Source organism: Leptidea sinapis, chromosome 26 (assembly GCF_905404315.1).
Source record: "Leptidea sinapis chromosome 26, ilLepSina1.1, whole genome shotgun sequence".
Classification (NCBI taxonomy): domain Eukaryota; kingdom Metazoa; phylum Arthropoda; class Insecta; order Lepidoptera; family Pieridae; genus Leptidea; species Leptidea sinapis.
The window spans coordinates 9,906,455-9,962,200 of NC_066290.1; the positions used below are offsets into that span (position 1 = coordinate 9,906,455).

Genomic DNA, 55,746 nt, shown 5'->3' on the forward strand with positions numbered 1-55,746 from the left:
AGCACGCGGGGTGGCAACATCGCATTTTGATGTGCAAAGATTGAAGTTCATTGAATGATTGAGTGTTGACCTAGTGACCTCGTGACCGGATTGTACAATGTACAGCATGTCAATATTCGCTCAAAATTAAAAGTCTACTTTTTAACCTAACTAGTGCACCGATTTTTTTCATGTTTTGTGTATCGTCAGCAAATGTTATAACAAGTATGTGGCTACATTTAATTCATAGAAGTAAAATACACACTGTTTATAAGTCTATATCTACAATAAGACACATTGTTATTTGGAAATAAACAGTAGTTCATGGCTTTATTGCAATAAGCATCTTAGTTTTCACATAAGTTTATATGCGGATTCAAATTCAAATAATTTTATTCAAAATAGAATATGAAATAACTTATTGAAAGTCAAAAACTACTACCCATTCGGAAATGAATGTCTCAAACCTGTAGGTCTACTCTAATTCAACTAAAAACGAAGTTTCGGATGTTTCCTACTACGGTTCCATTCGTTTCGAACTATCGTCCCGAACGTCATTGCTTGACATTTCAAATTTCTAAACCTACTCTAATTCATTTACGTTCCGAACGAAAATAGGAAGATGACAGCTGTTTGTTCGGAATTTTAACGTCCATTTGACGAAACCAAAGATGTTAATTATTGATTTTCGTTTGTGTGTATTTTGTTGCAAATTGGCTTGAAATGATTTCAAGAATGCTATTTTCTTTATGGGATAGGACGACAAACGAGCGTACGGGTCACCTGGTGTTAAGTGATCACCACCGCCCACATTCTCTTGTAACACCAGAGGAATCACAAGAGCGTTGCCGGCCTTTAAGGAAGGTGTACGCGCTTTTTTTGAAGGTACCCATGTCGTATCGTCCCGGAAACACCGCACAAGGAAGCTCATTCCACAGCTTTATAGTACGAGGGAGAAAGCTCCTTGAAAACCGCACTGTGGAGGACCGCCACACATCCAGATGGTGGGGATGGAATCCTAACTTGTGGCGTGTCGTGCGAAGGTGGAATTCAGCGGCAGGAATCAGGTTAAACAGCTCTTCGGAACACTCCCCGTGATGAATGCGGTAGAAGACACACAATGAAGCGACGTCTCTACGCAACGCCAAGTGATCTAGCCGTTCACAGAGCACTGAGTCCCCGGCAATTCGAGCTGCTCTACGTTGTACTCCATGTGTGGCCGGACCTGCGCTTTGTACAGCACTAGAATGTGGGCCGGCTTGAAGTATTGCCGTGCTCTATTGATGACGCCCAGCTTCTTCGAAGCCAATTTGGCTTTGCCCTCCAGATGGCCACGGAATTGGCAATCGCTCGAGATTTTGAGTACCCAGTATTCCGATACTAGGCGAGGCTTTAAGAGAAGTGTTCTCGAAGAGCGGTGATACGACAAATGGGGTTTTTTTACTGGTAAACGCGCAAACTTGAGTCTTCTGGGGGTTAAATTGGACAAGGTTCAATACACTAACGAAGCTTCGTGTAAATTTCGTTCGTTTACGAAGTTTCGATTCGGACAAAGAGAGTAAACCCCCTGAGTAGAAGAGGGCAAGAAACTCAGCGAACTTCTTTATTTAATAAACTTTCTAAAATCTTATGAATAAAGTCATGATCTATGGATCACATTTTAAATCATAACCATCCTCGAATTCATCCAGTATAAGATGAAATTATATTTATAATATAAAGTATAATTAAAGTAATGTTTAACATAAATTCATCGACGTTCCAAAAAGGCATTTCTCAAATTTTATTCCTTTAGAATTATTTTTGATGTCAGTTCAAACGCTACCACCGCTTCGAAAACAAATGGCGCTCTGAGAGAGAAGAAACGGCGCAAGAAACACTTCCAGCATTTTATTTGCGCTCTTTTCAATAATATATACATTATTGTTCTGTCATTGATATTGCTTTAAAGTTATCATAATTTCGTCTCAGGCTGTCCGATCACTTAGATATACTTGGATATTTGCTGGTTATTTTTCGAGCTGTCAGCAATGTAATGAATTACGGTCCACAAATTTTATTTAATTGGTGATCTCTTCATCATCTGTATCATCATTATAAAAAACTATTTCATCTAGATTAGATAATATTTTGTTAAAATCATGTTGGTTGTTTAACCTAATCTCAAAAGATCGTCGACGCCATAAGGGAGGCGCTAGCTTTTCAAACATATTTCTGATAAACTTTCTAGAACGCCAAGCAATCTCACCGCGGATTTAGAAGCAATCTGGCTGTACGACTTTAATAAAATTGCACTGAAATTGCTGAAATGAGTTGAAATATTAACTTTTGAATTATATTTCATAGTTATTCTTTTATATTGTAGTTTCTATTGTACGGCTTTGATTGTATTTAAATACAATGTTATAAGCTATACTAATACAATTGATAGCTTTCACAATTAGTTTACGATTCGTTTTTATTTATATACTGTTACATTTTCATTTTTGTTGTATTTCATGTCACTGCTAGACAAAGGTCTCTATGTAAAGTTTCTGTGGATTGTTGAAGTGATAACTTCTTATGGGAGGCATCGTAACGTAACGCGTTACAGCGCCAATCTGTCTGGCTTCCCTTTCTCTCACGAATACGGCAGCAGCAGGCAGGCTCCTCCTCTCTCACTTTAAACAATTGTTACTTTTATAGGAATAAATATTGATACTCATAATGTACATACACATAGTTCTAATGTTCATGTTTAAGAATTGTAACTATAAATAACAAAATATATTATAATATAATATTTTAAAATCGATCAAAGAGTATTACACTAAATGTAAATAATATACGAATCCTTTCTCAAGTTAAATAATTTCAATATTAAATAGTTCAACTTAGATTAGTTTAAGTTATCACTTCTGTCGGGCGTCTCCAGATGTACACGTTTTTTTTTTCTTTATGTATATAGTTGATAGTGTCTGACCTTGGTTGTTGGTCTTGGAATAACTCCTGTTTGTTTGAAACATTATATCCTTATCATTGACTCAAGCGATTGATTGATGAGTTGTTATTTTATGTATTATTTTATTAAATTACTGAACCGTATTTAATCAGATTTTGCACACTGCGTGTAGCTTGAGATCCAACTTGAGATATAGAATAGTTTTTATTTCAATTCTTTTATATTTTCTAATTTCAAATACACTGGCCTGCAAAAGTAAGTATCACACTTTTCAAATTAAATATTTTTCTTAACTATACAAGGTAGAGATTTAAGATTAGAAACGTTTTGTTGCAAATTTTATAGGCTTTAATTCTTAGAAACTAAAATTATACATTAGTAATATTTTTAACTTAAAAAAGATAAAACAACGAAAATAGACATTTTTAGTTTGGTGTAAAAAAATTCAACTAAAATGTATCACATGTTATTTAATTTTTAATAACTGGTATTGCCTCCTCGAGCTCTGATTACAGCTTCGAGCCGGTTTGGCATACTGAACACTAGGTTTCGGAGCCGATGTTGGGGAATATTCTCTCTTTCTTCTACCAGGGCCTGCTTTAGTGCCCTGAGGGTAGTAGGTGGTGGTCTGCGATTTCTGACTAGCCTCCCAAGCTCATCCCAGGCGAGTTCAATCGGGTTGAGATCAGGACTTCTTGATGGCCAAGCCATCATGCTGATACCGACCTCCTGAATATACTCTTGTACGATATGAGCCGTGTGTGGCCGGGCATTATCATGCATCAGCATCACCCATATTTGCTAAATACGGGCCTGCATACTCATTGAGAATCTCTTGAGCATATCTTTGTCCAGTGAGGGTGCCATTACCTATGGCTACTAGCTCTGTGCGACCTTCTGAAGATATGCCAGCCCATACGTGTACACTGCCTCCACCGTATTGGACTCTTTCTGAGATGCAGGCTTGAAGGTATCGCTCACCAGGTCGCCTGTAAACACTTCGCCTTCCATCAGAAGTGTAAAGGGAGAATCGAGACTCATCTACAAACAAAATTCTTGACCATTCTTCTTCATCCCACTGCATGTGTTCACGGACGTATCGCAGTCTCGCTACTCGATGCTGTCTCTCGAGTTTTGGGCCACTCGCTGGTCTTCGGGGTTTCAAATTTGCTTCAGCAAGTCTTCTTCTCACTGTACTGTCACTAATGTAGTCCCTTCGGGTCTGAAGTAGCTGTTGCTGGACTTCAACTGCATTTTGGTGGCGATTTCTTAACACAGTGGAAATAATATAACGATCTTCTCGGGCACTGGTACACCTGGGTCTGCCATTACAAGGTCTCCTCAGATGGTGTCCAGTCTCTTCGTACCTTCGCTTTACCTTCTGGACCGCTCGTACCGTCACACCCACCATTCTTGCAGTGCGACGTATACTGATGCCTAGTTCCAGAAAAGCCATGATCCTAGCACATTCTTCAACTGAAAGAGGCATGATAAATAAATATTATGTGCTTTTTAGCATAAATTTTTAAAACAAGACCCATCGATCTTGGAAATATTTTGAAACAGAAAGAAAAATGTGAATGGTAAAATTGTAATTCGGAAACGTCCACTTTGAAAAAGGAATGGTTTTGTTTTTGAAGTTTTTTTTCAGCCAATTCCTAAAAGAAGGTTACCGACTATAAAGTGTTTATGTACAAAATTAAATTCTCTTTGGAGTCATTTTATTTCGAAAGTATATCTTGTGAACTTAAAACGTTATCCCAATTTTAAAAGTGTGATACTTACTTTTGAAGGCCAGTGTATAATAATTCTATGAGATTTTCGCTTCTCGGAAACACCCGACTATGCTATCGACCCCGTAATCAGTCTCACGAAGCCCTACAATTTTGTTGCCATAGAAAACACTGTTGACTTTATACTACGTTATGTGCTAGGGTTGTCACTAGTGCAGATAAAGATTATTAAAGTTCGTTTTTTTACTACTGTAACTGTAGGTACTTACAGAATATGGATTATCTTGCAAAAAAGTGACGAGACGAACTTTCAACTCTTGGTAACTCATACGCCTTGCTCATTATAATGCGGTGCTCAGGGTTCTGAAAAACCCATAATTCTGAACGGCATCTATTAACGTACTACAAAACACAAGACTCCCAATCGCCTATTATAATGTTGTCAAATAATGTCCGAGCAGTGTTGTATAAACGAATTACACATTGACTTATACAGATAACATTAAAACATTCATTCAAAGTAAAACTTTATTTCTTGGCAGTTATATCCAAAGTCTATGTTCATAAGAAACTGATTGATTATCTTATTATAACATTTCGTCGGTGATGTATTTGTTTCAGCAATTGAAATGTAATCATTTAGCAAAACTATTAAAAACTTAACTGACTTGATAAGCCAGTTACATAATTCTGTTAATTTACCTGAAATACGACACTCCATCCTTTTTAAGTTTGGATATGCTTTTATTTTGACAGTTTTTCACCGAACACTTTGTCTTTGCGTGGCGTTGTATTCAAAGCGCGGTCAAAACACAACTGAACAGAGTTTTGCTTCAGGCATTTTTTGAGTATAATTGTGAGTCTGGTGTTGTTTATTGTACGTCAGTTAGTCTCATTAGCCCAGATATTTCACCACGAGTCACGGCACCCTCGATATCTAAACACAATATTGCTAGCATATTACTGTTTAGTGTCAGAAATTTGGGCCGCTGTGGTCCTTGCACAGGATACCGCGGCTAGCTAACTAAAACCAAGATATTTAGACTCCTTCGTTTTACTTTAATTCTGATATGATTCAAATTTAAACTTTTTAAAACAAGGGTTTCAGGAACCACTTGAGTATAGAGATACTCTTCATTTTAACTGCGAATACTAAAATATAAAATAACTTAAATTTTAACAGAGTCTGTATTACTATTGCCAGTATTGACAATAAATAAATAATAGCGTTTCATGCAAATTTGAATTAATATTTTACTTTAACAAAAAATCTAGTTTCTTTATTACCACCTTAAAATATTGTTACAATTAATAAAATAGTACTAATAATTACATATCTTCAATCGTTAGTAGTAGTTCAGTAGGTCGTCAGTCTAGAACTGGATGGCGTTGCCGTAAGGACGGATGTTTATGAAAGGCGGTGTTAATATTCCTTACATAATGACGTACGCCACTATTTTTGAGTTGTCATCGATATTCCTGAACCCGGTAAACTTCAACGGTTAATGTAGCTCTAGTTGTTACAGACCTATTTGTTTAATTAGCTCACTACGTAAACTCTACGAATAAATACTTCTCACGGGTCGCGCGCCTCTAATATTATTTCGCGGAGCAGAACTTGACCATCACTGACGACCTGTATAGCCGAGTGGTTAGCGATCCTACCTAGTAAGCTAGAGGTCCCGGGTTCGAATCCCCGTAGGTGCAAGCATTTATATGATGAATATGGATGTTTGTTTCCGAGTCATGGATGTTTAAATGTAATTATGTATGTTTATATGAATTTATGTATGTTTAAGTAAGTATATTGTATTAAATATATCGTTGTCTTGTAACCCATAACACAGGCTATATATTATGCTTAACTTGGGGCAAGATAATTTGTGTAAAAAAAGTGTGTCAATATTATTATATTATTATTATCAGTTTGGTTTCAGGACTGCTCACTTCGTGGCCGCAACAAGCACACCGATTCACCGAGTATATTCTCAAACGATTCAAATACCGTACTCTTACGGCGGCCGTGTTTCTCGATGTTGTGAAAGCTTTCGACATGGTATGTCATAACTGCTTAATATTTGAGCTGTATTAACTGGGTATGCCAGACAGGCTCGTGCACATCATACGAGTCTACCTTACTTACCGAAGCATTCGCTATCGAGTAGAGACCACGCTATTCTCACCCCAGCCATCAGGTTGGGTGTGCTCACTTCACGAGTGACCTCCCGAAGCCTCAAAAGGTGCAACTTGCGGTTTCCAAAGTACGTGGACGATACGGTAGGTACTTTATTACAACGTCACTTGGAGGAGCCTCGCGACCAATATAAGAGTGCTTCAACTAGGAGACCAAAAAGAGTGCAGTGGTACTCTTTGGCAATACGAATAAATTAACATCTTTAGCCCCCATATCCAATGTTAAATTATACGGGACCCCTATTCCATCGGCCCAACACTCATACATTTTAAGGTGTTACATTCAACAGTAACATGAAATTATTGCATTGTCATCGGTCTTTGATAAGTATAAGACCCTAACTACTCAGCTAGGGCCCCGAGTTCGAATCCCGGTAGGTGCTAACGTTTGTATGATAAATATTAATGTTTTACATTTATATATGTATATATGTGTATTGTATTAAGAATATCATTTACTGGCAGTGACAATATGCCCATTAAAAGATTCCATTAAATAGCTACGTAGATACAGAAACACTAACAGTCTTATTACAAAAAGTATTTAAAACATGGCTTAAACACGTGTTTTGTTAGACAGTGACCTAACTATAACAATGTCAGTGACCTAACAATAATGATATCTAAAATAGAGTTTATCGATTTCTATTACAATAGAGTGTTTAAGCTTGTGTTTAACTAAAACGTCGTTAAGCACAACATGAACTGAAGTGTACAGGACCAATTATAGGAACGAAACGCAATTTTTGTCAGCTGTCATCTATCTGTCATCATAATATTATAATCTAAATCTTTCATATAAATATGATGTGTCTGTTACACACCTTAGACAAGCTTCGACTCGTGTTTCAATATAAGCAATGTATAAAGATTGTTGAACGTTAATCAACAGAAAAATACGGATTTGTAACAGAACTGTTTTAAAACAAGTGTTCAACACAATGTTAACTTTTTGTTTTTTATAACACAGTAAGATAATAAGAGCAAGTTAAGAATTAATATTTTTATGAATATTTATTACAAAAGTGAAATTAAAAAACCATGGTTTGACAACCCTGAACACATCTGAAAACTTTGCCTGATTTATTTCCTTTTATATCAGTTTATAGAACAAGCAAAGGTTGTTCACCTCGGTTTTAATATTATTAATATCAATATATTTGTAATACTCATAGCAAAGTTTCATTTCTAAGCAAAATATAACGAAATTGCTCTTCTGAAGCCACTCCCACAGCTTTATAGGCAAAACGCTACACAATATATCGTAACACATCTAATGAAGATATTTATAAACTACTACAACTGAATATGATTGTAAACATTTATAAATCGATATTTACAAAGCTTTACCTAAAAATAGTCGAGAATTGTTAAATTAAAAAGAGTCCCAGATATAGACTTACGATACACTAGCGTATAGATTTACAAAGCTTGCGAAAGAAGATCTAATCAACAACAGCGAATCTTTTGTTACTCAAACCGATTTAGATTTACCAGTCTTAATCAGTCAGCCACATTTGCCGTTATATCCTCAGTATTTTGAATAAGCCAATATCTAACGCATGCATGCTCTATACGCTAGCTAGAATATATTATTCTAAGATTAATATGTATTCAAGAGCGCCCCAGATTAGATATATTCGTTCCCTGACATTTACTTGTTTAAGGTGAACTTTCCCGTCGGCCCAAATTGAATCGCCAATATATATATAAATACAGATACAATATCTATCAGCGAGGCGGACGCCCTTTGACCTTTCAAGCCTCCCGCGGGAGGGTAATCTTTACGCTAACACGCGATTTAGCTGGGAGTGATTCATTAAATGTAGTGAGAAGCCACCTGGGTTGCGATTTGTTCAGCACTGCAGGTCTGAGCCGGGAGCGCCGTGCCCGTATGGCGACGGCGCGTTCGTTTAGCGCATGCGCATGAGATCCACGAAAGATTTCATTCTAGTTCCAGACTCAACGAGCTAGAGTCTCCACGCCGCCATCGCGAGCCTGTGGCCGGCTTTGAACGTTGCTAGTATTGGGTGTGGTCGTGTGAGTGTACAATGCGATGTTAATATGTGTCAGAGCAGGGTCCTGTTCACGGTGCGGCCGTGCTAGCGAGGGCCGCGGCATGGCGGGCCGCGCCTCTCGCACTCCAGCCCCCTCTCTCACAACATGACCGACCTGCAGGCAACCTTCGAATTCTCCGTCGAATTGTACAAGTTCTACAATGTTGACCTCTTCCAAAGAGGGTAAGTATCACATCCACTTCGCAACACATAACAAACTCAAACCCCCACAAAACTCCACCGGAATCAACTAGGTACATAAAATCAGATTAAAATTCCTTATGAGCTCTATTAGGTTGCAGGTAACACTATTATTAATTTAAGACTCCGTCGTTTCAGAAATAAATTTAAATCTCTACACAAACGCTAGATTCGTGAAAATATGAATAAAATTATTTTCTCAGTCTTCTTTTCACTGTTTGCTACTTAGAATCTAGACATCTAATATCTCTATATTTATATCAAATAGACAATGGAGTCTTAGTTTAATTAAAATTAAATATCAGGTTTATTAAAAGCCTCTGCTTATGTATTGAGCCACTCAATACTAACTAACAATCGATAATACTGAAATGGCGATAAAATACTGTATATAATATGTATATGACTGTTATAAATATATTACTATAACATCCATTATAGTAAAATGTTTATTACAAAATATTGATTAGAAGAGGTTCCTTTCAATTTAATTATAAATAACTTCACGCAAACACGCAAATAATTATAAATTACGGCACAGTATAAACATGTAACGTCAAAGGAATTATATTTTCAACCGCCTACACGAAATTTTAAGTTTTGCCCTTAGATAATTTATACGTCTAGATAGTCTCTTGCTGTTAGACAACCGATAAAAACAGGCCAGGAATATTAGTTAAGTGTTTGTATGACACTATGTTAGTGTGCGTGAATTGCTCAATATACAGGTTAGTTTTAAAGTTTTTTTTCGACATTATCATAGCTGTCATAGTCTATCTAGACGTATATATGATCTAAGGTTTTCCATCAGACCCCAGTTAGTGAAGTGATTTTAAAGATCCCCTCTTTAATACTTCAAGTTTTTAAACACTCCGATAATGTAATTCATAAACGATTGTGGAAACAAAATAAATAAAAAGACCACAAGATGGAGACCAAACTACTGAGACTTCTCCATGATATGAGCACTTGGCGGATGGTGATGATGGCGATTTGATAAAAGATAGAGCTGAAACCTAAACGTGGGGTGGAATACCGTATTAATAATATTTCCTGCCGGAGAAAGCTCATGGTCGCTCAGACGGCAAAATAGTAATAGGAATTGAAGAGATCCGTAGGAGAACTAAAGTAAAAGGTAGTGGGCAGGGCACATAGCTCGACGGACAGATGAGATGGCCGGTGGGGCAGAAAAGTCCTAGAATTGCGACTACGACGCAATGATGGTAGCCCCCTCACAAGATGGACCCATGATCTGCTAAATATCGACGGAATATGTTGTATGTTATTTTTTTTATGAAAATAAGGGACGAGACGAGCAGGACGTTCAGCTAATGGTAATTGATACGCCCTGTCCATTACAATGCAGTGCCGCTCGGGATTGTTGAAAAACCCCAAAAATTCTGAACGGCACTAGAACTGCGCTCGTCACTGATGTAGCTTCATGACGTTTACCAAGTGCTGTTGCAATATGTTATGCTATTGACACTCACTATGGTAAATAAATATATTTTTATTCTATTCTATTCTTGCATTTATTCTGACGATAGCAGTACCATCGGGAAGCATCAACACTGGATAGGCAAGTCTGCCTGAACCGACTTTCAATGATACTGCGATGAACGAGAATCTATAATACCTATATGATATGTCTCACAACAAATTAAGATAAACACCTTGTTTTTTTAATACTATATATAATATTTATGAAACTGTGTCTGTCTTTGAAATGATTAACAAAAGAAACGATTTCAATACTGATTGTTTTATATTAATTTAATATAAGTTTTATATGATATTAAACATATATGTAAAACAAATCTTATAACAATATTTACAATACTACGACTACATAAAATTAAAACTATCATTACGTGGAAGCGTACCAAGAATACTGGCAGCATTACCGCGTTGGATAGCTAGGCTGATCCGTTGACCGAGACAGCTGCCAGAAGTAAGTAGTAATAAGTAGTAATAGTAAGTTACCTAGCTTTCACTCACTTCTATCGGCAGTCCCCGAAGACTTTTTAACCGACTTCAAAAAAGGAGGAAGTTCTCAATTCGTCGGTATTTTTTTATGTTTGTTACCTCAAAACTTTCGACTGGGTGAACCGATTTTGATAATTCTATTTTATTTGAAAGCTAATGCTTCCTGAATGGTCCCATTGTAATTTGGTCCAGATCTGACAGTGGATCCATGAGAAAACCATAAAAGTCTTAAATTTTGCTATACATACGTATAGCAAAGTGGATGATAAATTTACGAATAACTCAATATCGCGCCAACCGATTTCGATGATTCTTTTTTCATTGGAAAGGATATACTTCAAAGATAGTTTGGTTAGGTTCTGATTACGGAATCCATGACTAAGTAACAGAACACTGTCTGTAATCAAATTGCAAAGTACTTACGTTCATTGCTGCATTGCAAAATTTTGTAGATCTACACATATTTAGACAAATTATTAGTTAGTGTACTTCAAATTCACTGAAAATCATAAAATAAAAAAAAATTTTAACAAAAAGAACAACCACCTTCAAAAACACTATTGCAAAACAATAGATATAATGTGCACTAAAAAGTTTAAAAATAATTGCGTATTTATATACAATCTAATTAATTAATCTTATTCTAGGTACGATTATTGTATTAACCGATTCCAAAAATTACAATAATCGTAACTAGAATAAGAATAATTATTAAGATTGTATAAAAATACGCAATTATTTTTATACTTTTTAGTGCACTTTATATCTATTGTTTTGGAATAGTGTTTATGAAGGCGGTTGTTTTTTTGTTAAAATTTTTTACATTTATTTTCACTTTTATGGCTAGACCTACTATTACAACTTCTCATTAGGGGCAAGTCAACACTCATATTAAGAAGGGAAATCTTAACACAGAAATTTCATTAGAATAATTTATACAACTAGTAAGTGTCATGAAATAAAAATCGATCATCATCATATCACCCGGAAGACAGCTGGCAAAGTCCTTCTCCAAAGATCTCCACGACGATCGTTCCTGTGCTGCCCTCATACTACCAGTGGGAGGCTCGTTTGCACCGGATGCCGGCTAGATTATGGGTTCCACAACGGCGCCTATTTCTGCCGTGAAGCAGTAATGTGTAAGCATTACTGTGTTTCGGTCTGAAGGGCGCCGTAGCTAGTGAAATTACTGGGCAAATGAGACCTAACATCTTATGTCTCAAGGTGACGAGCGCAGTTGTAGTGCCGCTTAAAATTTTTGGTGTTTTTCAAGAATCCTGAGCTGCACTGCATTGTAATAGGCAGGGCGCATCAATTACCATCAGCTGAACGTCCTGCTCGTCTCGTCCCTTAATTTCATAAAAAAAATGTATAATTACGACGTCCTCTCAACGACCCCAACTTAAGAGGTCCTTAAGTTTGAGTTCGAGAAGGTGCAAATGCATATAATAAGTTAAAACTATAACTAATAAGAACAAGTCAAAGAAAGGAAAGACGAGTATGTAGAGAAACTGAAAGAAAGTTTTAAAGGCATAGAAGAGATAGGTATGATTGAAGATTTGTGGGAGACATTTAAGAAAGGGGTCGTGAATGTTGCTGTTGAGGTATACGGGGTAGCTAAAAGAAGGAAAGGAAAAAAGAACTATAATTTGTGGATGGATGTACAAATGAGGTACAAATGGCAGTGCAAGAAAAGAAGAAAGCTTGGTTGGATTGGTTAGCAACAAAAGCTAACCAAAAAGTACAAAAGGCAACGGATGACGAGATAAAGGAAGCAAGAACGAAGTATAAAAGATTGAAATCAGCAGCGAAAGCAGTTGTGTCTAGAAAGAAAGAAGAACGAAAGGATGATTTTGATAGGAGGCTCTCTGAAGATTTCCAGACAAACATTAAGTTCTTCTGGAAATCCATCAAAACAGCCAGAGGAAAAACGTCTACCTCGGAGCTCAGTATAATCAGGAGTCAAGATGGGAACATAATAAGAGGAGAATAATGTGTGCTAAAGAGATGGAAAGAGTATTTTGAAAGTTTGTTTGAAAGAGAGGAAGTGCATGAACAACATCCGGCAGCTTCTATTGAAACTAATATAAATGTTGATGAAAGTGAGATAAGCATGGATGAAATAGTGAAAGCATTGAAAAGTATGAGATTAGGTAAAGCTGCAGGGTATGACAGGATTACCGTCGATATGCTGAGGGCTGGTCAGGGCATAGTGGCTAGCCAGCTGTACCGCCTCTTCAATTTGTGCTGGGGAAATGAGCAAGTACCAGGAGACTGGTGCAAAGCTGTAATCGTGCCATTGTATAAGGGAAATGGGTCACGACAAGACTGCAGAAATTACCGCGATAAGCCTTCTCAGCGTCGTCGGTAAATTGTATGCAAAAGTGTTGATTAAAAGAGTTGTGAATGAAACAGACGAAAAAGTATGGGATGCACAAGCAGGATTTAGAAAGGGAATGAAATGTACGGATCAGGTCTTTTCCTTGCGGTGCATAGCCGAAAAGTTTTTGGCTAAAAACAAAAAGGTCTATTGCGCGTTCGTGGATCTAGAAAAGGCCTACGATAGAGTGGTGAGGAATGAATTGTAGTCAGCATTGTCCGCGAGCGGTGTGAGCAGTGTCCTCATACGAGCATTGCAATCTCTTTATAGAGATTCTAGTGCTTGTGTAAGGATAAACGGAGCATACACTGAATGGTTTAATATCGAAAAAGGTGTTAGACAGGGATGTGTAGCGTCACCGTGGCTGTTTAATCTGTTCATGAACAATTGCTTGACAGGTTTAAAAGAGAATGATAGTGGGTTGAGAATGAATGAGTTACTCGTCAAATGTTTTCTCTATGCTGATGACCAAGTATTACTTGCATCTTCTGCCGAGGAGTTGCAAGAGATGGTAACTGTTATGAATGGAGCTTTTGGTAGAAAGGGAATGAAGATGAATGTAAAGAAGACGAAAGTGATGGTGCTTGAAAGAGATGAGGTAGTGACAGACTGCAATATCGTGATTCGAGATGAAAAAATTTAACAGGTGAATGAGTTTGTGTATCTGGGTTCTAAATTTACAAGAGATGGAAAGTATGAGAGTGATATTGAAAGAAGATTGAATGCAGGAAACATGGTGAATGGAGCTTTGCACTCCTTTATGAACAGTCAGAAGGTGTCTAATAAGGCTCGCTTGGCTGTGCATGAGGGGGTGTTGGTTCCAACACTCATGTACGGAAGTGAAAGTTGGGTATGGCAGAAGAAACATGAAAGCAGAAAAAATGCAGTTGAGATGAGAGCGTTGAGAAGTATGATAGGAGTTAAACTGAGTGACAGGATAAGAAATAGTGAGATAAGGAAACGTTGTGGTCTGAAAGAAGATGTTGTGACAAAAATTGAGAAAGGTATGCTGAGATGGTTTGGACATGTGGAGAGAATGAATGAAGAACGATTGACGAAGAAAGTGTATAAGGCCAGTGTGAATGAAAGTGTTGGAAGGGGTAGACCTAGGCGGACGTTTCAAGATCAAATCAGGCACGTCTTGAAAAAAGGCCGAGTCAAGAGTACCCTAAACCGGAGAGCATGTATGAAAGGAATAATGAAAGTGGACGAAGCGAAAGAAGTATGTAAGGATCGTAGCAAGTGGAAAGAAGTGGTCTCTGCCTACCCCTACGGGAAAGAGGCGTGATTTTATGTATTTATGTATGTAAACTATTTAAGTAAAAATCATATATATGCTTCTTAAATTAATAATAAATCCGTTTTAGTCCATACTAAAAGCAATTGACATTTAAAAACTAAGAATGTACAGCTATTAACTATAAAATTTCTCATAGTTCGGCGTGCCGGTTGACAAAGGCCTCTGTCCTGCTGTCTATTTATTTCATCTTCCCACCTTGTGTGCTGTCACTCTTTGGCTCCATTTCCCCACTTTATCTCGCATCATGCGTCACGCCACACTTTTGTTGGTCAATTCGTTTGAGTATGTCGGTAAGTTTTGTCATTTTCCTCAGGACAGTGTTTCTTCAAACTCTGAGCTTTATTTCTTGCATAATTTGGTTTTTCATAGAAATGACTAATCCTGGATGATCTTCCACATGTTCTAGAAATCCGTCTTTGATTTATAAATTGAGTTATGTGGAGTTATTAAAAACACTTCATAAATTAAAAATAAATACAAACAACATCTACTGTGTAAGTGATTACAAGTACTACTTAAAGGGAACAATTTTTCTACAATTATCATATATCTATTGAATTTAGTTTATATTTCAATCCTTTAATATGTGTAGTTTTTACAATTTTATGTACCGTGAACAATTAAATGGAAACACTGTTATATAAAATGTTCCTACAGTAAAATATTTTATATAAATAAAAGTAAAATGTCTGCTTAAAATATTAAATTAGCAGATTTTTATTTCGCTAACCCCCAAAACGTCTTGACAAATATTGAAGAAACCTTCGCTGGTAGGGAGCTCAAGTTACAAGATATAAGATTACATTTATTTCGCAACAAAAATTATAAAATAAACTGCTCTAAATGGAACTTGCTGGTAAGTATGTAATATATTTAGGTCTGATAACTAGTTGTTGAAAAAAATTAAAATATAAGCAAATCGAAGACCTCGCACTAATTATTACTATTAATTATAACACCTCGGTTATTTAATTATTTGTGTAATTAAGTTTAGTTACAAAAAGTTTATTTATTAAGCATTATATGCACGTTATTAGTTAACCTCAATACAGATGTAAGTATATATATATTGTAAACTGTATTATTTACTTAATTTTTATTTACTATATTTTATGTGGATTTTTTTCGTTCTTATATTTCTGTACTCTTAGAAAACAGATTATTAAACTATCGACAATTGTTTCAAAGGAACAAAACGCTTGACATAATGATTCTCTTTCTCATAGAATCATTACTTAAAATTTTCCAGCTGAGGATAAAACACGGTCGGTGCAAGTCATCAAGGGGCAAACTACTATTTTCCTTTTACCGATATAAAGGAAAATGGAACTTGAAAAGTAGGACATTAAACAGTAGCTCAGCGGGATTGAGCAGTTGTGAGAGATTGGAAATACAGAGTCATATGATGTTCTTATCAAAAGAATTTATTGCGTCGAAAACAGTAGGTATACATTGAAGATCTTAAATTTATTGAACTGTATTCTTCTATTTGGCTAATTTAAATAAGTATATAAAAAATACTTACTTCAATTTAAAAAATCTTAACACTATAAAAATTCCACTTCTGTATGCCATATAATATATTCATACATATATTTCATACAGATAAACTTGAAGTCTAATTATTTGTGTTTTATCCGCTATTAAAACAATTAATACCAGAATAAAAACAATAAGAAAATAATTTACTATACTACTTGTATACCTATACAAGTTATTACAATTAAATTAATTTTAAATTTTATTATGGTAATTATTAAAAATTATATTAAAAATATAAATTATAGTTTGCTTGTTTATCCAAAGATAAGAAAATTAATTTGTGCGGAACCCAACTTCAAATAATAAATACATAAAACAACAAACAAACAAATCTTCAGATCGAAAAGAAATTTATTCGCGCAAAGTCGCGGACAATTGATATGATAACCATTCAAGCCCGAATTGAAGTTTAACATGAAGTGTTCCGTACCATCGTCCAACAAGATATGATAGTATGTGCTCTTACATAAGATTATATTTGAGGTAAAAGTTCTCTGGGTGCGATGTCAGAGTAACTCAGATTATTTTTCGGACGGAAATAACCCTCTGTATTGTGTTGACACAGTTTCCGCTATTTAAAAACAGAAACTAACTACAGAATGTTGTGATTTTATGTGACTCATATTATACTTACATACCTCACCTTCCTTAACAAGCATTATTGACAAGGGTGACTTAACCTTCAATTTCATAATATATTTTATTAAAATATGAAAAACAAACAGATATTATATCGGTAAATTTAAATGGTAGAGAGTCCCAAGAACACTTTACTCTTTCATTAATTAATAAATTACAAGAAAAAATCAATATTTTTTCTTAAACTAATAATGTCTTTCATTATTTCTTAGTAAAATATGCTATAATTCACTTATATAATATAGTCACGAGAAAACTTATGCTCAAAATATGTGGTTATCGTTTTCTAGAAAGAACAAAAATAACTAATGATTGAATGTTAATACTGTTAAACAATTCATCTATTTGGTGACCTCGGAACATACGGAATGTTACCTAATTCAAAGGAAGGAGTGACATGATGCTCAGGGCAGTTAATCTGTCACGCGGAATTTCATCCGCGTGCGGACCAGACCATCCGCAACCTATATTTTATACATGTATTTTCTATCACGCGCGCGGAACGCGGATTGGTTGGGTGGGTCATTGTCTCGCGTGTGGCCAAGAGCATTCGTAGTAAACATATGCGACTAGCTCCACACGCTGATGGAAATCGGCGCGACAGGAAAACCGCCGTAATGGTGTATTGTGTGATTTATCTAAGCCTTTGTATTGCGTCTAGCATCAGACGTAAATCAAGAAACTACACCATTACTGAATCCCTGTTAACTCTCTGATATTCGTTACAATCTATCTCTAATAGGATTCATATAGTTGATATCAATGGTGAATTATTATCTGATTCACTTTTAATAATCAGGATGCCACAGGGCTCAATATAAGGGCCATCTCTATACTAATGATCTACCTAACTATGTAGGAATAACTCATGAAATAGTGCTTACTGTTTTCAGGTGAAACATCATTGATCATTAAAATTAAAACATAGACAAGTATTATTAAGTCTCTTCGGTTTTACATGTAATCATTATAAAATTGCTCACTGCGTTGCGGTTTCTTCCTAACAGAGTTGTGTTAGTGAAGCCAAAGTAAATGTAGAATTAACACTGACCTGTATAAATACCACTGGACAGGCTGTTGCCATATGTTTGATAGCAAATTTTTTGTGCCTATTTGAAGCGCCACTCGTGAAGGGCCAGTGAACTAATTTTGACGTATAATACAAATGGCTGCGAAGGAACGTACAATTATCATATAGTTTTTGTACCGCAAACTCTCGCTCCATGGCCAACAGCGCCAAAATTGCGAATATCAATAGGCACAAAAGTACATTGACAGCCGCCAGTCAAGTGGTATACAGTAGAGGTCAGTGAGAATTAAGAAAATTTATTGAATTAGGCGTTATTTTGCAGAAATCCATAATTATCCAAATAAAAAGACATTCTCAGCGAAATTTATACTCAAAAAAACATACAACATTTTTAGTATTTAAGTCTGACGATTCAGTTATTACATTGATACTATTAAATATATAAATTTTGAATTTAAATTTTAAGGGCGTTGTAATTATTATGACTCACGATATATATTTTATTGATTTCATGCCGATATTTCGATCCAATTACATAAATTGTGGTCACGGTGGGACTTAAATTTGGCGTTCCGAGAAACACCTAAGATAAATTATATATAAGGATTCTGCTATTTCTTCGTGTTTGTCACACAGTGGCCACTTTTCAGTTAATTTAGGTCACTTTAATTCAGATAAACAGTCAGTATATTATTATCTATATAACAAATGATTTTTTTTTACGAATTATGTTATCTTATCGTATTTTGGTAACAACCTATAATTTGTGCATGAGTTAATAGATACGAACGTAGTCCTCGGCACAATAAATGATCGCTCATTAATGCCCAAATAAATGGCCGTTTGTGCTCAGTTTATTAATCTAGTTAAGTAAAGTGATGTTAGTTTTAATTAAAATTTTATCAGTTACAAACCGCTTAAGCTACTCAAAGTATTCAGAACCTAAATACTTTTCCCGCTAATGAGGTTCATGCAGCGAAACTTAAACTATAAAATGAATTCTTTGATGCTAGCCTGAAAAGTAATTAACTGAATTATGACTCACATAAGGGTTTTGTGGACAACGACATAAAAGTGATAAAAGAAAACTAGGTTACAGTTACAGTGAACTGTTCTAGACATTTTATGCCGTAAAGTAAATACCATTCAGCATTTACAAACAAACTGCAGGCACTCTACTTTATAACGACTCTAGAACTTTTACTATTGGAAACTAAGATAGAGAATGTAAAGTGATGCAACGAAGCATTCGTTTGCTATTAACCTTTTCAATAAAAAGAACGAAACGTTTTCTTGAAAGATTGTAAGATTCTCCATTGATATAAACTAGACGCAGAAAATGCAAAATGACAGTACAAATTATCGAAATCAAAGACTTCGCTAGCCCTGCAGTGCTATAACTAATAGAAAACTGCAACATTGACAACAGCACTGCTGCGCGATGCCTGTCAAATATTTAAATTTATGAAATACCTGTTCCACTAGGAAGGCTAAGGGATTCGGATATTTTGCAGGAATGCGGTGGTAAATGAATTAGAGGATAATGAAACTGCACTGCAACTGCACAATTACTACAACATAATCGTATTGAGCTAAATTATATTGACATTTGAATTGTAGTCACAGCAGTATTCATACAGTTACTTTGCCGGCTTGAAGCTTTGAAGTTGATCGTAAACAACTTGTACACTGTAACTTTGGGAAGTATCAAATCAATAATATCAATGATTGGATTGATATGATAGGATATGGCTGATAGATAATGGACAAATTTTAATAATGTTATATATAAATTATAATCACAATTTTAAAAATAAATTTCAAATAAGAGATGTTTTCACAACTATCCGTAGGTATTCTAATTAGATATAGATATTTTAACTACTAGACTTAGCTCTTTAATTTTTTTCAGCGTTTAGTACATAACCAATTATTTTAATTAATTCATCAAATTCATCAGTAGATTATATTATGTATATTATATTCTATCACTCTCGGATTTCCAATTCAGGATTGCTTTTGAATATATAATATATATCCATCGTAAGACTTTTTGTATGTTTGTGCAGCCAAACATAGCCAATATTCATCGATACGATGCAAAATGTGATATTACAATATTTTTATATGGCAGATATTGAAAGAAAAATAAACGGGGTCATAGCTTTGGGGAATAGCATAGGTTTCATAGCTATCGATTATATTATTTTAACAAGCCGCTGCTTAGAATACGCTGTAACTTTTAAATGTGAGTATCTTATGTTATAAATATCATGACGCTGATATGATTTAATCATATCATAGCTATTTAAAGTTTATTTCTTTATTTCATCATCATTTTTTCAGCCGCAAGACGTCCACTACTGAGCAAAGGCCGCTTTTGAATCAGAATTAACAGCTTCATCGTTTTACAGATTATTTTAATTACAATCTATGCAAAGTGATGCAATCAAAATAATCGTTTATGTTATGAAAAACACGAGTATGTTAGGAAAAAGTAAAAATGTATGCAAGTAGATATTTCAGATCGATATATGTCATGGCCCCTTTCGGGTATAGGACCCTCTCTACATTTTTATACCTTTGTTTTTGAAGTATTTAAATTATTTTAATTAAGTTGTAGACTTATCATTTCGTTAGCAGCGCTTTAGGTCTGTCAGCATTTCCTCTTGTTGTTTTGATGTCTTAGCGAAAAGGACTATATCGTCGGCAAATTATTGATCACTGAGATATTTTCCTTCTATGGTTATTCCTTTTTTGCCCTAGTCTAGGTCTTTCATTATATTTTGTAAGACAGCTATGAAGATTTTTGGGGATAATGGTTCTCCTTGCTCTATGGATATTAAATTCTGGGCCTAGTCTATCTAATTTGACCCGGCTTGTACTTTTTTTTATATATTTCCTTGAGAATGTTTTTGTATATATTTTGAAGATTTTGATGCTCTAAAGCGTCCCAGATACACTTATGTGAAATGGAATCGAGTGGACGGCTCCTTTGCACAGGATGCCGGCAAGATTATGGATACTACAACGGCGCCTATTTCTACCGTCAAGCAGTAATGTGTAAGCATAACTGTGTTTTGAGACTTCGCGCAATTTGCAAATGAGACTCTACACCTTATGTCTCAAGGTGGCGAGCGCAATTGTAGTGCCGCTCAGAGTTTTGGGTTGTTTAAGAATCCTGAGTGGCACTGCATTGTAATGGGCAGGGCGTATCAATTACCATCAGCTGAACGTCCTGCTCGTATCGTCCCTTATTCTCATAAAAAAATTGATCTTGTTCTAAGGTATATGGGGTGAGTCGTTGAGTCCTTGACGAAAACCTGCTTGTTCCAAAAATGTGGAACGGTTTATTCTTCACGGTTTTGCGTGTTATCGTTGCGTAGGGGCCATGCTAATCTTCTCTATATCGTTTTAGTATATGTACTGCCAAAGCTAGTTACAAAACTAGTCTAAAATAACATATAGTCGCTAACGCGGGTGAGACAATCATGAGTGTGACGAGGACAACTTCAGCTCCAACTAAGAATCATGTATAAACTATGGTTTTTGCACTTTCCCCTCCGAAAACCTACCAATCGTAACGAGGTTTTGGAAACTGAATGGATAGAAAATATTTTGTGTTTCGACTTTTTAGCTTATTATTGTCGGATTTGTATACTAGGTCTCTGATTACGGCCTATATGATGAAGATGTTTTAAGGACTACTCGAAGTACTCTAGCACTTACCATAACAAAACATACAGACACAGATAATGATGATAATGATCTATATAAGTATATGGGTATAATTTTTTAAATCATAGAAAGATAATTAATTATATCTTCATTTGTAATCAGTAACAGAAGCAAGTATGCGAATTTGCATGAACCTTTGAACCTTTTTTTGTAACTTTGAAGGTATGAAATTTACAAAAATCCCTTCGGTCCGATTCACGTAATTTTACATGAGCGATATCGCAGCGACATCTGTCTTTCACTTATGATTCGTATTTACGTAATTTAAATCGCACGTTCGAGAAACGATCCTATCCAAAAATCGTTAAAGCGTATTCACGTCATCTAGACGGACTTCAATCGTTGTGTCAGTGGTATTCTACTATCTATTTACAATCGGTTACCAACGATTTAATGTCAAATCGAACGTCTGAGAAGTCGCTGAACTGAAGTTAGTAATTTGCAGTTGTTGGCTGTTGAAAGTTTTTTCATAAACATGAATATCAGCTTGTCTTGGCTACTTTTGGATCTTTCTGAAAGGGAAGACCGGCGAAGAGAACGTCTACGTCGAAATAATATAAGGATCAACAAATATTTTTCTTTCGAAATGACAGATACGGAGTTCGTGAAAACATTTCACTTTACCAAGGATTTAGTCCCTGGTCTTATTGAAGACCTCGTTCCTCTAATTCCATGAGAGCGTAATACTATACTTAGTTGCCTATTTAGGTTGGTAGTTAACAAGAAAGATCTTAGTAGGTACCTACCTGCTTATCTGACTAGATATTTACTATATTTAAGACTTTAATTAAATAAATTATAAAATCATGTGCTTTTTTACATTATAGGTATTAATAGCACTAGCATTTGATGCTACAGGATCTTACCAAACCATTGTTGGTCAGAGTAATTCCAACTCAGTAGGTATCTTAACCTACAGTGTCTAGAGCCGTGCGACGGATGACTAAAGCACTCAATGAGTTATTCAAAAAAAAAATTTTTTTTCTTACTCAGGATGGAAGATATAGAATAAAGAGAAGGTATTTATTTACCTTTACCTATGTTATTGGACTAATTAAATACCTAATTAATTATTTATTAAATATGGTAGGTACTTATTACAGCTTTTATGAAAAAACTAAAATAGCTCAGTTAGTAATTCAAGCTGACGCGTGGTTACAATATTCTTCGAGCTCATTTTGTTTAAACAAACAAAACGAGACAAGAAAGAGTTACCTACACTTGGGCGAAAATCCAGTTTGACTTTGATGTACGGCGGTTTTTTTTTATTACAACCATTTGGGTACGACATTTCATTTTCAGCCTATTAATTTCTGTATAAAAATAATTATACCTTACCTTTTTACTACTCTACGACTTCAAATATTGCTAGGTTGAGTACTAGTAACTGAGCAAAAGACTCTGATATCATAATAAACATATTTAAAAGAATAAGGTAGAAAATAAAGGAATAGTAGAGTTAGACTGGCAATGTCCTATCGCAAGTCGTCGATAAGTCGCTGAGTTTCAGTCCTATTGAGTTGTCGTCCTATCGAATCAGTACGTGAATACCAATTTTGGACCAAGTTTCAATAGAACGATTTCTGAACTACAACGATTTTTGGATCGTTTGTATATACGTGAATCGGCCTACTTGTTTGTGTTCACGTTCGTCAATAAAGAAGGTTGTTGACTATGTATATAAAGGGGTAAGACCGGTCACTTGGAAGGATCCTCGTGGTTGTACGTTGTTGAGGACATTTAACACGACACCAAGTAAAACACAATCTTACAATCACACGGTATCATTATTAGCTACAAACGATACAATCGTAATGGTAGGTACACTTCACATAACCTTATGACAATGTAATAAGAACGTGGTGTTCCGGCATGCGCGTGCGACACGACCGCCTCGCTCGATAGATCTTCCCTTACTGCCTGCTCGGCGCTCGCCCGGTGTCCACTATCGCCCGCACTCGCACCGCACGCCGATTACACCCGAGCTAAGACGAATACTCAATCTTCGTACTCATTACTTCTGCTCCACGCTCTTGACTACGACTAAATATTAAATATATTACATTGCTACGTACGCTTTCGAAGCCCCAGACGTGTAGCTACTTGTGCAGCAATAGTATGCAAAATAAGTTTGAATCTCTCTGTCAAAATGATCCTATTTTTAAAAAGTCCATAAGCGTTTTTATAAAAAGACGATGCGACTATGCGACTAATCGTTATATTTAGTCAATACAATATTTTCGCCCTGTTTCAAGTCTGCGATTCCGTTTAATACTCAATCACTACTTAGTTGTGGTCTGTAAATCACCTATTTAGACTTAGATCAGTAGTAACTGCTGGTTATCAAATACCATCTTGCTTATCGCCTCAGATATACACCACCATACAGCTCAGTGGCGTTTCATTTATTTCCAGCTTTCCATTTCGTGATTTGTTTCGTGGCACAGTTTCAAAAATAGTCATCAACATGCGTTCTATTGTCATGTGACAACTGTGTGTCTACACAATATAAACGTACAGGTGGCTTGTAACAAAATAGGCTAAACTAAGTTTTATCTTTATTATATTATTTATTCAAGTAACGTAACAAGTAATATAATAATAATCCTCTTCAATAATAATAGTTGTGTTACATATGACTGTTGGCTGTTTGAATATTTATCTTATATGCTGCAAACCCATGAATTTAACTGAGTGACTATTTATCAGTGGGTCGTGGATTCAATATTGTGAACATGAACATGATCACAGAACAAATAACAGAGATATCTGTTTTGTGTGAAATAATCGAAACACATCAAAAACCCAATGCATCAATCATAATGTGTGATTAGACTATAATATAATATTCATTATAACATAGCTTTACAATTGATATAGGTATAAATCAAAAAAGCGATAAAGTTTATAAAATATATTGGACTCATATATAAATCTTACTAAGCATAAACATACTGAGTCCTTGGTGTTCTTAGTTATGTCATATTTATTGGTCTCAATTTAATATATAGTACGAACGGATCCTAGTGACACGTCTACAAACGGTGATTGGTGATTTTGAAATACGTCACTTCATAGTATAACCGTTACTAAGATGGCGGGTTTTTAACCGACTTCAAAAAGGAGGAGGTTCACAATTCGATCGGTATTTTTTATGTATGTACACCGATTACTCTGAGATTAATGTTACTCTTATTCAGTTCGATGTAAAATAAATGCCATTTGGTCCCATAAAAATTTTACATTGTTTGACCCAGTAGTTTTCATTTTATGAAAATTTTTCTATGAATTTTTTTGTCTAATTGAATGATATCATTGTTTTTTGTGTTCGGCTTTTTTAGGAGTTTTCATTCAGGTTGATTATATATTATTATTATTAACTGACGCTAAAAAGTAAAAAAGAACTACGTTTAAAAACCGACTCCAAAAACTTAAAGTATCAAATAACTAAAAATTTAATTTAATACGCCTCGCAAACCTTTACCTTTTTTTAAGCGGCAAATCGCCCGTGCAAAGTCAAAACACGTCGTCAAAATCGGCGAGCAGCTTTCCAGTTACCCGACCGGAACACGCAAGTTCTGGTCGTTGTCGAAAGCTGCTCTTGGTAACTTCAGCCAGCCGTCCATGCCGCCGTTGCACATGAGGAATGACACCCTGGCCCATACGGCAAAAGAGAAAGCCGATCTCCTGTGCGCTCTTTTCGCCTCCAACTCGACTCTTGACGACGACGGAAAAACACCGCCGACCATCCCGTGGTGTCAGAGCTCTATGCCTGAAGTACAGTTCAGACAGAAAACTGTTAGGCGAGCTCTGTTTTCGTTGGACGTCAGGAAGTCGAGCGGGCCGGATGGCATTTCTCCAATCGTGCTTAGAACGTGTGCCCCTGAGTTGACGCCGGTGCTAACGCGTTTATTCCGGCACTCTTATTCCAAAGGCGTAGTCCCTGACTCATGGAAGTCAGCCCTTGTCCATCCGATCCAAAAAAAAGGAGACAGTTCGGATCCGGCAAACTACAGGCCTATTGCTATGACCTCCCAGCTCTCCAAAATCATGGAGAGCATAATAAGCCGTCAGCTCTTGGTATACCTAGAGGGTCACCAGTTGATCAACGACCGACAATACGGGTTTCGCCATGGTCGGTCGGCAGGTGATCTTCTGGTATACCTAACACATAGATGGGCTGCGGCTATTGAAAGCAAGGGGGAAGGCCTGGCAGTTAGCCTGGATATAGCGAAGGCCTTTGATCGTGTATGGCATAAGGCGCTCCTCTCTAAACTTCCATCATTTGGGCTTCCCGAGAGCTTGTGCAAGTGGACCTCCAGCTTCCTCACTGGGCGCAGCATACAGGTCGTTGTCGACGGACATTGCTCGAACCCGAAGCCCGTGAATGCTGGAGTGCCCCAAGGCTGTGTGCTATCTCCTACGCTGTTTCTTCTGCATATCAATGATATGTTGGACACCTCCAACATTCATTGCTATGCAGATGACAGCACTGGTGATGCCGTATACACGGGCCATGCACGTCTCTCTCGGGAAATCGTCGACCAGTGCCGGGAGAAACTTGTGTCTTCTATCGAGTCCTCTCTTGAGACGGTCGCGGAATGGGGTAAATTGAACCTTGTCCAATTTAACCCCCAGAAGACTCAAGTTTGCGCGTTTACCACTAAAAAAACCCCATTTGTCGCATCACCGCTCTTCGACAACACTTCCCTAAAAGCCTCGCCTAGTATCGGAATACTGGGTCTCGAAATCTCGAGCGATTGCCAATTCCGTGGCCATCTGGAGGGCAAAGCCAAATTGGCTTCAAAGAAACTGGGCGTCATTAATAGAGCACGGCAATACTTAAAGCCAGCCCACATTCTAGCGCTGTACAAAGCGCAGGTCCGGCCACACATGGAGTATTGCTGTCATCTCTGGTCTGGCACACCCCAGTATCAGCTCGATCCATTTGACCGCGTGCAACGCAGAGCAGCGCGAATTGTCGGGGACCCAGTACTCTGTGAACGGCTGGATCACTTGGCGTTGCGTAGAGACGTCGCTTCATTGTGTGTCTTCTACCGCATTTATCACGGGGAGTGTTCCGAAGAGCTGTTTTACCTAATTCCTGCCGCCGAATTCCACCTTCGCACGACACGCCACAAGTTAGGATATCATCCTCACCATCTGGATGTGTGGCGGTCCTCCACAGTGCGGTTTACAAGGAGCTTTCTTCCACGTACTACAAAGCTGTGGAATGAACTTCCTTGTGCGGTGTTTCCGGGACGATACGACATGGGCAGACAAAAAAAAATACCTTTAATATTAATAAAATACTATTATTTGTATGTGCAACATATTAATAGCTTTGAAATCTGTGCCAATACAATTACACCGTCGCCTTGAGACATCAGATATTAAGGCTCATTTGCCCAGTAATTTCACTAGATACGGCGCCCTTCAGACCGAAACACAATAATGCCTACACATTACTATGTCACAGCAGGAGAAGGTGCCGTTGTGGTACCTATAATCTAGCCGGCATCCTTTGCTAAGAAGCCTCCCACTGGTAAATGCTCTAAGTTACCTCTTACGACGCCCATGGGCCTGGAACTTCCTATGACTTATTTGCCCCGGGAAAGCACTCGGCAAAATTATGTGCGAGCATTATTGTGATTCGGTTTGAAGGACAGCGTACTTAATGAAATTTCTGGGCAAATGACAACTTATGCTTATAACAGTATAGCAGATTATATAGAAAATAATACATGTGTCTAGACTGTATTCTGAAATTGTATAACATTATATTAGGGAGGCTAAACAATTTTGTTATTCAATAATTTAAAAGATGGGCTGTCAGTTCTTGTCTCCATGTCAAATCCCCGTTACCAACTGATAAAGTTACATTTCGCTTTCAACCAACTTTGCAATGTGTTATGTTATTGTCACTCCCTGTTTTAAATAAATGTATATTATTTTATGTCTCAAAGTGACGGGCGCTTTTACGATGCCACACAGAATATTGGGATGACTTCGCCAGGATGTTCCGTCTTGGCTCGTTTGCGGATGCTATTTGGGCTGTTTGAAGATCTTTGTCTATGACTAATTGCATTGTTAATCGGGGACTTCCACGTCCTCTTGGTCCGGTGTTAATATCAAGCACTCACTCTCTTGGTCATGTGATCTTTTGGCTATCCCATGACATGCCCGTACCAACTGACTTATATAAGAGGCTCACGGGATGGGGAGTGGTGAGGCAACCGCCCATGGACATCCGCAATTACAGGTGTCAAAAGATGAGTTCCCGGCCTGCAAGGTGGAAGTATGCTCTCTTTTGAAGGTCCCTAAGTATATCTAAGGTATTTGTCGTTCGGGAAATCAGCAGCCGGAAATTGATAACATAAACAATTACATCTCGGCGACATGCAACCTCCGAATATATCGTTTACTAATAATCAACAATGTTAAGAGTACACTTTACAGGTGCCGCGGTAGTTTGATGAAGCTTGAACACTAATTAGACACTTCGTTAGCTCTTGGAGTAGGATCAAAGTTTATTAAATTTTATTCACGATACGGTGTATGCGCGAGATTTAACCATAATATTCCAAACTAGCAATTGATTTATGTCGAAAAATCGACGTGTCTGTATTTATTCTAAAATCTATTGTAGGTCAATCAAAAGTGTAGCTGAACACAAATATAAAAACTGTACCATCTGTCTGTCAGTTGTCTTATACACGCCAATCTCTGGAACTACTGCACAGACTTTCATGAAATTTTCAGCAAACCAGCTTGAAACTACATTTACCTTGTATTTGATCAAAGTTCGTGCACGGAAAAAAGTAATGTTGATCCCGAGTTTAGTAATAAGAGGTTGGGACTACATAAAGGCGACATATTATCACTAAATATATATATATATGTCGCAGGGAAATGATAGTAACAGAGATATGGTCAACTCCCTAAGTGATATGATCAAATCACGGATTAGTTAATGAACAACACGATTTTATCATTTCTCTAAACAAATCTAGTGATAAGATCAAATGCCAAAGTTGGTCCCGTGAAACGACAATGAGTGACTCGATTAGAAGAACTTAGGATGTAAAAGTGAGCGAAGCGAGTTTCAGACTTGAGTCATAACCCGACCCGGACAGGTTAGGTGGAAGGGTTTTCCTTCGTGGTTTTTTTCTTAATAATATGGACCATATTATTAGCGCGGGCTTCTACTTGGTCTTTAGAGAAACTTTTATCTGTTCTGAGGTTAGGTTACATTAATTGGATTTTTAAGAGAATGGTTCGTTACCTTTTCATGGGAGTGGGTGAGTGAGCCAGGGGACAGAAGACATCGCTCTACCTCGAAATTTTGCTCTCGCGCTCTGTGCGGGGGTTTTGACCTCTTTATCTCCGTGTACTTGACAGAGGAATAGACATACTTTACGGCCACATTATCTCTGCACCTCGCTGGAACGTGGCGCCCCCCTTTCGTTCCCCCTACACCCCCTGGCGCTCGTCCTATTGCGTCAGTACGGTTTGCAGTTTCACTACCGTAAGATACATATAATGATGCACTTCGACGTAAAAAATTTAAAAAATCCGGATTGAAAACGTTCAAACCATTTATTTGTGTTACGTTGCGTTGCACTTTTTATTTCTCGTAATAAAATTTTAAAACGTATTGAATTTCTCCTTTATGTTAATTCATTTGAACAGAAAGAAACAGAAATGAAATAATAGCTGGTGATAGCATTTTTTTCTTTATTTGAAACAAAATCAGTAGATACAATTAAAATACAGCCAAATATTTTTTCCTCGACCTATTAGATCAGGTGTGAAAAGAGCTTGCCCAACTTTTAACGTTTTTTACAATTCTTTAAAATTTCGTAACACATTTGTTTTGTACATTTTCTGGGATCATATTGTAGAAGCATATACATCGCCCTACAAAAGACTTACTAACTCGACCCAACCGAGTAGTAGACATAACAAGTTTATGTTTGTTCCTCGTGTTAACATTATGAATATCACAGTTAACATTATGGTTATGACAGTTTCTCGCAAATTCACTTATGTGCCTATGAACATACATTACATTATCAAGAATATATTGAGAAGCAACAGTCAAGATGTTAATTTCTTTGAATTTTGCTCTCAATGATTCCTTAGGGCCTAGGTTATAAATAGCGCGAATAGCCCTCTTCTGCAGCACAAATATTGTATTAATAGCGGCAGCGCTGCCGCACAGCAATATACCATAGGACAAAATACTATGGAAGTAACTAAAGTCGCGCCGTATCTATGTCAGTTAATTGGGGGTTAATTAAATCCATCAATATGGGGGCCCCATTTTAATTTGGAATCCTGAGTAATGCCAAGAAATTTAGCAGATTCCACCGGTTTTAACACCTCTCCGTTTAACAAAACACTTGCATCAACATTTTTGACATTTGGTACGGTTAATTTTATAAATTTCGTTTTCTTGCTATTTAAGAATAGGTTATTAGCGCTAAACCAGTACACGATGTCAGATAGAATATCGTTCACTTCGTCATACATAGCTTGGTTTCGTTTCACTTTGAAAATCTGTTTAGTGTCGTCCGCAAACAATACTACCTTATGTTTTTTCTCTATAAGATTTGGAAGATCATTTACGAGTACCTATATAGATAAAGAAGAGGAAAGGTCCGAGAATAGACCCTTGTGGTACCCCCATACTGAGAGGAGTCCCAGGAGATCTCCTGCCATTCACGTCACCTTCTGAATTCTATTATTTAGATATGAAATCAGAAGATCGAGCGCAGTTCCCTTTATGCCATAGTGACATAGCTTCCTGACCAGCGTTGAATGTTGAACACAATCAAAAGCCTTAGATAAATCACAGAAGATGCCAAGTGCATTCTGCGATTCCTCCCAGGCATCAAAAATATTATTTATAAGCTCAACACCTGCATCCGTTGTTCAACGTCCCCTAGTAAAGCCAAATTGTTTCAAATGAAGTAACTTATGAGAGTTAAAGTAAGCAAACATTTGGCTTAACATTATTATTTTTTAATTTTACTAAGGGTCGGCAAAATCGACACAGGAAGTGCATCCCGACTTAAATATTGGTATACGAATGATTTAAGTTTTCTTTAGTGTTAATTCCGCCAATATTTGTTTTTAAAACAATTCGACACGTGTTTCGCCTCGTGTAGAGGACACGAGGCATCCTCAGGACGTGTTGTCTCGCCAAAAGTGTGAGTCTCGTGCCAGATTTTGGCGAGACAACACGTCTTGAGGATGCCTCGTGTCCTCTACACGAGGCGAAACACGTGTCGAATTGTTTATAAAACAAATATTGGCGGAATTAACACTTAAATCATTTGTATAATTATGGATTTCCGCAAAGTAACGCCTAATTCTATAAATTTTCTTAAATATTGGTGTAATTTTACTACACTGGCCTGCAAAAGTAAGTATCACACTTTTCAAATTAAATTATTTTCTTAACTATAGAAGGTAGAGATTTAAGATTAAAAACGTTTTGTTGCAAATTTTATAGGCTTTAATTCTTAGAAACTAAAATTATACATTAGTGACATTTTTAACTTAAAAAAGATAAAACAATGAAAATAGACATTTTTAGTTTAGTGTTAAAAAATTCAACTAAAATGTATTAAATGTTATTTACTTTTTAATAACTGGTATTGCCTCCTCGAGCTCTGATTACAGCTTCGAGCCGGTTTGGCATACTGAACACTAGGTTTCGGAGCCGATATTGGGGAATATTCTCCCATTCTTCTTCCAGGGCCTGCTTTAGTGCCCTGAGAGTAGTAGGTGGTGGTCTGCGATTTCAGACTAGCCTCCCAAGCTCATCCCAGGCGTGTTCAATCGGGTTGAGAACAGGACTTCTTGATGGCCAAGCCTCACGCTGATACCGACCTCCTGAATATACTCTTGTACGATATGAGCCGTGTGTGGCCGGGCATTATCATGCATCAGCATCGATCCATCACCCATATTTGCTAAATACGGCCCTGCATACTCATTGAGAATCTCTTGAGCATATCTTTCCCCAGTGAGGGTGCCATTTTCTATGGCTACTAGCTCTGTGCGACCTTCTGAAGATATGCCAGCCCATACATGTACACTGCCTCCACCGTATTGGACTCTTTCTGAGATGCAGGCTTGAAGGTATCACTCACCAGGTCGCCTGTAAACACTTCGCCTTCCATCAGAAGTGTAAAGGGAGAATCGAGACTCATCTGCAAACAAAATTCTTGACCATTCTTCATCATCCTACTGCATGTGTTCACGGGCGTATCGCAGTCTCGCTACTCGATGATGTCTCTCGAGTTTTGGGCCACTCGCTAGTCTTCGGGGTTTCAAATTTGCTTCAGCAAGTCTTCTTCTCACTCTACTGTCACTAATGTAGTCCCTTCGGGTCTGAAGTAGCTGTTGCTGGACTTCAACTGCATTTTGGTGGCGATTTCTTAACACAGTGGAAATAATATACCGATCTTCTCGGGCACTGGTACACCTGGGTCTGCCATTACAAGGTCTCCTCAGATGGTGTCCAGTCTCTTCGTACCTTCGCATTACCTTCTGGACCGTTCGTACCGTCACCACCATTCTTGCAGTGCGACGCATACTGATGCCTAGTTCCAGAAAAGCCATGATTCTAGCACATTCTTCAACTGAAAGAGGCATGATAATTAAATGTTATGTGCTTTTTAGCATAAATTTTTAAAAGAAGACCCATCAATCTTGAAAAAAATTTAAAACAGAAAGAAAAATGTGAATGGTAAAATTGTAATTCGGAAACGTCCACTTTGAAAAAGGAATGGTTTTGTTTTTGAAGTTCTTTTTCAGCCAATTCTTAAAAGAAGGTTACCGACTATAAAGTTTTTATGTACAAAATTAAATTCTCTTTAGAGTCCCTTTTATTTCTAAAGTATATTTTGTGAACTTAAAACGTTATCCCAATTTGAAAAGTGTGATACTTACTTTTGAAGGCCAGTGTATGTTTCGGAAGGTCAGGAAACACGCCATGATTAATACAATTATTAAAGACTATTGCAAGATATGGTGCTACGACATCAATTATTGAACTTATTATTTAAACAGAAATGCCCCATATATCAGCAGTTTTTTTCATGTCTAAAGATTTAAAAGTTTTTATTATTTCTCCAGGGTAAACTAAAATTGAAACCTTGTTGACATTCTATAACATTTTCCAAAAGAAGTCACTCAGCAACACTGGCGGAGCAGACAAGAGTGTTTGTGATAGATACTGGAATCTCAGAAAAAATATCTCAAAAGCTTGTGCGGTCTTTCAATCTTCCAAATTCCCACTTAATAACATTCCAAGTCATCTTTATTTTATTTGGTGCATTTTTAATTATTTGTCTGATATGCATAGACTTTGCAACACAACAAACACTTTTAAATAATTTAGAGTATTTTTAAACGTATTCGAGAAAAGATGCATCATGATTGTACCATGATCTCTCACTATATAGTTCATATAGCCTTTGTCTGCTCCTATGAATGCCAGCTGTTGCCCAATCATTAAATGACAGGATATGACTGTCTAAGAAGTAAATATAGAATCAAACTCTGTTTTAATTATTTTAAATAACATATCATACATTGCATTGGGATTAATATTATATTTGAATAAATCCAAATTTGAGAGTTTAACTGACACATTGCCTCTATTTTCCCATTCGCCTATTATTCACAGGAATAAACGTAAACTTTTTAATTTTAGTACATTTATTGACCTCAATATTAAAAGAGGCTAACTGACCAAAGTGATCTGAACTCAGTTTGTTAATTATTGCCCTAGAAATGGGTTTTTTAATTGGTAAATATGTTATCAATACACCTTTTGGAGGTGCCAGTTACTCTAGTAGGCTCTAAGAAAATATTGGTTTAATCATATGATTTGAATAAAGATCTGAATCTAATACTGGTCGTGGATTTTTCTAATAAATTATTATTAAAATCACCACATATCATGACATACTTCTTAGACTCTAATTTTAATAAAACCTTCTCCAATACACTTTCAAATAATTCATATACTGCATCTGGGGGTATATACTAGCTGTATATACTAACAACAATGGCGCGCTCGAGCTCTACACAGGCTATTTCAATTGTACGGTCAACAGAGAGGCCCACAATATCTTCTCGTTCTTTGAATTTAAATAATTTACTTACAAGAATAACAGAGTCGCCACGTGTAGCTTTTTCTCTGCTAAACGCACTTGCCACCTGATGACCACTGAATTTAAAGATGAGCTCATGTTTTCTGAGCCAGCTCTGTTAAACATAAAATAAGTATGTATATCTTTATGATTCATAAATAACTCCAGTTCAAGTTCTTTATCAAATAATCTTTGCATGTTTTGGTGCATGAGTTTTGCAATTTTACAATTAATACTTACTCTAGTACTTGTTATATGTATTACATTGTGTTTTTACACTACTAGAGGAGTCCCCTATTATCTTATTGTTTATTTTTTTGGAAAATATTCCAAATCTTTGCTTAAATTAGTACACTGCTCAATAAAAGCAGTGGCTATTAAATTAATACTCTGCTCAATAGAAGCAGTGGTTATTAAATAATTACTCTGCTCAATAGAAGCGGAGTCCAAAAAGTTATCACACTGCTCAATAGAAGCAGTGCTTATAGACTTACAACTAAACTGCTCAAAAGAAGCAGGGGTTGCCAAATAGTTGGCTGTGTTATAGTATAAATAATATGATAGCGATTTTGCTATCTGTCTTTTATAGAAATTAGATAGGTGTTACCTATCAGATGTCAAAACCTTACATTTTTTATAATTAATTATATTATTAATGTCTTTTATCTGTATTTTATTAGATAATATATTATCATTACATGTCAAATAATGAGAATGAGACAAATTAGAATTGAGAATAGGGTTAACAAATTATTTAAATTGTATCGTATTTTGTTTTCCTGTGGCAAATCAGGCATATATGGCAATGTGTACATTATAAGGTTAGCTATTTTTAAGCTATTTAATTCACTGTATAGTTTTTGTAGATTTTATTTATTTAAATTATCTCTTCTCCCAATCATTACAATAATAGAAGTATTAGAGCAGTGAGTATCACTTAAAATTCGTTTAATAATTTGATAATAATTTGCCCCTGGCATGCAGGAGAAGATACCTATTTTTTCTGCCATTCTTTCTTGTAACAACCATACCATTTTGTGAAAGTACCAGTACTTTTATTGTGTTTTGGACGCTTTGTAAAAGTAATTCAAAATATGTCGACAGCGACGGAATTATTAGGTTATGTAAAAAGTGAACGTATGTCTACCGTTTCGTTCTAGAAGGCAATAGAGAATTTAACATTGCTTAACAATATGAAAGGATTCAAAAGAGACAAAAAATAAATGAAGCGATGAATAGAACATAATATTATAGTGATTATGTTTGCAGAGCTTAGTTTGTATTCGCGCGGGGTTTATAGAGTTATAGCGTTCTACGTGTCACAGATAATGCGTTTAGGAGGCTGATAGGGCACTCGTGGCCTTCTCGTAGTGCTTCTGAAATGTTTGCTGATGCATCTGTGGAAGGTTTCCATGCAATAATGCTATGGAGGGTAGAGGCAAGGAGGGCTCTACCCTCCATACATAATGCACATAAAAGCGGTCTCCATGTTGCAGCGTGTCCATGTAAGCAGTAACAGCATCCGAAAGATTATTGCTGCAAGAGCTGACTGTTCCTTCCAGAAATACTGATTACATTTAGCTCTATTTATTTGGCTTATTACACTAATATAGTTTATAATAAATATTGTTACTAATATATATGGAGATTTCTCTGAATTAAATAAATAAAGTGACATGCATATTTTTAATACCTAACCTACCTTTAAGAGCAATTTAAGCTCTTATGGATTTCAAGTGACTGATGCTATTACATACAGCTCGATATATGTTTTACATTCTGGCATAATAATCCCCAGGCTATACCAAGTCCGCGTGGGTCTGCGCGTATCGCCGAAGGTTCCAGTCCACATCGAGGCCTCCGTGTCGAGCGGCAATGGCGCCGCGAGGACCGGCAGGCCGGCGGCGAACGCTTCCCTCATCGGCGGCCTCGCGGCCTCCAGAGCCTTCCAGATCATGTACAGGAACGAAGAGGTCACGTTGCGGGATATTGTGCATTTTAGAGCCCATTTGCTAGGTAAATAATTACCCTTCATTATAGACATGTTTGTAATTTAAATTAAATCGTAGGCCTATATACACATAATAAAGTAATAAGCGATCAGAAATATATGAAAAAAAGATACCAGATAAAATACTTTTTAGATATTTGTCTGAACGTTTATGAATCTCAGGAACGACTGAGCCGATTTGAATGCGATTTTCAATTATGTGTTGTAATACTTAGTATTTTTTTTCATCCAATCAATTCAGATTCAATTTCAAATATTTTATTCAAAATAGGATGTGACATCACTTATTGAAAGTCAAAAACTATCACCCATTCCAAAATGAATGCCTCAGACCTGAGAAGAATGGGCGCAACAAACTCAGCGGGCTTTTTTTTCATCGAAAAATTATGTTTACAGAGTAATATTGTACAATTAAACTTATTATTTAATAGCCTGAGGGCGGTCACTCCATTCCCAATCTGTGGTAGCATTAAGAAAGTCATTTATGTTATAGTAACGTTTACCACACAAACGTTTTTTAACAATTCTTTTGAATAACGTTATACTTTTGTTTTGAACATTTACTGGGATCTTGTTGTAAAAGCATATACATCGCCCCACAAAAGACTTACTAACTCGACTTAGCCGAGTAGTAGGCATTATAAGTTTATAAAATAATTAGCCAAAAACAATGCGCGTTATTATAATAATAATTATATAAAGCTTTTAAATTGATCTATATGTGTATTTTACGTTACTTTGCAACAAATTTTTGTGTACGTTGATTTGTCATACTTTCCGGATTCATTATTAAAAATACCAATGCTTCTTAAACATAAAAAAAAAAAAACAAATTCGACGCATTAATAATGCTAACGACTAGAAAAAAGGACCATGACGTAAGCCCATCGACACGAAAGTCTTTGATTAAGTAACACTATCAAAATATCTTCAAGATAATCTCCTTAATATCTAGATTACTCACGACAATGAACAGTTCAGTATGTCGGAGCCTTTAGAACGTTGCAAATATAAATCAGCTTATGGATATTCTGGCATGATGCCACAAAGAATGACCCAATATGCAAAATACGCTTAGGGTGGTAGAGTCGTAGCTTTTTTATAAAAATGTTTTCTTATCACAAAAACATTTTTCAGAATACCATTACTATTTATTACTTTTACGCTTTTCATTCAGACAAGATACTATAAGAAACATGATACACATTGAATGATGTTCTATACATAAAAGACAAGTCAAGTCATATAAAAACAAAGCCGAAATATGGCACATGCCACAAATGACACCTTAATAAGCTTCGACTGCCTTTATATATCTATACATTTCTGGGTTTACTTCAGTTGCTTAAAATATTATTGGTCAATAGGCAGCAATGTAAACATTTTTTCAGTTTAAGCTGTGTATGTTGAATTTAGAATCCGATTTAGACAGAGACATCAGTGGAGTAGCAGTTGGGTATTTTTTAAACCCTGAAGAAAAAGAGGTTTGCTATAAGTTTTACGTTTGTCAGTCTGTCCCTATTTTCTGATAAAGATCTGTTCAGTCGGAGGTTTAATACGTTTTTATTCAAAACTCACACTCATAATATAAAGGCGAAAGTTTGTATGTTTATTTATTGGTTTGTGTGTATATTTGTCAATTTTTAACGCTCTAACAGCCGTTCCCAATATTCTATCTACAGATAAATTACTACCTTCTACTGTCAGAAATTAGCTGTCAATAATCTGAAGCTGTCCCAATATACCCAATAAGTCATTCTTATCGCCTTATATTGGGACGCGTGAATTGCAATTTCCATACAAACTTATATCGCTGGTAAGCTATACGTCGTCCCATTGATAGACAGCGTGTACGGATAAGGTGAGTTACCGTCGATAAGTTTATTGGGACAGAAAAGTCAACGATAGTTACGATTTTTATCTCAAGTAAGAGATAGACTGAATATTGGGAACGGCCTTAAATGGATTTGGATCTAATAAGATAAGGTAACCTATAATGAGAGAAACAAACACTTAAATATATTATTTTTAAAACATAAAATAATTCGATAAACTGAAATAAATTTAATGTGTTAAAATTTGTCATTTAAACTAAGACAAAGCAGTAAGCGGATATCAACATATACATATGTATGGTAGCTTCTGTCAAATTATAAATATCACTAAATTGGAACTCTGTGTGTGTGCCAATTTCACTAAATATATTGTCATTCGAAAGATATTTCAATATTTCTAATGTTAAAAAAGTTTTATCATACTTTTTGAGCATGGATGTTTAAACTCTTAAATCCTTCAGTGGTGAAATATAAATCAGCCTCGAGGAAATGATTTGAGCAAATGACACTTGACTTATTTGGTTTGTAAAATTCTTCACATCTCTCTCTTGCTACCAATTGGCGCCAATTCTCTTTCATTATCTCGTGAACGGGAAAACTGAAAAAGATTAGCTCTTACAGATTTGCGGTGAAAATAAGTATCGTTTCCTAGTAAATAGCACTAAGTTGTAATTATTCGCGTTCCTGTAAGCCGTTGACATTAAATATCCAAAGAGCATAAATCATTTACTAAATTATTTACACTTTTTGCGAACCAATCTTATACATATAAAATAAACTTACCGGTGATAAGTCATACCACCTTTAGTTGCGTCGTTAATGTATTATTTGAGCACTTTTTTATAGAACACTTTGGCTTGTTGATTGACACACAGTTGACACACGACTAAGGAGAAAAGTGTCTTCACATCTTATTTGAACTGTCTTTCCCAATTACGCTTATTGTATTTTGGATACCAATACATTATTGATTTGCGCCATTTGTCCTTCCCTTGTATTGCGTGTGTGTGTGTGTTGTTAACATGCTTTACGTTGTTATTTTTATGACAAAAAGGGACGAGACGAGCAGGACGTTCAATTGATGGTTATTAATACGCCCTGTCCATTACTATGAAGTGCCGCTCGGTATTCATGAAAAACGTAAAAATTCTGAGCGGTTATGAGCGGTCGATGTTAAGTCTCATTTTCTCAGCCATTTTCTCAGCAACCAGCAACGGCGTTCTTCAGACCGAAAAACAATAATACTTACACATTACTGCTTTACAGCGCAGAGAAATTTGCCGTTTTGGTACCCATAATGTAGCCGACATCCTGTGCAAAGAAACCTCCCACTGGAAAATGCCCTTCGGCCCTGGCGTAATAAATATTAATATTGCATTTAAATCAAAAATTAAGAAAAAAATATTTTTTTGCAGTAGATAGCCGCAATCTCAAGGAATCCCTGGAAAGGGCAGAATGGAGTCTGGGTATTGAACTGTGGTGCAGCGAAGGAGCGCAATCCAGTACTCTGGCTCCTGTCTCTTGCCGGGTGCTGAAGCTACACTTCCAGCCATCCAACGGCTTACACTATCATCTGCCTGTACTCTTTGACTACTTTCACCTGTCATCCGTCTCTATCACCATCCACGCTAGTTTGGTTGCTTTGCATCAACCATATATAAAGTAAGTATAACAGGATATTTAATAAATCTTCTACGATTCTACTTCCAAAACTAAGAGAATCTTTTAAAGGTATGTTAAAAGGTTGTGAATCAGGTGTTATTTAAGATAAGCCTGGGAATACCTACATGATAGTAAATTTTGTACTGTAGGCAAACGAAAGGAAGTAGAAGTAGCTAACCATATGGAATGTTTTCCTCTCCAATAGTTTTCCGCAATACAAGGTCAAGAGATGTGTTGTGGCCATTGAAAAGTATGCTTTTAAGAGCTTGAAGGTTCATTTTATTTCGGAAATACTACAGTCCACGATTGGCTTTGTGAGAAAATAAGTTTCATGCAAAACGCGCGGCGATGGAATCCCAGAAATAAAAGTGTTGTGTTTGTGAAGTTTGGCATTTAGTCGTGTCAACAGTTCCGCTGTCTTTAATTGTATGATCACCCGTTGATACTCAATTATATTGTAATGTATGTGAAAGTAATAAATGTTATTTGCAATAGCTGTTTTCTTTGTTTCAGTAGTTATGGCAAGACTAGGTAATTTTTTTTAATGAGCCATATTAGCACTTGGCCAATAATGCTCAACGTAAGTGCTGTTGATAAAACTATATTAAAATGAGTTGAATAAAGAACAAACGTCGGCCACAACTATTGCGCCAACAAGACTACAAAATATTATTTTTGTAACTTCCGAAAATAAAAAGCTATCATATCGTGTGCCATATTTAAAAAAAAAATCGAATTAAATCATTAAGAGGTACAGTTGTATCTTAAAATGAAATATTTTGTACTTTTAAATAAAACACTTTTAAAGGATTAAAAAGATTAATATCTCACTCGTAGATCTCTCAAAACGAGATCTGGAAAGGTCTTGAAACGTCGGGTTAACTAAAATTAAATTAAAAATGTAAATTTTACGCAAACATCTAATGTAAAACCGTTACAATTACACGCGTTTTAATCCTTTAAAAGTGTTTTATTTAGATGTGTAACACTCGCGTTAATTAAAGAAAATACTATTTTGTACTCGTTGTGACGATGTTACATTGATCCTATAATGATATAATTATCGTTATTATATACATAATTGGCAGCCTTTTCCGGCTTCACAAACACAAAAACTTCTCGTTGGGCATAAACTTAACACATCCTCCGCAGTTTAAATCTCTGATATCTTTTAAGATATTCTTTGATATTATGATATATTTGATTTTCTTACTACAACATCATTTTCTAAACAATTTACAGTTTTTTACTGATAGGAAGTATTTCTCAGATTTGAAAATGATTGACGTACAGTTTGTCTATACAGTTGGGTCTAATAATATAGGTCTGTAATAAATAAATACATTACTTTTATATGTTCTGTGATTAAAACTAAAATTGCTGCTTAAAAAAATCCTTTTTTCCCAGATAATATTTAATCGAACTCCTTGAAGAATATTTGTTCTAAAAGCACTCATCTTTCAAATGATACTGAATTATTCTACTCCAAATAGGTCTTGAGATCCACGTATTTTGCATAATTAATTTGAAGTTGCAATTATTTTGTACTTGCTTCACACAACAATACCCGCGGCTAGCTAAACACTGGTGAAAAGAGCCATATTCTTTTAAGTTATCAATTTCCGACTTTTGTACATTAGATTTACGTCGTGTGATAGAGAAAGAATTGTTATAAATTGTTTTAAATTTAAAAATGTTTTTCAGCTAATAAATGTCAGGAACTTTGTTTGTTACATGTCTTTCAGGAAAAGCATAATGCATTATGTTCAAAGTTGGTAAGTTTTCGAGGATTAGGAAATTCGTACGAAGTTTGAAAAAAATATATGCTTCATCTACTTTAGGGCTTTGTTTATGTTATGAATGAATGAATGAAAAATCTGTATAGCACAAAAAATACAGTTACAATTTGTAACTATAAGAGTTATGGTTAAAGGAAGTAATATAAACTCATAATTTAATAAGAAATACTTTTTAATTTTTGATATCATCAAGTAATGTAAATTGAAAATTTATTTTAATCAATGAAGTATATTTGATAATAACTATATAATTAATGATTCATTTGAATTACAATTTTTTAATATTTTGCAATGCAATCAAAAAATATTTCAAAAAAATTACCTTTTTTTTCGATTTTTATGATTATGTTTGAAATCGGACTTTTTCATGGACGTATTTTCATATAAATTATATTTCCCTAAACAAGGCAAAGCCCCTACTATAGGTGCCAGACAGGGATATATTTATCATATTTAATAAAATATGCGTGATTGTTATAAATACATATAATAAATCCTCATGAATCAAAAAATAGTTGCACCTACGAGTATCCATACCTACGACCCTTGCTATGAGGTCATCAATATTTATTTTATTTTATTTAATATTTTTGAGAAAGCCAACAGCTGGTTTTACATACATTAAAATAATTAACAAACATAATTCGTTCGAGCTAATAATAGGCTTCCACATGTACATAGGAACAAGTATAATATTATTAAATGTAACATATTAATTACAAACAAACAACACAAGTATAATTAAAAATTATTAAATAAAACTTCATAAAATTATTAAATAAATTCTTCTCGCACTCCTATCGCCAGTTGAGAGCATGATCAAAAAAGAGTAATTTCATTCCTAATGTTAATTTGTTAATCACTGCTAAATTGTTTTACCAAATGGGCTCTAATTGAATTAATACTGGAGTTAAAGACATCAATATTATCCATGTCACAAAAATGATTGAATGACTGCATAGCTCTTAAAATAAATGTGTTCCTTCTATAGTTTGTGCGACAGAATGGTACAGCAAAGATATGCTGTTGTCTTAACATTCTACTAGGGGCTGCCAGACAGACTTTGGTCAGTAATATAGAACAGTCAATCATACTTCTTAGTATTTTGATTAAGGTGATTATATCAGAAATATCTCTACGAGCTTTGAGTGGTAGAAGGTGGAAGCGCTTGCAGCGTTCTTCATAGCTTACATTAGGTATTTTAAACTTAAAGCCTAGATATCGTGTAAACTTCCGCTGAACCCTTTCAATTCGATTAATGTGTTCAGCATACATTGGGTTCCAAATTTGTGAACCATATTCAAGATGGCTGCGAACGAAAGAACAGTAGAGAATTTTTAATGTTTTCATACTTTTGAAAGGTTTGGCTGTACGTATTATGAAACCTAGTGCTTTAGACGCTTTAATGATAGCCTGATCAATATGTGGTACGAAAGTTATTTTGCTATCATGGAAAACACCTAGATCATTTGTTTCGTTTACCACAGATAGAGGTTCCTGTTTTAAAATATACGTATGAGGGAAAGGGGTAGGCTTAGTAGTGTAATGCATGTAGAAACATTTGGATACATTTAGGTCTAATTTGTACACGGTACAATAGTCATCCAGTCTATACAAATCTTCTTGAATGCGTAATGCATCTGTCTTATTATTTGCTATACCAAAAATTTTCATATCATCTGCAAACAAAAGGTAATTCGAATTTTTAATGAATCGTCCGATGTCATTTATGAAAATTATAAAAAGCAGAGGTCCTAGTAATGATCCTTGAGGGACCCCAGAGGGTATATTTTTCCAAGAAGAGCAGTAACCATTGAGAACAACAGCCTGTTTTCTATCAGAGAGATAAGATTTAAACCAATTGTATAAATCGTCACGGATACCAAGTGCTGTAAGCTTTTTGAGAAGAATACAATGGTCAATTCGGTCGAATGCTTTCGTATAGTCCATGTATATAACATCAACTTGATTACCCTGTACCATTTGTTCAGATATGTAGTCATTTAGCACTGCTAAGTTTGTGACGGTAGAGCGTGCTTTTAAAAATCCATGTTGACATTGATCAAAAGCCGAACTAAATGTTTTGTAAACTTGCGTGAACACAAGTCTCTCAAGAACTTTTGCAAATAAGCTAAGTTTGGATATTGGCCTGTAATTTTCTACATTTTCCCTTGAACCTTTTTTATGTATTGGAGAGACATAAGCAGTTTTCCATTTGAGGGGAACCAAACCTTCATTGAAGGATCGCTTAAACAATAATGATATTGGTAATGACAGCTCGAAGTCACATGCCACGATAAATTCAGCTGGTAAATGGTCAGGTCCTGAAGATTTTTTCAGATCTAATGACTTAAGGAGTTCATATACTTGTTTGCAACTGACTTCTAGGTTCCCCAATTCAAAGGCCGGATTTGATGATGGTGGAGGCATTTGAGAGCTAGGCGATGAGTTGGATAAAAAAGTAGTATAAAAATAGTCTGAGAACAGCTCACTAATATCATCTCCTTTAGTACAACTTTTGTCTTCAAATGTCATTATGGATGGAATGGTACCACGCTTACGCCTATCTAGGACGTATGAAAACATTTTTTTGGGATTAGTACATATGGATTGCTCAATGTTGTTCATATAATTATCATAACATTCCCTTTCAGTTGCATCAACACGTTCTCTGAGAACTCTGAAAGAGGCTTCGTCTGATTTGTTTCCATAGACTTTGAACTTTCTAAAGAATTTGAATTTTTCTTTAATCATTCTGATTAGAGATGAAGTATACCACGGGGGATATTTAACATTGCGCGACTTACATTTAGGGACAAACTCATCTCGCAATTTATATATTATTTTGTAAAAAGAGTCAAGTGCTTCATTAATGTCGCCTGAACAGACAATTTCCTCCCAGTCGACCTCTGACAATATTTTACGAATTTTGTCGTAGTTGGCACGCTTGAAACAGTAAAATTCGGTTTTTTGAGGTGATAAGGGCTTAAAATCCAGGGAAGGCACTACACATATAGCTTTGTGAGGCGAGTCCTCAGGTACAAGCGGAGTAGCACACTGGAATACTGATACAGAGTCATTTGAAAGTACGAGATCAAGTATACGGCCGATATTGTTTGTTACGTGATTATATTGTTTCAAACTACACATATATAAGACATTGCAGACATCGTGTAATTTTTATTGCTAGAGTGGCAGAAAATATTTTAATAATCTAAATTGTATTCCTTTCTTACCCGACAGTACGCCTCGCTCCAGCAAACAATGGGGCAAACTGATGAAAAGCGCCGGTTCCTTCAGTGCTTCAGGAAGTTTCGAAAATATCCTCTTTGGCTCTGGAGTAAAGTGTGCTGGTGGCAACTCAAGCAAAATTGCACATGCTAGGTACAATTTAAGTTTGCTGTTTACTTGATAGTCATTATCATGTTTTCTGTCATCATCATAACTATCTTCGAGAAGTTTATTTCCTATTTTGTTTCTCAGTTATTTGAAATATGGAAAAAGTGACACCCTGCGTCCGTTGTATCGTGGCTATTACCCTAAAATCATTGAATGATCGCGTTTTCTTGTTGGGTTTGTTTGTGTGAGTCTACACTAGATGTCTGTTAACTTATTGTTTTGTAAAATCAACATGATCTCGAATTTAAAGTACTCTATTCCTTAATTTTCCACTTGCATTACTTTTTTTTATCTAAGTCCGATTGTCTATAGTGTAAAAAAATGATAAATACTTGGATTGATGAATTATTTCGAATACCTAGTGTAAGGCCCTTTATTTAAGTATGGACAAAAATCGCTTAGAAGACCAAACTTTAATTTGTCAGCTGCTTGAAATAAACCATTACTTGAGGATTATGACACTAGGTATTTTGTTTTCAGGCAAGTCCATGCTGAAGTATGTGCCATTTTACTTGGATCGTTAGAAGGGCTACAAAGTGCTTTATCTGTTTGTGGATCTACGGGTGTCACGCTCACTCCAGACGAATCATCCAGCTCCATTGTAGGAGAAGTCTCCCAAAGAATGAAGGATCTCAATGATCTTTGCAAGGTAAGGCTAAAATACGTTCAAAATTGTTTTTTTTTATTAACAGCTATCTATGGAAAGCCATGGCGATTGGGCATGGGTTTGGGTGATGTATATCGTCACCAAAAGCTTTTTATATAAAACATCTGTTAATAGTTCAGCTACTCTTCTATCTGATATTTATTATATATGAGCCACATAAAAAAGCATTGGAAAATATTTAGCAAATCCCTTTTGTATACCCTGTTTTGATGTTAATTTTTAAATGGAAATTTCCTGATAATCTTCTCTTCTCAATTAAAATGTCTTTCAGAAAGCTGAAACTGGGGAGGAAGAGGAATGGGCGATGGGTGCAGCACACGATATAGCAAGGTTGTGCGCTGAGGTTACACTACGATGGCGTGCCTTCCTCCATCACACTACTGATAGACCTCATGTACACCATGCCCTAGCAGCAAGACATCATGCACTTCGGTAAGATTAACAATTTGACCCTCATCGCAGTAACCTAAATTTCATATTTCTCAAGCCACATTTCATATTTTCAGCATTAAGCGTTTCTCCGAATGCTTTTTTGTCCTAGACAATCCTCGGCATTCTCTTGCCGGTTGCTATGACAGTAATTACCAGTCGTATCAAAGTGTTGGCGATGTGGCTCGCAGATCGCGGTATTTGGCCCTGCTTCCCCCACTGCCTGTCCACTGCATTGCATTAGATGGCGATCCACATATTATGCCCATCATTTTCGAAGACAGGTATAACAAACACGCTTAGAATTAAATTTAATAATATAATTACAATTGAATTATATTTTTGTATATAATTAATTTTCAGATATCAAGATACAGCAGAATTTGCTAGACGGCGTTCGTTTTTGAATTCTAGTGCAAGTAAATCTGGAAGTGGTGTGTATAAATTTTACGGTACTCTTATTAAAATATGATTAAACTTTGTTATTAAATCAAATAGTATCATACTTATATTTTTTTTAGATCCCTTCTTATGTTCAGAACCTATTGCTGATGACTGCGCGTGTAGTGTGAGTTCCATGGTGGATTCACGAAGACCTTCTTCTGAAGCATCAAGAGTAACTCTATCATTACCAAAATCCATGGTTGATGTTTTGGAAACCCAATATAATACAACAAAAAATAACCCAAACGTTGTCCAAGCTACGCTTACATTAGCACCCCAAAAGTCTGCACGAGGATCACCCAAAAGAACCTTAGTCAAGCAAAATGTAGTTGAACATAAGAAGCCACATAATAAAAATTTAGAATTGACAGGACGTAATAGATACATTGTTCAGAATAATGAAATTGCTGAAATACAATTACCACTAAATAATGTATTTTCATCATGTCCGCTTCAACAAGGACAACAACTATCAAGATACTCCGCCTCCACTTTATTAGATATGAATGGTCCCAAAAATACTAAAATTGCTACAAGGTTGTCAAATGACAAAAATCATCCCAGCGAAGTGTTTGATCAAAAGCATGAGAATATAACAAGTGGTGTAAGTACACTTCCTGCGAGACACAGTAAATCACTGGATCAGCTTAGAATTTCTCAAATGAATCCACTTAATATTCAAACTTTATCAAAAAATGTGAGAAACAGTTCTAATGTTTCTGTTAACAACTATCTTATGTCTCAATCACATACGAAGCCTACTACACTTCCTAGAAGTATGACAACAACAGCCTATCCAACTAATACTACAACTCGATGCTCATCTAAAAATGAAGAATATAGAAGAAACATTAACGAGTTTCGGGAAAAATATAAAAATCCCAATAGTCCTCAGATATCAAACAATGAAGTTTTTCATAATTCAGGGTATAATTGTGATGGAGGGATGAAATCCAATTCTAATAAAATTTATGGCTATGCCTTCGGAAATCAGGGTGCAATGCAAGTAAATAATGTAATTCGAAATCCCTTAGAATTCCAAAGAGGCTATTCTCTAAATTTACCCCGTCCTATGTTGCCTCCGCGTAACTCTTATCCACCAGTTAGTGGAAAAGCTCAATCGACTGATCAAAGTAGTTTGATTTCTAATAAACATGTTCATAGATCTAACTCTACACATGTCTTTCATCAAATTGATGATGAACAGATTGATATCGAAGCAGCTCGCAATCAGTTACGTCATGAGCTTAATTATTATTTACAAAAAGGTGACTGGAGCTATGATTTCAATACCGGTAGTCTTATTCACAATTATCAGAAAAAATCAAGCAAAAGCAGTGATGATAGTGGTTTTGTAATGACTTTAGACCGCAGCAGTGATGGAACATCTAAGTCAACATATTCAAAAACTCCACCGTCAACGCCACATTCAAATATGCCTTCACTGAGGCAAAAACGCAGTAGATCTAAAGAATCGCGTTTAAATCATGGCGGCAAGGAAAATACAAGAATAAATTCTAGCAGAGACTCATTGAGTAGCCATCACTCTATAAGATCAAGAGATAGCAAATCTGACAAATTCACATCAAAATCAGAACGAAGCACTCCAAAATCTGATAGAGACACCCCTAAATCTGGTGGATTGACGCCTAGGTCTGGCTTGGCAACACCAAAATCTGGACGAGCGACGCCAAAATCTGGAGCAACTACACCAAAAAGTGGACGATCTAGTGGAAAACCTGATAAACGAAGTAAATACAAAGCTTCTGAAAAAATGTCCCAGCTTATGTCTGAAGCAGCTTCTTCGTCAAGTGATGAAAGCATTCCATTTGAACTCAGACGTGTTGAGACCTCATCTAGTGTTCCTTACAGTCTTGATCATGGATCTGAACTTCGACATTGTAGAAGCGCTGCATCAGTTTTGGAGGAGCCAAATTTGAGTAATACTTTCGGTTCCGAATCTCTACCAAACTTAGCACCTCCACCAGCTTTTGAATCTCCACCTTTAGATATTGACGACAAGGATTTCAAAATACTACCACCTGAAAATTTTCTTAACAAAGAAGAGAAAATAAATAATAAGAGTTCCACATCGAGCTTAAGTGAACAAAGCGGATGGGTATCTAGTGGACGAAGTTCTGGGCCTTCATCTCCCGACAATGCTAGTAGCGTGAACCAAAGTATTCCTCAACCAAAATCATCGTTAGCGTCAAAAGATTCCACCAAAACCTATGAATCTCCTAGTGAAGTTCAGAAACGAGAAGCGGAAAATTTTGAAGACTTTAAAAAAAGTATTTTAAATGGTGAACAATTAAGAGAGCGTCTTATGAAACTAGCCGTTAAGTGTGATTCAAATAATTCTGAAGATAAGGTAGAATGCTGTGATAAGGAAGTATGTGAGGAATGTGCTATATGTAGTGATTCGATATGTACGGACAGTCAATGTGAATATAATAAATATATGCATAATAATGGCGTAGATATCAGCTGTAATTCAGATACATGCATTGCTAGCTGTCAACAGTGCTCTGAAGATAGTGTCAAATCAAGTCAAAGACATAATTCTTTTAGTGCAGGTCAAAACCCAGGTAATTCATACAAATCAAAATCAACCAAAGAAGGAGCCGTTAAAAAATCACAAACAGTATGTGATAATTTACACCCATATATAAGAAAAGAAATACCATCTAAGACTCCATTAGTACCAGTCAAATCAAATACACTAGATAAAACGAAATTGAGAGACAGAATAGAATATACCGAAAAGCTGATTGCAGCTGAAATAAGAAGCTTAACCGTAGGACGTCCTTGTAAAAGCCACACAACTCCAGATAATCCTATTACAAATTTACAAAATCAACATGGAAAAGCAAGATCAGAAATCAATCTAAGTCACTTCATCGGGGATAATGATTACGAACATTTACCTCCTCCCCAGCAATTTAGAGATGCACCACCACCTCCAGATCAATTTAAGGTATAAATCATAAAATTTTACTAATAGCCTTATTTTATCGATTTAAAAAAAGTTTAACTTTGATATCCCTTAGGATCCGCCATCAAAGTCTCCTAAACTAAGCCGTGAAAGCAGTAAATCATCAACGCATTCTAAGAGTCGGAAAATAGAACAACCTACAAGCTTGCAACTAGACAATCCCTTATATCACGTCTGCGAAGGTAATATAATAAAAGAGTTAATGAATTTGTTAACTGTACTTTCGAATTTCAATTAATTTGAATGATCTATCATTTAAGGAATACTAGAAAGACGCAAGTTAAGGCCTCAAAAATCCTCAAGCGCCTCAGTATCGTCTGGTGGCAGTACACTTAATAAAAGTCAAAGCACTGGAGAACTTGCTTCTAGACATGAAAATGGTAATAACAAAGGTATCATATAATATTAATTAGCTGTGTTGTTCATTTATTATGATGTTTGAACAATGTATTAAATAAAATATGTTTACATTCCAGAGCAACGTGAAAGTAATCTTGTCAGCATATTTGGACTAGCCGAGTCGGAAAGATTGTTTGTTAAATGTAGAGAAGAGTTTCGACAAAGTGTAAAATATCCAGGAGCAATTTACTCTGATTTTCCACCAGTTGAAAATTCTTTACCATATTTTCAGATCAGTGATGAGTACAGAATGTTTAACCCTGAAGGTATATATTTAAAAACTGCATAGATATTGCAATTATTTTCCTTAATATTGATGGCTAATTTAAATTAATTTTAAGGTTTACACTTAATTATATGTGTTCATGGATTGGATGGAAATGCTGCCGACTTACGATTAGTTAAGACATATTTAGAACTGGGTTTACCTGGAGCGCGCTTAGATTTCCTGATGTCTGAACGAAACCAGGGCGATACATTTTCAGACTTTGACATAATGACAGATAGGTAATGTATCAATGAATATATCTCAATGAAAATAACTAAAAATTAAATCTAAAAAATACTAATTTATCGTTTTTTTTCAGACTAGTGCAGGAATTCTTAACTCACATACAAAATTCTAGCGAGCCAGCTCGAATTAGTTTTGTAGGGCATTCCTTAGGCACTATTATTGTAAGATCAGCTCTTGCAAGACCACAGATGAAACCATATTTAAATAGGCTACATACATTCCTTTCGCTAAGTGGACCACATTTAGGAACTTTGTATAATTCAAGTGGTATTGTTAATGCAGGTATGACCTTTTTGAATATAAATCTCACTTTCTAATGCTATTAATATTCTTTAACTAGCAAATGAACTAACTGAGACAAATTTATTTTATAATTATCCCAGGCGTAATTTTAAAACTGTATTTTGCAGGAATGTGGTTCATGCAGAAATGGAAAAAGTCAGGGTCTCTTCTGCAATTATCACTTCGAGACTCCTCTGATCCGCGTAGATCATTCCTTTACCGTTTGAGTGAGAGAAGCCAGTTGCACCAATTTAAACACATCCTATTATGTGGCTCCGGTCAAGACAGATACGTCCCTTTACACTCGGCGAGACTTGAGTTATGTAAAGCAGCTGCAAAGGATACGTCTTTATTAGGTCAAGCTTACAGGGAAATGGTAGGTTGTACAGAGTTTTATGAGCTGTCTGCTGAGCATGTTTATAATGAGGCTCCTCCTGATTATTGGCTATAAAAAGCTCGTTCGGCTCGAGTCGACTAAAGCAACTCAAGAGGAGCCCACTTCCTCCGATTGTTTCACACTTTGATATTCGAACTTATTTTATGAAGTGAAAACTTCTTAGGCACATTCAGCGATTTTTAGTAAGCCAGTCTCGTTACCGACACCGAGTTGCGACATCAGCGTTAATAGCTGTAGTAATAGTAGGTATATATATTGTTATATATAGTGACTAGTGACGACCTGCTCGACCCTGGCGTGTCTCCTGCCCGTGTATTCATGCGGCATGCCTGGCTAAGCATATTATGCAATGGTAGTAAAACGATTTCCTGTAACCGATATTTAGTTTTGCCACTGTTGGCACGTTCTAGTTAACAAACCTCATTTTCAATGTAACTCCATGGGAAATGTTTGAACCTGAATAGGTTTTGATCTCGACCACTTAGAAATCCAGGTTTTCAGCTTTTTGCATCTAGACCTTTCCAAAGATATATTGTGTACCTAAGGAATAACCTTTCCAATGCCGTAAGACGGCAGTTTTAAGTTTTTCACTTTTATTGGCAATCCGTGTTTATTGTTTGTGAACCAGATACTCTCTTCTTACCATGTGCTTGTTTACAGATTAGATATTATTTTTTTTTCAGGTGCACAACATGGTTTCACCTCTTGCAGCCAGAGCATCATCGGTGGCCGTTGTCCGCTATGACGTGCAACATGCACTTCCACACACTGCCAGCGCCTTCGTGGGCCGGGCGGCGCATATCGCGGCCCTCGACTCCGATCTCTTCATAGAAAAGTTCCTTTTAGTCTCAGCTCTCAAATACTTTAGATAAAACTAGAGTACGGAAACACACTAAAATTCTAATTATATTGTCATTCATTCATAATCGTTCGCCACATAACCAAAGATAAGATTCACTCATCTTATAATCCTAAAAGCCACGTCTTTTTATCCCTAATTTGTAACAATGTCCCCTTTGAATTTTTATTCCCAATTATCTTAACTCTTATCTGTGGTTTAGGTTCGTATTCCAGAAAGCATCTTAATACTTAATCCGTGATCAAATGTATTTTATTTATCACTTCAATTCAGTTCGGATATTGGGACACGTTCTGAAATACGGAAATTAGAGGTGATTGTCATCGATAAGTGTTATAACTAATAGGAAACTAGAATTAGGTCGTCGTCAAAATGTCGACAAACTGCATTTTATCTGTTGAAATACCCTTATATAGTGTATATAATATAAAAACACCTCTGACTTATTAAAATTTATGTCTGGCTTGAAATGGCAAAAATCGTAGGCCCAAACAATTTAAGGCTAGAGAATTAATGTAATTAGTTCGCAGAGATCATATTATTATTTGCACATAATTATCTATCATTTGCTTGCATTTATGGAATTTTATCTTTAGCAACATTTATTGGTGCATATAATAAAAAATATACAAATAATACAAAGTATGTATACATTATTATTTGTTATAATATCTATATGTCTGTTATAGAAGTCTGTTCCGTTATGTGGTATTTAGGAAAAATCTTTGAAGGAACTCCTTTAAGATAGGGTCGACCGACAATATTACCTACGTCTGACTCTATCATGAAATTATTGTTAAATTCATTCAAATTTCGGGGCAATTTATAACTAAAACATTGAATTTACAATTTCGTCAAAATAAACCCTGCACAATAATAGTATATATACTTTGGAATAGTGATACGATTTAAAAATTTATATCGCAATTTAATTTTCTTAACATAACATCGTTTTTGGAAAATAGCTTTTGTGTTTGATTTCCTAATCACATGTCACAATTTCCTAAATAATTGCATAATTTGGACATTTAGATGACAACGACAAAAATTTAACAAATATTTAAAATGTTATAAATGATAATATTTAGGGTTAACTCCACTAAGTTTCATAAAATCACTTCGAGACGCCAAACGCTGGCAAACCTTAGATCATTTATACGTCCAGATATACTATGACAGCTGTGAAACGTCGAAAAAAAGTTCAGTTCTGAATTAATCTCTATTTTGAGCAATGCACGCACAATAACACAAAGTGTCATACAAATCGCGGATGTAAGACGCAGCTTCTCACGCACACTAAAGTATAAAGCTGGCCTGTTTTAATCGGTTGTCTAACAGCAGGAGACTCTATAAATTATCTAAGGCTGGAACGTGTGACTGTGAATGAAACCTAAATATAAATATTTCTATAGCAATATATTAAACATTACTAAAATTATAAATGTTTGATTACAAACTATTAGAAACTTCTGAATTTATAGCTTTATCTGCATCATGATAATCATTATACAAACACCAGAAAGCGTAAGGATGTAATTATTAGATTTAAGTCGGATCTTTACACCAAATAATTAAGACTACATAGATGTGTAGATATAATTATGTATTGTAGGTGTTAATTGTATTAGAATTTTAATGATTGTTGTGCAAACGGTGTCTTAGTCCCAGTGTCTTACGACATTTACGATTGGCATAAAATATAAACATGTTTACGCAATGTCTATTAGGGTTTATTTTTATTTACAACTCGATCACATTATTTGCAGACTGATATTTAGAGCATCATGTTGACTAACTTGTTAACTATCACTACAAAGATACGTGCAGCATTTCTGCGATGGATAGACTGATCCGTTGGCCGAATTAGCTGCCAGCGCTTGGGCTTCCAAAAGCCCTACTTAGGCGCGCTGACTTTGTCCTTTCTCCGCGCCTCGACCCCACGGTCCAAGTGTCTCGACAACAAACGGCACAAAGATACATGACTCGCTGAGACCGACTTATTTGCGATGCTAACTGTCTTCGGCAGTCCAAGCAGCAGCAGGCACCAACTGAAGAAGCTTGGACACGAGAAAGAGGGTGTCGAGACGAATGTCGCGTCCCACACCCTTCCCCGTGCGGCCTGCCCAGGCTGCTTGGCTCATTCCATCAGGACGCTTGCCATCACGTCGGGTAATAATTCCATCAATTGGCACTAAATTTATTACTTAAATTCAATACAAAGTGTCCCCATTCTTGTAAATAATTTGACCTGTTTGACCTTTGGCACATTGTTAATTTTCGCGCTTCGATCGCTTGTCTATTCTTGTTTGCCGAATCAAATTGATCCAAGAATCTTGTGTCTTCTGCAAGTCTCCTGCATTATTTTAATTAATTACTTAATTTTATTCAATTAATTACTTTTTAGTACAGGCTGAGCTTATAATATTGATGCGACAGGTCGAGGAGGTAAGGGGTCTACATCAAAAGGATCGACACATGTTCAAATAATGTAACCGGATTGTAAAAATATAACATTAAAGATATACTATATATAGGTACACAGTGAATTATTAATTGAATTATTTAACCGGTACGACATTTTTATTACATCGCCAATGATTTTGTAGTTTTGAATTAAATTGATTTTTTTTACCGCCTTTATATCTATTGTTTTTTTATTGTATTCTGTGGAATTTCTCTTTATTTCTACCTATGTATCAGTATCTGGTTATTTTTTATATTTATATATCCTGTAAGTTTGAAACTTTTAATTAATTACAAGATCTTTTTGATAAGGTGTGTTATTTATAATATATAGGTTTCTTAACAAATCCTCTCTCTCTACAAACACAAAATCTATTCGTGATTGTAAATTTAAACGAAAATTAGACTGATATTTTAAATTTCTCGACTGGTAAATTTCGATAGATTTCTCACATTTATTTTAATTTATAATCTTTATTTGTAGGTTCTTCGTAATTCAACATGATAATATATTATAATTATTATTAATATATCTGTCCATGTTTGTCTCTATAAGTATTGTAATTATCTGTAGGTATTTTATACAGAGCTTAATCTGAAGAAAACATTCTTAAAAGGAATGCACTCATAAACCACTCGTAAGCAAAATGTCTATTACTTACCTAGTTACGATAAGAATGTAATGAATGAAATTTTACGGTAGAATTAGTTTCACATATTAATAATTAATTTTGTCCGAAATTTTTATCAAAGTTTTGTAGTAAAATTATTTCAAATGGGTGTGCTTAAATATAAACACCTAAGTATGAGTAGATAATATCTACATGTAAGCCATGAATTGTAATAATTGGGATTTTGTATATGTATAGTATATATAATATATATACTTTAATTTTGTTTGTAAAATGAACTCGTATGTATGATCGACGTATCGATGTTATACAATTGATATAATTAATAAATATGCCTCGAACTGGACTTTTTGTTGTTCTTATAGTGATAGCTCTTTCACAATTAATAAAGAAAGTTGTAGGTGACTCCTACTTGTACATGAGAGGACGTACCATGCTATGTCCTTAGCAATACATTCTCGGGTGTATGATAGTGCTACGAACCGCCTTGTCTACTTCGTGATTTCTTTTTGGGACTTTTCATTTAGAGATTGAGCATTAGCATATATATTCTAAATTTAAAAATACTAAACAGCCAATTCAGAAGCCGTACAAAATGTATCTTACCTGTTCAGATGGACCTGGACATCTCCGTGTGGAAGTCGCACAAAATATGAGATTGATTTTATTCTCTAGAATAGAGGTCTACCTTTTATTGATTTTTAGAGTGATAAATAACCTTCACTTCAACAGCAATCAAAGAGCATTCAGAGCTAAACTAGAACTGGAAACAAGTAAAGGCCATTTAAAATTAAGTTGAAAAATAAACACAGGGACATAGACACTAAAGAATTAAAGGAGAAAGAAAGAAACTTCATGGAGAATTCCAAAGAACTAAGGACACAGGATAAATACAACAATGAACGATTTTTGACATGCAGAAATCGATCAAAAAATCATCTGAAAATCCAGATAAAATTGAACGCAGTGTTTAAATTGTCTTTGGATAAAATATCCTTGGTAATTTATAAGAAGTAACAAAGAGCCTTTTTAAAAAAGGGAAAGAACTATTTAGCAGGCCAAATAAG

At 35.7% G+C, this 55,746-nt stretch overlaps 1 protein-coding gene and 1 non-coding gene across 5 annotated transcripts; one reads left to right on the plus strand and one right to left on the minus strand.

Annotated features, from left to right (window-relative positions):
- The first annotated feature begins 8,726 nt into the window (after positions 1–8,726).
- On the plus strand, positions 8,727–55,025 carry LOC126972424 (protein FAM135A). 4 transcript variants are annotated; one of them, XM_050819146.1, is made up of 17 exons: positions 8,747–9,086; positions 35,691–35,908; positions 39,154–39,400; positions 41,146–41,175; positions 44,443–44,583; positions 45,079–45,247; positions 45,537–45,697; positions 45,772–45,978; positions 46,058–46,128; positions 46,216–49,115; positions 49,189–49,315; positions 49,394–49,513; positions 49,610–49,798; positions 49,874–50,039; positions 50,120–50,328; positions 50,457–50,704; positions 51,409–55,025. In XM_050819146.1, exons 1-17 carry the CDS (start codon positions 9,010–9,012, stop codon positions 51,595–51,597), a joined length of 5,469 nt encoding a protein of 1,822 aa, XP_050675103.1. In that variant the 5' UTR covers positions 8,747–9,009; the 3' UTR covers positions 51,598–55,025. The 4 variants fall into 4 exon arrangements, with proteins under 4 accessions (XP_050675105.1, XP_050675103.1, XP_050675101.1 ...); XM_050819144.1 differs by having other exon boundaries at positions 8,748–9,086; positions 49,394–49,525; XM_050819147.1 differs by lacking the exon at positions 41,146–41,175 and having other exon boundaries at positions 8,748–9,086; positions 49,394–49,525.
- LOC126972615 (U6 spliceosomal RNA) lies at positions 21,316–21,424 on the minus strand. The gene has a single exon (XR_007731173.1). It is a non-coding gene; the product is annotated as a U6 spliceosomal RNA (small nuclear RNA).
- Positions 55,026–55,746: the final 721 nt, after the last annotated feature.

Bases quoted from the DNA above. Each gene is read 5' to 3' on its own strand.
- LOC126972424 (XM_050819144.1), top strand. From the start codon at position 9,010: ATGACCGACCTGCAGGCAACCTTCGAATTCTCCGTCGAATTGTACAAG. The intron at 41,176-44,442 runs GTAAGTTTTCGA...CTTACCCGACAG, and splicing joins ATGCATTATGTTCAAAGTTG to TACGCCTCGCTCCAGCAAAC. The intron at 45,979-46,057 runs GTATAACAAACA...ATTAATTTTCAG, and splicing joins CCCATCATTTTCGAAGACAG to ATATCAAGATACAGCAGAAT.